Source organism: Ailuropoda melanoleuca, chromosome 4 (assembly GCF_002007445.2).
Source record: "Ailuropoda melanoleuca isolate Jingjing chromosome 4, ASM200744v2, whole genome shotgun sequence".
Taxonomy (NCBI): domain Eukaryota; kingdom Metazoa; phylum Chordata; class Mammalia; order Carnivora; family Ursidae; genus Ailuropoda; species Ailuropoda melanoleuca.
In genome coordinates, this window is record NC_048221.1 from 132,542,858 (window position 1) to 132,609,442 (window position 66,585).

General features: G+C 49.3%; 1 long non-coding RNA gene across 1 annotated transcript; it reads right to left on the reverse strand.

The window, feature by feature from the left end:
• Positions 1-29,487: 29,487 nt before the first annotated feature.
• On the reverse strand, positions 29,488-55,644 carry LOC117802056. The gene is made up of 4 exons (XR_004625086.1): positions 55,328-55,644; positions 32,504-32,611; positions 30,845-31,059; positions 29,488-30,260 (listed from the first exon to the last, which is right to left on the reverse strand). It is a non-coding gene; the product is annotated as an uncharacterized LOC117802056 (long non-coding RNA).
• Between the last annotated feature and the right edge of the window lie 10,941 nt (positions 55,645-66,585).

The window sequence follows — 66,585 nt, forward strand, 5'->3', positions numbered from 1 at the left end:
AAATCACTGCTTGCGGGGGGGCAAGGGGGGTGTAGGGGGGAGAGGGGGATAAGGAGTTTAATGGTTACAGAGTTTCCTTTTGGCGTCATGAAAATGTTTTGGAACAAGACAGCGGTGGTGGGTGCACAACATTATGAAGGTACTAAATTCCACTAAATTGTTTGCTTTAAAATAGTTAAGGGGCACCTGGGTGGTGCAGGAAGTCAAGCATCTGACTCTTGGTTTTGGCTCAGGTCATGATCTCAGGGTCATGAGACCTAGCCTCACTGGGCTTCACGCTCAGCACAGAGTCTGCTTAAGATTCTCTCTCTCCCCCTCCTTCTGTCCCTCACCGCCCCCCCCACCGTGCTCAAATAAATAAATAAATAAAGTCCTTACAAAATAGTTAAAATATTACATGATATCACATCACCTTCATTTTTAAGAAGAGAGAGAGAAAAAGGAACAGTGGTCAGTACTGGGAGTCTGCAAGTCCCCCAGCTTGGAACGTCCTGACTAATCATCCAGGATGGTTGCAGATTTGGAAGCATATTGATGCCCTTAGGTTTGGGGGCAGCCAGGAAGGACCTGAGGTGGCCAGAGCCCCTGGCCATTCCCTCCAGCCTATAGAGCCAAGGCCATTCCCCCAGGTCATGTGATCTGATCACTTTTCTTATGGGTCAAGATGTGGGAGTTGGGAGGCATTGCTTTTCATGTCCCCTCCCCCACTCCACTGGAGTCAGCCCTGGTTGCCAGGCATGGAGGGCATTCTGGGCAGAAGGCTCACCACCAGGCTCTGACATCTGCTGTGGCCAGCAGGGTCCTAGAAGCCTAGGCAATACAGCAGTGGCCTTAGGAGTCACAGAGGGTCCTCTGTTGGCCCTGATGGTCTGTGTGCTGCCGCTGCTGGAGCCAGGCAGCAGGTGCCAGGTGATGGTGGCATGCCACCTGTGCCAGGCGATGGTGGCATGCCCGGGGAGCTTAGCGCAGGCCCGGCCCCCAAAGATCGTGTGGAAGACCACAGCTTGCACAGTCCTAGGGGGAGCTTTTCATGCTTAAAACTTCTATTACTATGTGAAGGGAGACAAAGAACTGGCCACTGGAGTTTCTGTCTTTCTGGAGGAAAGGCATCAAATTTTTAGAGCTTTAGCCACATTGGAAGAGAGGTTGGAGCTCTTAAATCAACTGTTCTAGAAGTCAGACTCAAGAACAAACTCTCAGAAATAGCAAACGGGAAAGCCACGAACGATGAGCTGGAAAGTGACAATCCCCCGTTTGGTCTTAAAATAGATTCTTATAGCAAAGCATGAAGAGAAGAGAAATCCAAATGTTTGCGGCAGGTTGGGCTGAGGGCTGACATCGCAGGTAAGTCTCAGTCCTTAGAAGACTCAACAGAGCAGATCCGACAGCCAGGGCTGCAACCAAATCACCCTTCAAACCCCTCAGAAGTATGCAGAGAAGCATCCAGAGCACTACTACGGGGTTTGCAGGACAATTCCAATCTTCATAGAATCCTAAAGCTGCATTCACAAGAATCTCAAAAATGGAAACGAAGAGTAGGCAAACTTATAAAAGAGAAACAAAATCTCAGAAAGTCCTTAAGGGCCTATGGAGTGAGTTCTGAACCATAAAGAGAATCAGATCAAGCCTCTACACGGACACGTGCTCAAAATGAGCCACTGGGCCGAGGGCAGGGGTGAATCAACAGGGAACACGAGAACTTGGAACTGGGCATAGGGAAGATACCTCATGGGGGGAGAGCCCCTAACAAAATGAGCCAGAGGAGTTGTGAAGAAACTGATTTATGTGGCAGAGTTAAATTTTTATTGAAAAATGCTCTAACAGAAAAGAAATGGAATGAACGTGGCATTAACTGAAGAAGCTAGAATAATCAATGCGCTTAAAGGTCATATGCTTAAATAATCATGCGCTTAAAGGTCTGCAAACCCAAAGCTTCACGGCAGCCAGAAAACAACCTGGTTGGAAAGGGTTTTTTTTGGGGGGGGGCGCTGTGCCAAAACTCCAGCAGAAACATCGAATGCCCCCTGGACTGCATCAACAAAAAGAAATGTTTACCCCATAACCAATTTACAGAGAATTTACCCCATAAATATGGGGAGACTCTTTCCAATGCAGATGAGAACATCAGCAATGAGAATGAAGGGCTGCTCACCTGTAAATTCAGGCCAGAGTTATCTCAGGAAAATTCAGAAGGATCACTGGACGATAGCAAAGCCACCTTATTTCTCAAAGAAGAAGAGTTTACGATATTTGGGTTTTGTTTTTTGGGTTTGGGGGGGTGGGAGAGCTTAGAAGGGGGAGGGGCAGAAAGAGAGGGAGAGAGAGAATCTCAAGCAGACTCCCCCCTGAGAATGGGACCCTGATATCATGACCTGAGCCAAAACCAAGACTCAGACTCTTGAACCGATTCAGCCACCCAGGCACCCTGAGGAGTTCGCAATATTAAGATGAGAACTCTGTCAGCTAAAAAAACAAAACAAAACAAAACAAAAACAAACCCTCAATAACATAAAAAAAATGGACACCTCACACAAAAATTGAATGAGGTAAATGTAAAGTTTCTACAAAGTATCCTTCTATCCTTGATGCTCCAAATGGGAAATTGGACAGAAGCTTGAGAGGTCAACCAGGGATCCTCCAACAGCCAGATCCCAGAGGAAGAAAAAGCATCAGGGACACTCAGAACCCTGTGGGGGGCCCTCCAGTCTGGCCAACGCCATCCTGAGTCAGCAGGTCCTCCATGAGAAGAAGACAACCTCCGTTCTCCTCTGCTCACTCTCTTCCTTTGACTTAATCACCCCAAACGGCAGAGGAACAGCCAGCTCGGGCTCTGGTCCTTCACTTTTCCTCCTGCCAGAGGCCAGCAGGTGGAAAGATGTCCCAGCAGAAAGTTCCTGAGATGAGGACCCTCGTGCTTCCCTCTGTTTAGAAAGCCCAAAGGTCCCCAAAAATCCCCTCCAGCAGGTTTTTGGCTTTGCCCAGCACTGGCGTCCCTCCTCCACGCCACCGCTGGGTTTGCTCTTCTGTCATACCGCCTGGAAACAGAAGTGGGTCGCCTTCCTGGTTGATCCATCTTCCACCGAGCCTACTGGAAGTTCCAGGAGAACAGCAAGATATTTCTCTCTCTCTCTCCAAAAATATTTTTACTCTGTCTCTATGAGTATTATTTTATTAAGGGAGCATACATTATATGGCTCAGTGGAAACGCAGCGGGCTGTGATTGTAGCTTAATGTGTTATAATTGTAGAGTATATAATATGAATCTTATACGTAAACGGCTTCCATTTTATTCCATTTGTAGGTGGCGTACTTAGACGATTTTCGTTGTTGTTAACTAAAATAATCGAGAAACACAGTATATTGATTTTTACTATTTAAAATGTCTCCCCCATAACATCAACGGTAGTAAAAGTTTTACACGAGAAGTTTCGCCAGTGGAAATATTTGAAACTCAAGGTTTATTTCTATGTAACGAGGACTCGGTACCCTCTGGTTACAAGACTAATATTATTTCCCATTATAAATGTTGGTTAATCAAAAAAGCTTTTTGAAAAAAGACACATGAAGCTAAACAGAGCTCTAGTAAAGCCGCTGCCGACGGGCAGCTTGAGGGAGCAGTAAGTCTGGCTGGCACGAGCCCCTGGGAGTGGGGGAGGGACAGCACTGGTCTCTAGCCCATCATGTAGGGAAAGATGACAATTGTTACAGCATGTTAAATAACAAAAATAATAGAAATTTTCATGATGAACAGGCTGAAACAACATTTTAAAATTTTAATGGTAATAATCTCATCCCCTTCCAACCTTCCCACAACCCAGTCCCACTGCATCTAAGTCAGGAAGGGGCACACAGTCTCCCTGTCTTGAGTGATTCCACCTGTGATCCCAGAAAATGGATGTGGGGCAGGGGGAGGTGAGTGGAGGAAGAAGGTCAGCTACTCAGTTTCCCCTCACCCCCATCACAGACCGTCACTTAAATCCTGGTTTCCTGGAGTCGGTCTTCTTCAGGAGATGTGTTTGGAACTGAGAGTAGTCAGACTTTTCCAACAGATCTTCCTCCCGGATATCACCCTTTCTCCCACTTCCTTCCCAGCTCCTTGGCCAAGAACCTTTATAAATAGCCAGCATTCATTCGAGCCTTCATCCCATGCCAGTCCCCGTTTTAAGATCTTTCCTTATGTTACCTCCAAATCCTTATAGCAGTCCACGAAGAAGCACTAGTAGACCCATTTTACAGATGAATTGTCCGAGGCACAGGAGACATTACACCTGCTAAGCGATGGAGCCAGACCATTCCACTGCCCACCATACACTTGACCACTGTTAGCAGCCCTGCCTGCTCCCCACATTCCTCTTGCTTACAGTGAGCCACTCACCAGGCTCTCAGGGAAACTCAGGGACACTGAGCAGTCCACCCTCCCAACAGTCCTGAGGCATTGGTGTGATCCCAGGAAACCAAGCCCCGAACATTTCAATGGCTCCCTCGAGGGTCCCTGGCTGGAGAGTGTGTAGTGGAGGGTCCGTTCCCGTGTGCCTCACACCAAAACTCACCGCCCTGCCCAACAGTCACACAGCTTCCAGTTTAAGGTAGATATTTTAAGTTTGTGTGAGGGCACATTCAGGGCGGAATAAGGCAGCTGTGAGAGAAGGGGCCTCTTCCATTTTGTGTAGGTCAGGCCTTCTCAGCAAGGAGAGCCTCGGAGTGAGTGGCTACCGTCACGCGTGCGCGTTCACAATCCAAAAAGGAGGAGCTCTCAAGTCCTATCAGCACTTTGTTCTCCACCTGAGATGCCAAATCTCATTTCCACTCTGATCTTAAATTCCGGTAGGCATGCCAAGTCTAATCACTAAAACACACACACACACCCCTGTACACACACACACACACACACAGAGGTGAAAACCAACTTTGAAAAAACGAGCCAGGACTACATATAAAAGACGCATGAAACACACATGGTTGATGCTGGCTTGGAACTGCAGGAGGAAGAAGACGTACCACACCCATCATTCAGCTTTCTGCTACATGTCTGCCTTCAGTACCTGCCGCGTGCTTCTCCTTAAGAGAGTACAAGATTCTATTTTTTTAAAAAAGATTTATTTATTTATTTATTTATTTATTTATTTATTTATTTGAGAGAGAGAGAGAGTGAGTGGGAGGGCGGGGCAGAGAGAGAGAGAGAGAAACTTCAGCAGACTAACGTGCTGCTGAGCACAGAGCCCGACGTGGGTCTTGACTGGGGGCTCGATTCCATGACCCTGAGATCACGACTGGCGCCGAAAGCAGGAGTCGGGTGCTCAGACCAACTGTGTCACCGAGGGGCCCTGGGATAGTACAGGATTTTAAAACTATGAGTGACTTTCAGCAACTGGCCTGCCGGGACTTGGACTCCGTAACTGATTATCGCTACTAAACATGTTTGAATGATTGACTTCCACCCAAAAAAGAAAAATAATAAATATGACATCTCAGGTTTGTGAAACGCACTTATAGGTCCAGAACCAATTTTGCAGCTATCACCTCCCTTGGTTTTCCTTGGAGAAGGAGGCAGGATTCACGGAGCGGCCACCGTGTGTCTGAGGCGCAGGAGGACGCATCGGAGTGCACCGCGTGCCTTATGCATGCAGCCGGGAGCTCCAAGCCTCGTAGGCGACATCCGAAGCCCCAAGAAGCGACGTGATTCTTACAAACCCATCAGCTAGGACGACAAACGCGAACGCAGATCTCCTGTCTGGGCCGTCCACAGCTTTTCTGCGCCGCATCTCTCCGAACACAGTTTTTAAAAGAACGGGGAAGGGGCAGGGTGGCCTTTAGAGGTGGGTGAGGCCAGAGTGTGTTTAAAAAGCAAATCATGTTCCCAGGATCTGAGCAAATTAGATCCCTTTCTCCCTCACAGTCCACAGCTTCATCACCTTCTAGAAGCAAGCTCTTTTGAGGTTGCAAACAGCGCCATCAGCATCCCTGATCTTCCTCCCATTGAAAACTAAAAAAGGGGGGGGAGAAAGAAAGAAATTCTCTGAAAAAGATGAAGAAGTTTACGTATGTTCAAACATCCGCAAATCCCAGCTCCTTATTTGTCCCCTGCGTCTGGGCGGTGCGCAGACATTCAGCAACCCCAACGCCCGTCGTTTCTATTCGAGAATGTGGGGTGAGTTTATTGGGTTAAAATCGGCTTTGTTTGGGTTTGCGCCGCCCTTGTTCCCCGGGGGCCCCACATGGGGCGCCAACATGGCCTGGAAGAGGGGCATGTCAAGTGCCCCCCATCACGCATTGTCGCTGCGCAGTGAACTGGAGGCTCAGAGGGGAAGGGAAAAAAAGTAATTCCTCATTTTCATCCTGACCAGGGTTCCCCTTTTCTTTGGCGGCTCGGAGCCGCAGTAATCCGCATTCACGGCGCCCAGCCCCGGGTTCCTGGAGGAGTTCTCTCTGGCTCCCTGGCATTGTCTTCTTCTCTGGGCCCGCTTCTTCCAATAGTACTCCTTGAAAGCTCTTTCTCCGACAAAAAAGGACCAGCTCTATAATAGCCAACTTGCGTCCTTTCTTCTCTCTCTCTCTCACCATTTTTTTGTGAGCTTTCCGACCGAGCCGGGCTATTTAATCTTCCTGAGGCGTTCAAGATGTCACTTACCTCTGATGGTGGAGACAATGGAGAAATCCTTCCAGCCTGAATGCCGGGCCTTGCTGAATGCCTCTGGCCGCTTTGAAGAGGGTTCTTGGAAGTCTCTGTTTCAGCCGCTGTCCCGGTGGCCCCAGTGCGGGGGCTTTTTTTTTTTTTTTTTTTCAGTTGCATGCATGCCTCCAGGCAGCCTCACCAGAGGCCGCTCTGCATAAAGGGAAGGGGATGGCTTTCTCATCAGAAAGACCTTGGTTCAAATCCCAGCTCAGACTGGAGCCAATCGTTCATGTAATCCTCCGGGCCTCAGTTTCCCTATCTGTGAGATTGAAGTGAGAGGAGTTCCCATATGAGCGTGCTGCGAGAACTGATTACAGAAAGTATGTTTCTGTTTCCCGCCCTGGAAGTGTGTGTGTGTGTGTGTGTGTGTGTGTGTGTGTGTGTGGGCAGGCAGTTAATTGATTGATTGATTAGATAAGTTCCTGGCAACTAGTGTGGAATTCTGCCATTCCTCTCTGATGGAGGGGAATAAGAAGAGTTCAATTAATGAATGAATCGGACGAGAAGGAGCCAAAAGCTCAAACCTTTGTCACCTTTGAACCCGCACTCCCTGCATCCAATGCATTGCCAGGCCCAGTTGACCCCGCTTTCTGCTGGCCATTCCTGTCCCATTGCAGGCCTCGCCTCCTCGGAGGACATTTCCCAGAGCTTGAGTCAGGCATTCCTCGCTTGCTACAGAACATTTTGTGGCTCCCTATTCGGAATCTGGATGATCCACCGATTTCTTCAGCTTGTTCTCCCACCTTCACCTTCCAGAAACCCTACCCTCCAGCTGCCGGGCTCTCTGCAGCCCTACTTTCCAGTCTTTGCTGGGACTTTTCTGCAGCTTGGAATGATGTCCTGCCCCTCCAGAGCAGCTCCCCCGATCCCCTCCTCCTCTGCAACCCAGTGCAAGTGCTTCCTTGTCCTCGTGCCATGATCCTGCCTGACAGCACTGGGCTCGCTTCAAGTCCACAAACACCGTGGGGCTCCCCCTCTGGGCCAAGAACTGGGCACTCGAAGGAGAAAGGGCACAGCCCCTGCCATGGCAAAGCTTTAAGCAGTCTGTGAGGTACAAACTTGCTTCTAAAGCCCTAACGCACACCCCGAGGAGGCCAGAGCTCTTACTCCCCACTGAGCAGAGCGGCTGGTACCCAGGGGACGCTCAGGCTCTAGGCTGTTGAAGGAAGGAATATGGATGCTTCATGCTTATTGACAGCTTTCATACTCATCAGGTCACATGCTTTTCTGCAAAGTAGGGCTTATCCCCATTTTACAGCTGACAAAACTGAGGTGCGGACAGATACGCTGACTAGACCCTGGTCCTGCGGCTAACATCTCATGCGTCCTTCACCTACACGGAAATGTCCCGGCCCGTCCCCAAAACAACTTTTAAGAACTTGGTCATGTATTGAGGGTATCAGGGGGGATTTTGCAGGAAATTCAGATGGAAGAAGGGTATCTGACCCATCAGAGACCGGTAGCCCACGGGGATGATCTGCCAGGCAGGGCTGCCCCCCTCCCCATGCTGACCGGGGCGGCCCGCGGGCCACTCACGCCGTGTGTATGAAATATACATCATGCACCTTCCCGGAGGCCCTGCGTGCGGCGAGGGCGAGCCGCGCCTTCCCCGAGCCGTGTACAACTTTTCATTTCCCATATCAATCATGAGAACAAGTTGAAGTTCAGATAATGGCAGCTTGGTTTCCCCTAATTGTTCGGGATTTGGACTGACTGTTTGCAAGGCAGACTGCGGCCACTGGGCTCCCGGTGGGGGGCTGTGGCCTGCTCTTTCTCTAACAAACCCGCGTTCATGCGTCCATTCAGATCCATCACCCTGAGATAAACTGTGAATATTGCCCTTTGTCGCCGCTGCATTCTTCCCGGCATCGTGGGGGCACTATTTACGGATTTAAAGGTTCATTTGCACAATTCTTTTGTCAGGAGCCTGGGCGCAGACCAGCAAAGTGAGGGCTGCCTCTTCTTTCTGGGTTACTGCCCCGGAGCTCTCCCGGAGCAGAATGGACATGCCTGCCCCCGAGCTCAGCACGAAGAATGTCAATGCGAAAATTACATTTTTTAAATGACCTGTCTGCTTCTGTGGCCAGGGAGGTCACCAGTTCACAGAGGCCGGATTATGTGTTGCCACCCAGCCCTCCGGCGGCGCGCAGGAACATGCGGCCTGGGAGAGCAGCCCGGGCAGGGTGAGATGTGGCACCACGCACTGCGCTGAATGCTTCACACCCCGAGTGCTGGGCAGAATGGCCTCTGTGCACCCTCCCAGTCAAGCCTCACACTGGCCAGCAGCGGTGAGGAGTCCCATTTTACAGGGAGAGAAACTGAGGCTTGGGGAGTTCGGGGGAATTTTGGAAGCCACACATCAAGGACATGGCAGTGCTGAATTTCAGAACCAGGGCTCTCAGACTCCCGTGTTCCTTCCCAGGTCTGGTCCTCAACTACCTACACTTTTGATCCGAAGACCTGGGCGGGGCTTCAGAAGACCTGGGCGGGGCTTCTGAGCGAGGCGGTGAGCTTCTGTGAGCTTCTGTGGCCCAGAGACACACGTGACCGGGTGTTAGGGAACGCAAGTGCCTTCCTGTATCCAGGAATCTCAAGCCTCTGAGACCTTCCTCCGATGCCACCTCCTCTAGGCTCTCACCCTGATTTCCTCTACCCTGGGCAGCAGCCCTGTGCCAGCTTCCTCTCCCATTTTTGGGAAGACTCTCAATTATGCGCTTATCTGCTCCCTCCTGCTGGATTGCAAGCTCCCTGCGGGCACGACTAAACTTTCTGATTTGTATCTCAGTGCCCAGCAGGGGCCCTGGTACATCGCAGGCACACTAAACATTCCTGCAAGAATGATAGGGTGAATGAGTTTTGTGCAAGATGGGGGTATTTCTGAGAAAAGAAATGATTCTGCGCACGCCCCATAGTCGTGTAGCTCCACCTAGAAGAGACCAGAGCCAGAGGAGAAAGATGGCAGCACCGTGGGCTCATCTGCTGGGAAAAGGAAAGGAAAAACAAAGGAAAAGAAGAGCTCTCATCCAGTCTCAGATGCTCATTCTGAGCCCCACCAAGTTCCAATCTGTTTTATAAGAAATATCTGCGTTTATCTTTTCTCTCTCTCTCTCTTTTTTTTTTTTAGAAATTAGCCCAAACTCTGTGTCAGTCAGAATGCAGCCACATGCCTGTGCTCCCGAGACTCTGCTTTATCGCAGCAGATGGAAGACAAAGAAGAGGGGAAAAAGGTAAGTTAAAAAGGCGAGGTGAAGGAACACAGGGGTTTGGAGGCGGTGAGGATGCTGAGGGAGATTTTTTCCTTAAAAACAAGAACGGAAACTCTATTTTTAGTATTGTTATAAAGAATGCCCACATCTTCCAATACTCTCAGTGCATCTCAAAATAAATAGTGCCACATTTACATAATCTAGTAAGGAATTTGATCCTTCCCAAATACAAGGATGTTTTTAAAATAGTACTATTACTGCTGGACAGAGGAATATATATCTATTCTTGAAGCCCAGTTTCACTTCCCTTAGCAGATAGGCGTTGGGTCCATGTCGTGACCTAACATATAATTGTGATGCTTATGGTTCTTGCACGAGCAGCGTGGCTAGCATTGGCAAAAAAAGTCTAAAAGCCATCATATCCTTTTTTCCTGTTATCCACTTCCAAGAATATGTCCAAACTGAAATCAAGACAATGGATTTATGCAAAAGGATGTTCATCACAATGCTGCTTACAAGGAAAAAAATAGATGATAGAAACAGGTAGGTCTATTAATAGGGAAATGGTTCTATAAATATGTCACTGTGATGATGTCAATTTAAAAACCCAAAACATGGGGACACCTGGGTGCCACAGTCGGTTAAGCATCCGACTCTTGGCTTCGGCTCAGGTCATGATCTCAGGGTCCTGGGATCGAGCCCCATGTCAGACTCCTCAGGGAGTCTGCTTGAGATTCTCTCTCCCTCTCCCTCTGCCCCTTCCCCTGCATCCTCTTCTCTCTCAAAATAAATAAATAAAATGTAAAAAAAATACAAAACTATATATGCTGTATCCACCTAACCATGCAGATATACGTACACACACACACACACGCACGCACACACACACGCACACACACGCACACACACACACATACACACACACACACAGAGGAAAAAGAACTGGAAGAAAATTTGAAAAAATTTTTGGCAGTGATGATCTTCAGACAAGGATATGATGATTGAAGGATTCACTGTTTCTTCATACCTTTCAATAATGTACAGATTATATTTATTATTTTGATTGGTTTTTTTCAACACATTTTTCATGGTCATCTCTGGTGTGTAATACGTGTGTTGGTAGCTAGAGACGCTGCCAAGACAAAGGCAGACACGACGTGCCCTCTGGAGCTGGCATTCTTTGAAGGTGGTGGAGGAAGGACACAGACATCAGAGTAACTGCAGAATCAATGACTCACAGCTGTGGCCACCGGAGATGTGAGGGGGGCACGGGGAGCTGTGTCAGCGTGTAATAGAGAGATCCAGCGTGCTTGTACAGGGTGTTGAGAAGGGTTCAGAGAAGTTTTCTGTAAGTGATGTCTGTGCTCAGCTCCGAACAATGAGTAGGACTCAGCTAGACAAAAAAGAGGAAGAGGTCACTACAATGGTATTTAATACTGTAGCTTAGACAGTATCCCTTCCACTCTCGTGACTCGTCCCAAGGCTGGAGAACCCAGGTGGTTGGTTTTGTATGTGGTGGTAGGGAGAGAGGAAAGAAATTTCCTTTACTCGTGGGTCTAGGAGTAGATCCTGGTTATTTCGACCCAATCACATTAACCTTGTCCTCCTCAAGACTGGACAGATGGACCTTGAAATTTGGGGAGTCATCAGTGCCTAGATGGTCCATCCATTTAGATCATTTAGGCCCACTCTAATCCATACATAGCATTCCGCCAACCAAGGAATCAGTTCAGGAACCAGCAATGTATTCCAAAAAGACCCAAAGGGAGATTTGTCATGGTCTCTTGAGCAGGGGAGGAGGGGTCAAGATTCAGCACTCTTTTAAGGGAGCTATAACAAACCAGCTATTACTCTCCTTTTGGACAGAGGAGTCAGTGGATATAAAACCTAAAAGACTTCTGCAGCCATTGTGGCATCATGAGGGAAGCCAACATTGGGATGAAGAGCAGAGACATGGAAGGAAACTGGGTGAGTTTCAAGTGCCAGGTTATTCAAGGCCTCGTGGGACCTGGAAGGAATTTAGTCCTTACTCTAAACACAATGAGTCATAATTGAAGCAGGTGTGGCACAGAAGCACTGTGCAGAGATCTGTGCTCTTAAAAGACTGCTTTGGCAGATTATATACAAAATGGATTTGGAAGTGGGAAGGCAGGAGATTGGTGAACGTAAAGTGGGTAAGAGTGATGTCAGGGAAGTCAGAGATAAATGGACGAACTCCAGAGATAAGAAAAAATCAAAATACTAGGACTTGGCAATTGATTGGATGAGAAAGGTAGAGAGAAAGGAGGAGAGAAAGGTATCCAAGATGAGCCTGACATTCAAGGTTTTCAAAATTGGATAACAGTGTCATTGTCTGAGCTAGGAAAGCCCAAGGAAGACTGGGTTAAGGAAAACACTGTGAGTTCTTTTTGGAATATATTGAGTTTAAGGAGCTTTTGTGCTATCCCAGTAGAGATGTCATTGGAGTGACTGGACAGATGAGTCTTGAAATTTGAGGAGTCATCAGTGCCTAGATGGTAGCTAAAGTCTAGATGGTAAGTGGGTAGAGACCAGCTGACCTAGCAAGAAGAGTCTCAAGGAACTCAACATTTAAGAGTAGGTTTTGAGGAGACCACAGAAGAGAGCTCAGAGAGACAGGAGAAGAGAGAGCTCGAGGAGAATGTGTGGCTAAGTGTTGAAAGCTGCTAGGTGTCACAAAGAAAATGACTGAAGGTGTGCTTTGGATTAATGAGTTGGGTGACTTGGAGGCAGGATGGAGGCAGAAACCAAGATCAACTAGACAAGCAAGTGGGAAGAGAGACTAACATCCCACATGTACAAATCTGCACAGAGGTCTGCCATTTGGCCACACTCAAGGAAGATGGAGAAGCTCTTCTGGGTACAAATTCAGTGAGCTGGCACAGTGAGTTCAGCAGCTCTGGAATGCTGGGTTACATTCTTCACAATTCCCCAAATCTAGGGATGTTGCCTAGAAAGGACTCTTGTTGGAGCGCACTGGGTGTAGAGATCCACAGATAAACGGACCTTCCTTCTGGGTCTCCTTTTCTCTGACTTATTCGTGTATTGCATAATGGTTGTCTGGGTTGCCTGGAAGAATCAAACCAGCCAATGGTGATACTTATTCCTAGATTTTTACTGGTTTCCTACAGCTGCCCTAACAAATTACCACAAACCAGGTGGTTTAAAACCACAGAAACATGTTGTCTCATAGTGCTAGAGGTTGGAGAGGCTGGCTGGACATGTTCCCTCTAAAACCTCCAAGGCTGGATCCTTCCCTGCCTCTTTTAGCTTCTGGTAACCCCAGGTGGCCCTTGGCTTATAACTGCATCAGCCTAATCCCTACCTACATCTTCCCGTGGCCACCTTTCCTATGCGTCTCTGTGTCCAAATTCTCCCCTTCTTACAGGGATGCCAATCTTATTGGACAGCAGACCCAGCCTACTCCAGTAGTTCAATGGCATCATTGAACTCAACTGATGACACCTGCCATGATCTTATTTCCAAATAAGGTAGTATTTGAGGTACTGCGGACCAAGGCTTTAAGCTATCTTTTAAGAGGACACAATTCCACCTGTAACACCAGGTCTGAATCCTCACCGGAGGGTCGGCAAGCTGAGGGCATAAGCATGAGCCAGAAAGTCCCATCACCATCTGGAGCTTATCTGCAGCCACCTTTGACACATCACTCACCATTCCACAACAGCAAGACTGACTGGGGCTCGGGCTGGACAGAGAAGACAGTGTGGACTGAAGAGGTTTATTCAAGGTTTTTCCTCATAAGGTCATGTCACCCATGCTGGGGCTCCCTCCCAAATTTAATTCCAACCCATTTTTAAAGGGATGACAGGAGCTGCAAGCTCCTTCTTGATTTCCAAAGATGTTGGAGATGAGATGAGATGAGATGAGATGAGATGAGATGAGATGAGATGAGATGAGATGCTGTTGACTCAGTCCTCACACACACAGACCACGTGCTTCCCCTTTGCCAAGCCCTGGCAATGGGCTGACCATGGGACGCAGCTCTTTACCCTTTGGGTTCCTTGTCTAGTAAGGGAACCCAGATGGGTACCTCAAGTACAGGACGTCTGCTGAGCAGATAGTCCTAGAAAAGCCGTATTGCAGAAGGGGGATGTGCCTTCCTTCCTCCCAGTTCATAATTATGATTATTACCCGCATCCCTGAAAATCCCCAAGACCGAGTGGCACACACAAACCAAGCTGGCCAAGGGAGCTGCTGCACATCATTTAAATTTTTTTTTTAATTTTTACAGTTTATTTGACTTATGAGTCCTCGGTTTCCTTCCACACACGACACAGTAACATTTCCCCTTTGCACATATTCTATGAGCGCTAGCGGATACTGGCAGGGGTGGCGGCACCGGACGCCAGGCTCCCTTTTACGTGATAAACGATGTCCTACAGAGCAGTTGGAAGAAGCACACGCTTTGGAGAGTGACTTACCTCCATGTTCCACCTGATGCGTCTGTGAATAATTCAAATCCTGACGCGTGTTAGTAAGCTCTTCGAGACTCGCTTTGCTCCTCTGTGCCCAGTGAGCTCACGTGACCTCGCATTGCCGGGGGACAAAAGATAAGGAAGGGGAAAGAGACTTCATACATAGTAAATGCTCAACAAACGTGCCCTGTCGCTGCTCCCACATTTGTGCATGTTTCGTTGAGTCACAGTATTTATAGAATATCTGTTTCAGGCACGGGTGATACTGGAGTGAGTAAAACAAATCGTTTGCTTGCTTTCTCAGAGCCTACATCTAGTGAGAGGGAGAAGACAATGAAGAAGGTATTTTTTTCAAGTGAGGGTAAGTGTATGGAAGGGAAGGATGGGATAATCTGATAAGAGGACGAGGAGCTATTTCAGACAGCGCACTCAGGGAAGGCCGCTCTGGAGGCCAAGGAGGCCCTAGCCCCGTGGCGATCGAGGGCCAGATCATGGAAGGCCGATGCAGGCCTGGGGCCGGGCGTGAAGGCTGTGCTCCAGGAGCAGGGCTGAGGCGCAGATCACCAGGGTCCCAGTGGTGGGAGGGGAGGACGGCCAGATGGGCAAAGGCTAGATCCCGTGAGATGCCGTAGGCCCTTCAGGGGTTGGGTTTTCTTCTAAAGGTGACGGGAAGCCACTGTCACGTTCTAAGCAAGAGTTGGCTTAAAAGTCCACTCTGGCTGCTGTGTGGGGAATGGATGTGCTGAGCAAAAGGGGAAGCAGGCAGACCTCTGGGGGTTCTTGCTCAGTTGCCTGGGTAAGAAACGATGGGGCTTACACCCACTAGGTGTGGGGAGAAGCAGGTAGATATGAAGTGACTTCGGAGGTAGATTTGAGAAATGAAAAATTCCAGTCAAATGTCAAATGTCAAGACATTCCCTTTTACAGGAACAGCACTCTTTAGTCCGTAAGGAAGATTAATCCAAGTACACCAAGAACTTGATAGGTGCCAGTAACGATGAGCACAGCAAGAAAACCGCTAAAATGTACACAGCACTTTCCGTGAACCTTTACAAGCCATATTCTGTGCTTTGTTTCAGATGAATAAAAACCTACACAGCAATGGAATTCTAGGTATTTTTCTGTCTTGATAAAATATACCCCATCACCCATTCATAATATAGACTGTGGGTCCTGCTGTTAATCCATAGTCACCCATTTGCATTTTCTACACTTCCACAACACGTCGTCTATGTGCTTGTTTTTCAATAGTGGCAAGAAGTGTCTTCTGTGAATGAAAAAATGCCTTTAAACGTTGAGTGATTGATTTCTTAACTTTTTACTGGTGTTCACCAGGATTCATTAGATCAAGTGGGACCACAGGAGGCCCAAAGGATCCATACATGTCTTATGAATGTAGAATGTGGTTTGCTGATCATGACTGAGAAGTTTTAAGGCAGCATTTTTAAATTGTTTCACAAGGAAGGAGTGCATTTCTGGACTGAAGGAGTTGACATGCCTTTCGGGATGAGCTTTGGACTAGGAATCAGAAAGCTCTTAGATCTGGTTCTGCCCCTGACTGTGTGTCCTTAGGGAAGTCACTCTCCCTCTCTGATCCTCATTTTGCCCATTCCGTAATAATAGCATTTGTCAGTGCATCACACAACCTTGTTGTAAACATCACGTGAGCTTTCAAGTCTGCAAGCACTTTGAACACGGTGGCATGCTAGTTAAAGGGAGGGTTGTTTACTCTCGTGCCTTCTGAGTCACGCTGACAGCACTCGCCTTTGGCCATTACTTCATACTCAGTTAGCACAGGCTTCATGCTCATGAGCAGTGCCACTGACTTCTTGCCAACATCCTCTCTAGAAGCAATGCCTGCTGGACTAGCTGAGCTCACCGGACCCTCCCACATCTCAGAGGCGACCTGCAGAAGCACCAAGCTCCCCTCACCACAGACCATTTTCAAGGTTTTGTGATTGAGAAGTTTGGAGACCAGGCGAGTGCGAAAAGTTAGCACCTTAATTGTTGAAAACTCTCAAAGATTCCAAACTTGTAAATCATGAAAGGCCACTGTTTAGCAGCCTGGAATGCTTTTGAAAAAGACCAGCGATCAGAGATTGGCCTCGTTAATAACCACAGTAAAACTAGCTCTTGAAGCTCAAAGACGCAGCTAATTAGGGCAGAAAAATTCAACCTCAAATTAAGAGTGTGTGTGTGTGTGTGTGTGTGTGTGTCTGAAGTGTAAAAGCTTTTCTCCCAGAGAAGTATGTCTAAGTATATTTTGGATACGTTCCAAGATCCACTGTAAGACAAAGCCAGGACCGCAAAAATGTCAGGGTGGGGTTAATGAACTCCCCAGAGCATCTGTGTGCCCATCTGTCCAGCAAAAAGGAATAACCAACATCTTCATCTAGAAGATTACCTAATCCTAAACTTTGAAAAGAGAAATTCAAAACCTGAGATTCTCTAAGGATGTGTTAAAACACTTTCCTGTTGTTTTTTTTTTTAAAGTAATAACTTATATCCATGGCCCAGCGCCATCAGGACTTGCGAACTTACTGAGTACGTCTCCACGTTCTAGATAACAGGGATTTAGATATGAGTATCAGCTGGTTCCTGCCCAGACAAGCTTGTATCTGCTCCAGACCAGAGCCTGGTACCGCAAAGAAACTCAACATAGGTTTAGACCTCCCGCTTTCTGAGAAGAGATCTTTCCCCAAGGAAAGGTCCACCGCAACAGACTCAAAATTTGCCAGTTTTGAAGATTAGATGAAGTCTCAGAGCCCAGTGTCTGTTTATCAGCTGTCTTATCAGTTGAAAGGTAGAGCAGTCCAACAACCTGAAAACAGGGCCTTGTCAATATTACTGTAAGATTTTCTCGCTTGGTAAAATGTCCCGGCAGAAAAGAAATGGGGAATGAAGACATCAGCTCAGCTGAGCGACCAAATGCCCATTTTCTCACCACAGATACTGCCTACGTGGGGCAAAAGGTCAATGATCAGACAGTAAAGAAAGTCAGAGCTTGGTGAATCCAACCCAGTGTGAGCCGTGCCCAGTGAGGAGCATTTGAGACCACCGGTCACTATAGTGCAAATTGCATAGGACCTGGGCCCTCATTGGGGAGCAACTCCCCCATGGGATGGATGATCTTGAGAGAGGAAGCTCTCCTTCCAGCCACAGACATTAGGGAGTTTTCGTAGGTGCTGGGGATCATCAGCCTGCGTGTTTAAAGAATGGCTGGGATTCTGGCATGTGAGAATGGGGCAGAGGGTGACGTTTACTCCTCAAAATAGAGTCCATGGAATAGCAGCATGGGCACCTGCTGAAAGTGCGTTAGAAATGCAGCATCTCGGGCACCACCCCAGACCTAGGTAGTCAGAATTTGCAATTTGGTGAGATCCCCAGGTAACTAGTTTGTACGTGGAAGTTTGAGAAGCACTCTGCTAGCAGGACCGCATGGAGTTCTATTTTGCAGAACATAACCTCTGGACAGTTACGGAGTGGGAAAGAGACATCTATCTATGTGGGAGGACCAGAAAACCCTCACCCTCCCAGTCACAGCTATGAGACTCTAGGAAAAGTGGTTTTCTCTTTCCGAGTCTTGGTGTCTGCCTCTGCAAAATTGACCCATAAACCCCGTTCTGTCTACTTCACAAGTCGGCTTTGAGAGGCAGTGAGCTAACAAATGGGAAAGCACTTTAGCTGAGTACCCATTTTTGCTGACAACTGGCCAATGCTTTTCTCTTGCAAAGTGCTCTTGTTGAAAATGAGACCGTTAGATGCGACCACAGCCCCCCAGCACTGGCTCTAGGAGGCGATGGCCACTGGAGAGAGCCGGCAAAGCTTCCAGAGAATGCCTCCCTCACAGAAACAAATCGTAGATGGTGATGGGCACAACGGAGCCCAGAAAGGACTATCCGGATGTCTAGGGTGAGCAGAGTCTCAGAAAGCACCAGACCTGCCCTCAAGGAGCCTACAATCTTGCAGGGATTAGAAGATTAGAACCTTACCATAGCAGACCTTCAGAGCATGTTTGAAAGTACAAACCCAGCTAGCAGGACCTCTTTTTGTGGTCATTGAACCAGCCAAGGGTGGTCTATGCAGGCTTGGAAAGAGACGGAGGACTGCTGTGTAAACCCCAGCCCTGCTTCCCAGTCACTGGGATCCTGGGAAAATCGCCTCACCTCTCTGAGACTTGGCGTCCTCCCATGGCAAATGGGGGTGCTGATAACATTGCCCCCAAGGGTTGTTGGGAAGAAAGGTCAAGTTGGAAATAAACACCCTGCACAGATATATCCTCCCCTTCACTATCACATCCCTCGTTTTATTTTCTTCATAGTATTTAGGACTGCTTGTTTTCTGAAGGCAGAAACTGAACGTCTTGTTCGCCAGTGGTATTTTCAGCACCTAGAACAGTGACTAGCACAAAGGAAGTGCTTAATAAGAGCCTATTGAATGAACGAACAAATATTAACACTCCTTTTGCCCAGATATAGATCTTTCTGGAGCTAATTTCAATTTTCATGTTTGCAATCAGAGTTACAAGCCCCAGTGCTGCCTCCTGGCATTCACAGCTCACACTTGGAACCAGGGTCGGTCTTGAGACTCTCGGAATATAGTAGAAGTGATGATACGTCACTTCTGAGATGAGGTGACCATAGGCTGTAGGTTCCTCTTTGGCTGTTCTGTCACTCTCTTGCTCTGGGGTCACTTGCTTTGGGGGAAGCTATGTCACGGGCAGCCCTAAGGAGAGACCCACATGGCGAGGCCTGGCATCTCCTGCCAATAGCTGTGTAAGTGAGCTTGGAAGTGGGTTCTCGGACCCTGCCTTCAGACACTGCTGCCTCGTGTGGGACCCGGAGCCGGAACCCAGCAAAGCCACAACCAGTCCCCGACACTCGGAAACTGTAAGAGATAAGAAATGATTGCTGTTTCTAACTGCTAAGTTTTGGGGGTAATAGTAATAGTAATAGATCATTACCACATTTCCACTGAATGGCCTCTGGATCCTTGGCTAGAGGAAGGAGATGACCCCCCCCCCCAGGAACGGGTAAGATGAAGCGGGCCAAGATGCTGAGTTATATGCAAACATGCCTTTAAGAGGATTTCTCTCTTTCCTTCGAAAAAATGGCATCCACGGGGCTGGCATTGTCCTCAAGCACTTTGTCGAACTCATTTCCTGGTACAACAATGAACTTGGCTATGACAATCAGGTGGTGGATCTTATGGTACACATGGTATCCAAGGAGGAAGAGCCCCCTGGACTGCCAGCCCCAGCGAGAGCACAAGAGCAAGGAAGAGGTCCTCAGCTGCTGGGGAGTCCTTGCCCAGGCGCATCCCCCAACATGCTGAGAATCTGCCCACCTTGACACAGTTTCCATCCCAGACACCCTGGGATATTCCATAAATAAAGTACACCAAACCGAAAGAAAGAAAAAGAAAGAAAAGAAAGAAAGAAAGAGAGAGAGAGAGAGAGAGAGGAAGAGGGAGGGAGGGAGGAAGGGAGGAAGGAAGAAGGAAGGAAGGAAGAAAAAAGAAAATACAGCATCCACAGCCTCCACATTTGACATGGGAAGGTTACACTGGGCCATGGGGTTCCCTCTAGTGCCGAGATTTCACAGGCCCAGTGGATGTGGGTTACCTTGTGCTGACCCTCAATACTTGCGGTCGTCTGGCATTCTGCTTTTAACACACTACCAAACACAGCTGAGACCTGATTAGAACAGTAAAACAACTTTACCAAAGCCTTTGGGAAAGAAACACACACGCACGCACGCACGCACGCAGGCTCACATGAAGTACAGAACACCACCTATTGAGAAAATTTGAAGATAAAGAAAGACTTACTTATCTTGTTTGCAGTGTGAGAAGTGTTTCCTTCTTCTCTTCCCATCTGCCTCTCTGTAGCTACCAGAACCCAGGACTTCAGGGTACCTCTGTAGACATCTCAATTCCTCAAAATTATGATTGAGCACAGACTCTCTGAGTCCTATATCCAGCCTACGTATGCACCTATTTCTCAGTGCCCAGTACTTCCGTCATCCTTGCACACTGGGAACACCCAGCCCACGAGGCAGGACTTGCAGCCACAGGTGGTAGCACACAGACACCTGCCATCCCTGAATACTGTAATATGTCCTACCATGCCCTTGAGGGCTGCCTCCTTATGGGAACGGAGGCTGGGTCGTTTCCCCCCACCATCTCCACATAGAAAGGCCAAAGAGTAATAGATATGCCTGCTCACAAAGCTGACTGATGGCCAAACAGTCCTGGAATTACCTCTGGGAGGTCTCATTTCTAGTCACACAGTGGCTGGCATCTCCCCATAATATCTGTATTGGGTGCTCTGTCCCATGGCTGTTCACCTTAGGACTGGAACCTCAGAGGCTCTCTAGTGTGGCCACCCACTCCATGTTGGAACCCGCACCCCACCACAAAATCTTCTTGGGCTTTCCAAGTGACAAAATGCCTACTATCTCCCAAGGCCACTGTTCCCATAATAGGACACCTCTAACATTAAACAGCTTCGGCTCATACTGAGCTGAAAGTTTCCCCCCACCTAACACCTGCACCCAATATCTTCCAATATTGAGTGTGTCTCTGTACTCTGGCCCCATGTGATGTATCTTGTCTCTCTGCTCCGTGACAGGCCACTAAAGATGTAACCAGAATGATCGTACTGCCCTACATCCTCTCTTTACCAGCCGCACCTCCATGATATTGTCTCAAGTGCTTTCAGCACATTATTCACTTTTATTCTATTCTATTCTGACAATATGCCCTGTCATGTGACAAATCTCGACCTGCCCATCATCCTTTAGGCAAGGTCTGGCCAGTGCAAAATAAAGCTGGACTTACTTCCTTCAGAGTTATCACCGTAATTGTATTGTTAGAACCTAAGTTGACACCAACTTATTTAGAAACGACGTCATCCCGTTGGTTCACAATAATCTTGTGGCAAAAATAAAACCAACCCCTCTGGCTCATTTTCTCATAAACTGTTGTTAATCCAGGCACCACCTGCCTCCTAACCTTAAAAAACTCATTGTAGGCACCTGCTTATGGACCATATGCTCGTCTGTGTTAAATTTCACTTCATTGATTTTAGTCCATATTGTCCGTTTCAAGAATTTTTTTCATGAATTATTTCAGACGTATAAAAAAAACCTAGATGATAATATAATATCTACCCATCTCCTCACAATCCTGCTTAAGAAAGAAAAGAATTTAGATCTGATGGAGCTCCCTGTGTACCCTTCCACTCTCTCTTTCTTCAAAAGAAGCTACCATTTTGAATATGGTGCTTATCATCCTAACCCATTTCTTCACATTTACTTTATCATATTGTTTGTATCTTTTAAACATCATATGAATCATTTCAGATCCTATGTATCCATCCCTCTGAAACTTAGTTTTCTTCACTCAAAATTGTACTTTTGATATTTAATCATGCCGATACATGTAGCTGTAATTTATTCGTTGGACCCAAGTCTCGAGAAGTGATCTACTTGTTTTCAAGTTGATGATCATTAAGGTTTGTTTCTAAATTCCTTTCTTACAAAAATGCTGTCATGAGCATTATTTTGCATGCTTCTCTCTGTATGTGTACGGGGTGGGGGGCACCGGTTATTTGCCCAAGAGAACTGCTGGATCACTGATTATGAGCATCTTCTGATATATAAATATCGCCAGCTTGTTTCCTGAAATGATGGAACAATTTAACACTTCTATTGGCGGCGTGGGAGAGATTCTGTGGCTCCACGTCCTCAGCAAAGGTCAACAGGCATCGGGCTTGATTAACAGCCAATGTAATGGGTGTGAAAAGGTTTCTCATTACTGTTTTACTTCTCATTTATGTGCCATTTGTCTCTAACCTTTATCTTGCTAGCTGTTGACTCTACTCCCTTATTCATAGGGTACATTAATTAGAATGCTCTTGAAAGTGAGTAACCACACAGTCAACAAAAAGCAGTTAAACATGTTAAAAGAAGCCTGGAGATAAAGTGCTTCTAGATTTGGTCAACTTGGTGGCCTTAGGACCAGCTGCTTCAGTCCTCTGCTGTCGCATCTTCAGCTTTGGTCTTCACCAGTCCCATGGCAGGAAGGTAGCTGCCCCACGAGGTCACACAGCTGCATCCAAAGACAGGCAGCTTACTCCTCCTCCTCCGTCTCTTTTATCAGTGAGGAATGCCTTTGCCTGAAGCCCTCTGACCAGATGTCCCTAATTTCCCTTGGTACCATATTGGTTAGGATTGCTTTACGTACCCATGACTAAAGTGATGACAAGAAGGGAATAGAATTCCATGGTCAGTTTAGACTAATCAACATTCACCCTTGGGGATAGAATGATTCTCCTTCCTCTAAGCACATGGGAGGTTAACCTCGCCCCCAAATTTGGAACTCTTCTAACAATAAGGAAGACTTGGGACAGTGGCCATTGGGCAGCAAGCTAGGTGCCCTTTACAGTGGAGAAATAAGGTCCTTTAAGGCTGAAATCTAGAAACACTGAATTCTAGAAACATTCCAATCCTCCAGATCAGCCACAGGGAGATTCTGGGCACCCGGGCTGGTTAGGACTCCCCTACTAAGAAAGCAGCTGGAGGGCCACAGCTTGGCCCCAGACCCCCCTCAAGCCCATGTATACCCCTTCATATGCACTGGATGGAGTCGGGGGTGGGGGTCACAGAGACAGGAGAACCACCACTCTATATTAGGAATCATGATGGCTTCCTTTGGCCCCTCATTCTTTTCCTTATTTCTATTTTTTGAGACTCCCCATAAATGAAAAATAAAGAAATGAAAAATTGACTTAAAAAAAAAAAGGTCTGCCTTCAATCCAGCATTCAGAAGGAAAAGAAAGCTGATGTTGTTATGTCATCGGAGGGGTGCAGGGTAGGGATGGGGATGGGCGGGAGCGGGGGAGGAGGGATGTGTGTCTGAAGGCTGCAGGCTGCACAGGTCAGAGAGCAGAGGTGAGTGGGGGGCCTCTGAGATGAATGGATGGAGCAGGGAACCAGCTTCCCTATAGCCTGGAGCCTCTAGCAGCAGACCTTAGCCTTTTCTTCTCTTTGGACTTTCCCGAAGCCCCGGAGCACAGTAGACACTCTGGAGAGCAGAGTGATGAGACCCAGAGCCCTCTCAGCCACTTGATTTGGAAAAGGGAACTGTGGTGTGCCAATGGGCTAGTCTGCCAGCCGGAAGTGACCGGAAGTGAGAGTTGTGAGTTACACCAGAGTTCAGCAGGCTCCCCTATCGGGCTGGCATCTGCAGGTGTCTCTGGGGACCTGTGAGCTAGCCTAACCTGACCGCCTGCTAGCCAGGCCACCCTACGTGCAATAGAGAGGCGCCAAGCCCATGTTACTCAGACAGTGCGAAGTCCCCAAAAGGCGGGAAGCTGGGAGCAAGGCAGAGAGGGAGGAGAAAATGGGACAAAATATTTTTGGAAGTAGTCGGGCCTTATGGAGCTGGGCGTCTTTGACAGTAGCCCAGGGCTATAGCACACGCTCGTGGTGATTTTATGTCTGCAATCATGAGCTACACCACTGTTGCACGAAGCTAAGCACTGGTCAGTGGTCCTGGACTAATCAAGCTGTATGTTTCCAAAAATCCTAAAATCACTCTGGTGATGAAGCCACTGTGATCACAGCCCATGCACCCTGGCAGTTTCTTTGCCTTCCAACTCACGAAATGTTTACTGCTCTTACTTTTTAAACATGGAACTCAGTGGATGCCTCCAACCTCGGTTTTCTCCCCCTCCTTTCTGCACCTACTATTATACTCAAAGAATTTCTAACATTTTCCTGAAGCTTCCTCTTCACTTCACATTGCAACTCACCCCTGGAAACAGAAGGGGTGCCAGTCTCCCACCCTGAGCCCACTCTTATGCGTCCAATGATCTCCTTTCTTCAGACACAGTGCCCGTCCTTCCTCAGGATGTAAGTTAACAGAAATGTTTATTGCTTTTGCTATCCACCCAATTCTTTCTAAACTCTGGTTATTCCCATTTTGCTTATGGTCTTTGAGGATGAGATGTTCTGATCCAGGATCTCAGATTGGTATGGAGGCCATTTTTTCAAGCCCTTAAAAATATTAAATTTAGCGTAGAAATAAAATTCCCATTAATGCCTTTGTCCTCTGAGACCAAAACCAAAGATCCTTTCAAACTGGCACCAGGGACCAAAAGTTTTCCTGGGTGCTGATTCATTCCTCCTCAGCCATATCAGTGATTAAATATTTACGTGCCAAGGAGTCTGTGATTAAATATTCATTTCCAGCCAGTCTGCTATGAAATATTTAAGGGCTGGTGTGTGTGCAGCTTTCAGCTCAGAGCAAGAAGAGTCCCGTCAAAGGCTGGACGCTAGATGACAAAGCAGATGCATGAAGACAAGTTGATGAGGAAGTGTGCCGGGTGCACTTGGACCCGGACACCCCGGCCACACAGACCTGAGATTGTGCGTACCCACGCTGGGCTGCCCCACGTGTGAGTAGTGATTCACCAACACAGACTTGTTATGTGCGTTTCAGAGATAGTAACACTGAGGCCCAGAGAAGTGGAAGGAATCACCCCAGATTTCAGAGTCAGCGAGGAACGCCATTGATTGTTTTTCACTTTTGAGTAGGAATTTTTTTTCTGTCCCAGAGAGAATGGACAAAGAATTCTTGTGCAGTCTTTGTATCGGTTAGAAATCATTGGCTCTAGTCTTTCAAATGGAGGGAATTTAAAACAGGCAGTCGGTTACAAAAAAAGGTAGGAGGACGGAAAATCAAATAAGAAAACGAGGTGGCGTTGGTAGAACTAAGAAGAACAGAGGGTAACAGACCAGATGCTACTAGCACCTTCCTGGACCAGTGCTCGGAGGCCCGTTTGGGCTGCTGAGTTCCTGGAGATGGTGGCTGGTTGGTCCTGGAACCACCAGAGAGGTGTCTTCTCACTTAGAGCCACAGCTGTTGAAAAAGATGCTGACTCTTGCTGGCCAGGGCCTGGGGCCTCCCTCGGGTGACCGCCTCGGACAACCGCAGCAGCTCTCTTCTGTCACTCAGGCCTTCGCTTCCTGCCTCGTGCTCTGTCTGCGCCTGGCGGGCTTGCCTTCCAATAGGGATCGTCTTGTCTTTGTTCCTCATCATTTCTCACACATTCTTTTTATCTCCCCGGCGAAGAAAAGTCTTAAAGAGAATAATTCATTTCACATATTTTACAGTTTATAAGGTGTTTTTACACCCATTATCTCCATTGATCCCAAAAAGAACCTGGTAGACCAAAAGCCGGGGCCATTATTCCCATGACTGAATGTTCCAGGCACAGCAAGTTTAAGAGACGGCTCAAGGGTGCCCAGCAGAGTACCTGCCGCATCGCAGATGCCGGAAAAAAGCCCGTTGAATAAATTAACAACGGAAAAACTGAATGGGCCATTGTCATCACTCATAAAGACTAGAGATAGAAGTATTAGTTGAAGTTCAACAGAAGAAAGGCTTTGTGAGCAGAGAAACAGACGGGGTTGTTGGGATGGAACCTGGTGGGGGGGGGGGATGTTATTTTCTCCGAGTGGCTCCCAGAATCTACGGACCACGGCACATCAGCCTATTTTAAGATCAGGCAGGAAGAAAATTCTAATTACGGAAACTCCTGAAAATGGGCTATTGCTTCTAGAATCCCTGCTTCTTGCCCATCACCCCTGCACAGTCGTGACCTCTTTAGGTTTGGGGAATATCAGCCTCAGTGGACCCTCCAACTGCTCAGTGGATCCCACCAGGTTTCTGATTGTCCATTGCCCTTGTCACCCCCTGTCACCTTCATTTCCCGCCCTCACCAACCTGTCCTTTCGTCACCCTGCGTCTCCTGGGCATCTGCCCTCCCCAGCTCTGGCCCCCTTCCACACCCACCAGCCCTCACTGTTACAAAAACAGACAGAGCCTAGTGGCCCTATTTCCCCGATCCCTAATCCAGGGTGACATTCCAGGCAAACCACCACATCGTTCCCTTTCTCTTGCTGTTTAGGGCCTGCTTTATGCTGACTCCATTGCATTTGTTCTGAGACAAGGGGGAAGATGTGCAATCTATTACCCTTATAAACCAGCTCCTTTCTTCCTCTCGCTGCCATTTAAAAGGGCCTTTCTATTTGACTGAACAAGAAAAGGAACTCTAAGAGGGGAATTAACATTGTCCCCATTATATTGTCCAATTAACACTTGTCCCGTCAAAGGCTGAGTAGGAAGCCGGGAGCCTTGGTCAATGAGAACTTTTAATCCCTCAGGTAAATGCAAAGTCGCATTGAACACGATCAAAGGGCAGATCTCAATATATTCTCTCCCCGAGCCCCTTCCCTCCCCCCTCATGCATAGGACTGTATGAGGCTGCTAAATTCTGGTTTGAATGAGTCTCAACCTTCCTTTGTGGCCATGTTGGGTGAAAGTGTGGGGGATGGTTGATCAGACATTTAAAAACTCACACCAAGGCTCTTAATTACATTCAAGACAAAGACACCAACACAGACACGCTGAAGTAATGACAACCCAACCACCTTCTTTTTTAAAAACCTATTTCCTCTCGGTAGGTACTAGGCCCGGCACCATTATTAACAAAGTAAATTATGCAAATAATTAATCCTTTAGAAGGATGGAATTTGGGGGTCAGTTTCTTCGTTCCATAGAATGCCGGCGTTCGCTGAGATTTGACCCATGGGAAACCGCCGGGCAGATCGAGTGGGGGCTGAAGCTGGAGAGCAGGGCAAGGCAGGGACTCAGCGACATTTGGTGGCCTCCTCCCCATCTCCCGCCATCCCATCTCGCCACTTTTCACACAGTAGGTGCTTACCACTTATTTATACATGAAGATGTCCGGGAAAGTTATTTATTTAAGGATTCGTTTAAGATCCAGAACACTTCAAAAAGATTCAAACTGGTTTCCTAAGATGAAAGATTTATCTAGGAGAGAAGCTAGGGGAGAGCTCATTCACAGTTCACACTGGTTACTCCCACCCAGTTATTCCTGAAGATCCCCCTGCGCTGATGAGTTCTGCCTGGTTGCCAAGCCTGTATTGTCCAGAGTGTATCTACTTAAATACACTTAAAAAGAAGAATGCAATATGAACAAATGGCATGGCCTCCAGCAAGCTCGTGATATGAGGCCTCTCTTAAGGAGCAGGGCTCGCACCTCACTTCTGGATCCACAGCCTGGTCAATGCCTTTATGATGAATTGATACAGAATGGTATCAAGCAAAGAGGTCATTGCCCTGAGATTTGCCCCGGTCTAGTTCTGTGGAGCAGACCGAGCGACACACAGCTGGTGTGAGGGCCAGGTGCCATCGATGACTGTGGGAGGGGGCGTGGCTCGGGGTTCAGATGGTTTGGGAACCTCGGTAAACCCATAACAAAATGTCAGTGGTCTCACCACACTGGCAAGGCTGGGGCCAGGCTGTCCCATGAAGCTTTGACTCAGAGCCACAGTGACCAAAGCACTAGCTGCTGTGTAATCCAGCCACCCTGCATCCACTGAGGTTATCGAGACGTGAGCTTTGATGTCAGGCCAGGCCACGGGGAGGACAGAGAAGAACGGCCCTCGGGTCCTTGCAATCTGCGTGCGTGCTTACCACCCTCCTGGCACTGACATCAACATGTAGGCATCCTTGCTATTCCATCCTTCTGAGGATTTTTTATACACGTGGCTCCTTTAGCCTGGAATGCTTTCTCCCCACTGGGGTCACTCACTCACTTCCTTCAGGCTTCTGAGCAAATATCATAGCCTTAGTAGAGAATGCTTTGCCCGTCCCGTAAAAAACCAGAACACACATATTCCCATCACGTTCCACCCCCACCCCAAACCAGCTATTATTTTCCATCGTCCGAGTCATCAGGGAACATAATATGGATCTGTGTACTTATTCTGTCTCTGTGTGTGGCCCCTCCTGCTTTGCCGTGGTCTGGAATGCCACATTTCATTGTAGGTGGGCTGGCCGCCCTTGCTGGATGCTCGAGGTGGGGGAAAGACTAGTAACCCACATGGGTGGGATGGAGAGGCACCAAAGCCCTTTGCTTGCAAGGGAAGATCAGCTTGAGTCAGCATGGCAGGAGGGCTTCCTGGAGGGGGGGTAAGTATCAGCTGAGCATTGAGGGTCAGGAAGCACTCTGATCGTAAAAATGATAATTAGGGTGACCATATAATTTATCGCCCAAAATAAGACACTTTGGGAGTGAAAAGAGAGCTATTAATAATTACACCGGGGCAACAGGCATAAAATGGGACTGTCCCAGGCAAATCAGAATTTACGGTCACCCTGGTGATGATTAACTAGTAAAAGAGACACCCTACTTGAAAGTGGACGTGGCTGGGCTGTGTTCCGAGGAGCACCCCAGAGGCCTCTAAGGCCATTCCCCTGTGGATAGGGCGGGTCTGTCCTGAAAGGAGTGGACATCCCCATGTAATGCACCCTAAGAAGAGGCGGACCTCACACGGGACACTCTCAGGCAAAATCCGAGTCTTGCGTGCAAAGCAGAGGGGACTGTTTTCGACTTAGTTCAAAGTTCTCCAGACCTCATCTTCTCAAGGCCTTATTTTGAGTCCAGAAGAGCTCCTGGGGAGGCACTGAGACAGAGCCCAGGAGGCGGGGCCCTGAGAAGCAACCTCGTAGTGCTAGGGAGCGAGTCGTCTCTTAGGTACCGCGCTTGCCCAACACGAAATTTTCTCGGTTTATTTCCCTCTTGTCCCAGAGACAGTCAACTCTCTGACAGTGACTGCCTGGCCTCCACTAGCTCATGTCATGGGGAAACAGTGGTTTGTCCTCAACAGATTAGAGGAATAAAGGGGAAATAGGCGATTTGTAGGCCAAGAAGTGTCCTCAAAAGAATTAATAAAATAGCTCTTAGGAGAGTGATTTTCAAACTATTTTCTTAGCATATGAAAAAGTACATCAAATGTTCTGATTCTAATGGATAAAACTTAATAAAACTAAAGGATCTCGGGTTTGATCAGGAGTGGGAGCCCAAAGTGTTGCCTTCTCTTCCTCTCTCTCGTCCCCTCCCCACTGAGGGGCTCTCATGAAGTCCCCAAACGATGCTCCAAGGAGCGGGGTTTGAAGACCCCAACCCCACAGCAGCATCTGGTCTGCATGGAGCCCCGGCGACCACTGCAGAGGGCCAAACGTGGCCTGGAATTTTTTAAATTTCATGTCACTTTATTTAATTTTGTTTCATTTTCCATTTGTGACCCTTCCGTGGTGTCCTGCAAAGTCTGAAAGGGATGTAGACAGAACATCACCAGGAAGATTTATTGGCTGATCCCAAACCCACAGAGCCCAGAGTCTCACATACACACAGGGCCCTGGCCACAGAGTCACCCGATGGTCTGGGCAGACACAGTCTCTTGTCCCTGGCCGAGCACCCCCTCTCGATCTCTCTGAAGTCAGGGCCACAAAGATCTTCAGTGTCGGCTCCAACCTGAGATGTAACCACAGCTTCTCCTCACCAGCGTGCGTTGGAGCCTGTGGCCAGAAGCTAGGGTGAGACCAGCAAGGCACAAAGGGCACAAATTCAAGGGGGCATCATTCTCAGTAGAGCTAGTACCTAGGTGTGCCTCAGTCGCCTCACTTGCCTTGTCCCAGTCCTGAAAGTAGTCTCCAATCTTCCAGACCCTCCAGAGAGAAACATCTAGAATTCATATTTTTGCTAATATTGAACCCTTTTCATTGAATCATACTGGTGAGTTACCCCGCCAAAGACCCCTCTCCAAGGGTGAGCGGGGGAAGCAATGAGGGGGGAACAGAACACCCATCCTACTGCACTTTTCTGAAGAAAGCCGTGTCTGCAGACCCGTGGAGTTCATAATGACTGCCCCGTGCACGCAACAGGCCAGGCAACATGGGTCTTCAAATGCCATGTGGAAGAGACCGGGTTGAAGGAGACGCTCGATTTTTCGATCCATCTGTTTCCAAAGAGTTACAATTTTCCCAAAGCTGTAAAGAAAGATATCAGTGTGAAAAATGATTTGAGAGAAGACAGAACATAATTTGGGAAGTCGGGTCACTAGCCATGCCTTTAGGGGTCCACACTTTTCTCAAATGAGCCCTATCTCCCCAGCAACCAGCAGCAGAAAAGCAACCAGATTTATGAACCCCATCAGAGCTCGGGGACTCCGTGCCTTTCTCCTTTCACCTACCCCAAGCCCACGTGAGACAGAGCCATGCTTAGCTGGACGCCCAGTCTGAATCCCAGCCCACCTCTCCCTAGCTGTGCATCGAGTTACTTCACCTCTCTGTGACTCAGTTTCCCCATTTGTCAAATGGAAAGGTAATAGCTATGGATTCACTGTGGTGCTGGGAGGGTGGTATGAATGCACATACGTACACGCATGCAGTTTCTGCAGACAGAGTGTGCTGGAATAAGTGCGGGCCACCACCTTGTCAGACGTGACTGTGATGTTTATCATGCCCCTTTTACATCTGAGGCCACGGGGCTGTGCATCACCCAGCCACTGAGTGGTGGAGCCAGGCTGAGACGGAGGTCTGGCTGGCATTACTCTGCCACCACCAGCCCTTACCTGTGAAGCCAGTGCGCCAGATCTCGTACGTTCTCTCCAGACCAATCTGCAGATTGCCCGTGAGGAGGGCAGGGCAGTAATCCAAATTCCCATTTTACAGGCGGGACGACTGATCCCCAGGATCCTCCCACATGCCACCAGGGGCCCTGGGCCCTCTAAGCCCTCTCGGGTAGGCCAGGCCTGTCCAGGTCCTGCTGTAGATTGTGGGGACCCACCTAGGAACAAGACAAGAGGACTTCTGACGTCAGGACATGTTCATTCTGATGCTGAAGGTGTCAATTACGGAGATAGTATCTTTATATAGTTTAAGATAAAATAAGGTGAGAGGGGCTCCTGGAGTTGGGGGGTCAGGGAGGGTCTCTGAGGAGGCAACAACACAGCAGGGACCTGAATGAAGTAGCTCTGTGACGACAGAGGGAGAAGCGTCCCCACGTCGCAACCGCACAAACACCACCGGCACCCCCCACACCAACCGCCTCCTGCGCACAGTTCAGAGCAGAGGCTCGCACAAGACCTGCGGGCCTGACAAGGACAGAATGCTTTTCTGGAGGCTTCGCTTTTCGTGTTTCTGCGTGCAGGGGCTCAGAGTCTCCTCCCAGGTGTCCCCATGACACAGGAAGCCAGGATATGGAGACCAGCTCCTCAAACCCGGCAGAAGTGAGAGGAGCCAATAGACCGACACACTGAGCCTGACAGTCCAAGGCACGGAGACCTGCCTGGAGCCCCGCTCCTTGAAGGGGTCTGCGTCCAGGGAGTGGCTTGCCTAAGTCTCACTCTTGAACTCCAAAGTCCGAGGAGCCCGCTGTGCTGGGCACGAAGCCCCAGCAGCCCAGCCTTGCGTTCAGGCTTCTCTTCAGTGGTTTGTTTCCCCTGCACCCGCCTGGCAGTGTGACCTCCCAAGACAGCCAACAGGTGACTGCCGAGTGTTGGTCTGGAGTGTGTGTGCACGCACACGTGAGCACACATGCATGCACACGCATATGTGTGCAAACCCTTCCCACACCCTTCAACTTTCCTCTTCTTTCCCGCTTTCTCTACCTTTTAGCCATTGTCATCTCTGGCACATAAGACACCAAAGATAGGTCAAGGACCATCTCCGTGATTCACCAGAAAGGGACAAAGAACAGATCACACAGAAGCAGAAACACAACACCCGTAACACACGGCTACCCTTTGGCAAGGGTATTATTTCTAGTCTCCTTATTATGATCCCAGTGACCCTCTGCTGCTGCAGAGGAGCCCTGGATTGAATGGGGGAGCGATTGAATGGGGGAGCAACGTGGGCTAATGGGTATTCTGGGAGGTTCTTGGGGGAGAGGCAGGGCTGGCCCCATAGAGTGTGGAGCCTGGGCCCTGCCCCCGGTAACCCTTGGTTCAAACAGAGAGTGGGTGCACACCTCCCCTATGCTTCACCAGGGATACACCTGAGTGAGCATCTCTGCTGTCCTCTTTTTTCCAGAAAGCAGTCCCTTTCTTTCCATTGTATTTTATAGTCTTGGGCTAATAATAATAATTCAACCCAACTGGCTTTCATTCAGAAGACAATAGTATCGATTGTTTGAGAGTAATTAATTCCTTGTCATTTAGTGGGTGTTTTCGTTTAAGTAAACTTTTCTGAATCTTGAGGAAGATAGTGATGACTTCAACACAGATCCTTACCTCCAAAACTCGCCATTGTGTTGTTCTGTGGAAATTCAAGGGTGGATTCTGATCTGCCAGAGAGATCATAGAGTACTTCCTGGGGGAGGTGGTTTTTTAGGAAGGGCACTGAAGGAAAAAAAATATCTATGAATAGGGGAAAAATATATTCTAGGTAGGAGAAAGCTCAGGAAGGAATGCCACAAGTCTGGAACACATGAAAGACTGTCAGAGAGCAGGGTCTAGACCGATTGGCTAGAAAACAGGAAGTGTGACAAGCTGCCGGGTTAACATATGTGAAATCTTTCCTGAAGTCCATTAATCTTGCAAATGTTAGCTGCTATTTTAGGGCTGGGAAGGCCAGCAGGGGCCAACACGGCATCAAGCAGCAAGGGCGCAGTGCCACCAAGGAGAACATGACAAGCTTCCAACGCCCCACCTGGAAGTGTATTCCTGGTCAAGTAGGGGATGGTGGAGGGTTTCAGCAGGAGGGTGGTCGGGTCATGCTGTGGCTTGGGAGGGGCCTTCTGGAGGCCAGGTGGTGGGTAGGCTGAGGAGACCGGAGACCAGTATGCAAGCGGCAACAGCAAGAGCTGATGAAATCCTGACCCGAGGCAGGGAAGAGGACTCAGAGAGGGAAGGAAGTAGATACGGGCTGGGCCAACACAGCATCAGGCAGCAAGGGCGCGGTGCCACCGACGAGAACATGACAAGCCCAAACGCTCCCTCCCCACTTCCTTCCCTTGCTACTCATGGGACTTTGGGCAAAGGTCTGTGCCTCAGTTTCTCATTTGGTGCACGGCTCTGTGTGTTCTGTGGTCTCACCAGTCAACCTCCTACCTTTGTAGGCTTCCAAGCCTCTGTGACACACCTTTTATTCATACCAAAAGCAGATTCTCATTGGCAACTCAAGAAAAGAATGAATCAAAAGGTAAAAAAGGGGCGCCTGGGTGGCACAGCGTTTAAGCATCTGCCTTTGGCTCAGGGCATGATCCCAGCGTTATGGGATCGAGCCCCACATCAGGCTCTTCTGCTATGAGCCTGCTTCTTCCTCTCCCACTCCCCCTGCTTGTGTTCCCTCTCTCGCTGGCTGTCTCTATCTCTGTCGAATAAATAAATAAAATCTTAAAAAAAAAAAAAAGGTAAAAGAATCCATAGGTCACTTCTTTCCACACTTACTCCTGTTAGGTTAAGCAGCAGAAAGAAAGTGAGAAAAGACGGGTCGGAAACAAATCCCGTCTGTGCAGTTGTTAAACTGGGTTGCAAGGTGGCTGACAGACTGTGTGAGGGACGAGTGACTTGAACGTGTTTCCCTCTCAGTGACTGGCTGACGCCAGGCCCTGGTGTGATGCAGGGAGCAGACGAGATGTTTCCAGATACCATTATCCAGACCTGGAGCAAGCAGCTGTGGTCCCACTGGCTCCTTGTGACCCCAGAGGAAATCGGTGTCTCCTTTGCTGGGCTCCCAGCAAGTCTCTGAGTTTGCTGGAGAAGAGTTCTCCTTTGTCAGCCAAGTTCACAAAGAGAAGTGGCAGCCCCACCACCTGGGAAAAATGTGCACGATGCCAGCTGGAAATCAAAGGACAACCAAGGTTGCTGACCTGGACGGTCCAGGATTGACCTTGAGTGCAAACAATGGGAAGCCGGGTAGATGGGGATCCTGGCTCCACACCCCTCTGGCAGTGTGATCCCAAGCAAGTCACACAAAGTTGTGGAACCTCAGTTGCTTCACCTGCAAAATGGGCATCATAGGGCCTACGCGGTAGGGCTGTTTGCGGGATGAAGGAGATAGTGGATACAAAATGCTTTGAGATTCAAAAATGTTGTTCCTACAGGAGACGTTACTTTGATCACACTTTGCTCCCCAGCACATTAGCTCTTTAGCAAGGACACCTCCCAATCTCTCCCGCCCCAGCCCCAACTAAGCTGCCCTCAGGCCCTCACAGGTCAAGGGAGAGCTGGGTTGGGATTCCATTGCACCATCAGCCCTGCCGCCATGTTGCCTCTCAGCCATCTAGGCATTCTCCGGACACATGACCTTGACTAAGTCAGTTCACTTTTGTGAGCGTCACCCTCCTCACCTACCCAAAGGGGACCACCATGTAAGCCTGTGGCTAAGACCTTTCAAAAGACGTGCACGTGCTCGGCACATACCACCTGCTAAGACAGGACCCCTGCCCCACTCCTGCCTGTGACCTGTGTGAACTCAGGCAGGCTATGTGACCACTCTGAGCCTCAGTTTCATCTTCTCTAAACAAATATTAAATATTAAAAGTACTTAATACTGGGGCCATATGAGAAATGAATAACTTGATAAATAAAGTGCCCAGCACCGCCCTTCAGTCATGGTAGGTGTTTAACAAGGAGAGACCCCCTTTCTCATTCCTGTCCCCTACTCTGCCCCCAGGGCAGTTAAACCTTAAGCTGCTGCCCCAAATCTTTGGTAAATTATAAATCCACCTGAAAAACTTCTTTAGTCTTCTCTATCCATGATTTAACCCTGCCCTGATTGTTAAAGGTTATGTCTAGCACCTCTGTTCTCTTGCTCCTGTAGAAAAGCCAGAATCGGGGCACCTGGGTGGCTCAGTTGGTTAAGCATCTGACTCTTGATTTCAGCTCAGATCATGATATCAGAGTCGTGAGACTGAACCTTGCATTGGACTCCATGTGGGCGTGGAGCCTGCTTAAGATTCTCTCTCCCGCTGCCCCTCCTCCTCCACTCATGCGTATACTCTCTTTGTCTCTAAAAAAAACAAAAAACAAAAAACAAAAATCCAGAATCACCCAACTGGTAAGTGACTTGACGGGGATCTTTTTGCTGTCTCCATCTTGGGGTTAGGATCCTACAAGTCAGTTCTGATCCATAAGCCTCCAAGCTTAGGAGGCCAGAGGAAATATAAGGGCATTCCTAAAAACCTAAATAATTATAGGGTAAATAGAAATCCTGTTTATAACCTACTTACGTCTTGGGAAGTGGAGTCCCATCAGTCCTTCCATGAGTCCTATAGTCTGAAAGGTGACATGACTTACCCATTCAGCATTCGTGGAGTCCCCACTGTGTGCCAAGCATGGTGCTGAACACGGAGATGCCATGGAGGGAAGAGTGGTTCTGTCCTCATGGAGAAGACCAACGACACCAAGACACCGTAAGAGTGAGCATGACAAGTGCCAGAGAAGGCAAGGCCAGAGGGCCCGGACTTGAGTTCACCTTGGGGGCCCGAAAAGGCACTTGAAGGGTGGAGGCAGAGGCGGGGAGAGGCTGGAGAGAGGGAACTGTTCCTGGCAGACGGACAGCCAGCTGAATTCAGAGCCTGGGTTCACCCCAGTCTGAGCGGACACTAGCAGGGAGGCCAGGGACTCCCTGGGGACCAACCAAGATGGTTTGCCAAGTGTCTGAGCATGCGTGCAGCTCGCGGGACCAGCCTTCACAGCTTCCTAAAATCCTCAAAAGAGCCCATTCCACGTACGGGTCAGCCTGCCCTGCCCCCAAGGCCAGGAACAACTGCAGGCAGATGAACACATTTCCTTGGGGGTGACTGTCCTGCACTGTCCTCAGGTGGGTGGACAGCCCCCTCTGGCCTCTCCTTCATGGGGGGAGCAGCCCGGCTGCTCTCAGAACCCCCCCTCCCCCTCCCATCCACACTCAGAGAAAAACCTGCTCATAGAGGCTGAGCGCGGGGGCAGGGAAGGGGTGCAGAGGGGGCATTGGAGGGGTTATGCCAGGGTCACTAATGGGGAGGAGTGTTTCTCATCAGAACCCCTTCCCTAAGAGCTCATCGATTATTCATGGCCATTAAGAGGCCAAACTTCCTTCTAAGAGAGGGACCCACGGCTTGGAGGGCAGCTGGCCAGGCCAGCAAAGGAAGCCTGGGGACAGCCCCAGCAGGCAGTGTGACGTCCCCGTCCTGGGGGTCACCACGGGGGCGATGCAGCCTCCAGAGAGCAGGGAGCGGGCCCAGGTCGGGCCAACTGGCAGCCTGCTCCCGCGGGCACGCACGGAGGCGGCGCCCTCGGCCGGCTGGCAGATGTGCTCATCCACTAAATAATTCACGCCCTCCAGGAAATGGACCGTGGAGATGCCGAAGCCATTAGAGGCTCTGCTGCCGGGGGCAGGGGACACGGAGGAGAAGAAAACACGGAGGCACGACCCACCCTGGCCCCTAATGGCTTCAGCGTTGCCAGGCACGCTCATGCCCGGGTCTCATCTGGATTCGCCACGGCCCTGCTGGGCGTTCACTGTCCCCTGGGTTTCCCAGGTGAGCACGACAAGGCTCAGAGAGGTGGAGGGTGTTACCGCCAGGCTGCACTGCCTGATGCTATTCAAATTAGAACTCAAGCCAAGTCTTCTGATCCTCAGCGCATCCTTCAAGCAGAAGAAATTTCTCTAAGAAATCAAGTACCTGCTTTCTTTCCTTTATCGCTATTCCTGTGTGAGACCAGATGCTCTGCTCCCCCCTCTCTCAGGCCTCTGCACCTGGGCCCAGGTATTCCTGCCCTGCCTAGACACACTGGGCGGACTGTCTCCCGTGGGGACCCAGCCACTAGAAGGCGGAATGGGCCCTGATTGCGACCAGTTGTGTCCCTGGAGAGCCTGAGGTCCAGAGAGGAGTGATTTGTCCAAAGTTCCATGTTGAGGAACAGTATGGGATCCAGGAGCAGGACATCAGATTCCAGCTCCCTTCCTTTTTAGGATGCCGCCTCTGGTCCACTATCAAAGTCATCCCCTTCGGAAGGACAGCTGGCTGTGTTTCTGCCCCAAGAGGCAAGGCTGGGACCTCTGATTTCCAGGAGCCCAAGAAGATCCCCGCAGTGAGCTACCCAAAACCACGCAGCAGGGACAGTTCCAGACTCCCACAGCCTTGGTTGGATGAGAGAAATAAAGCTCCGGCTTAAAAACCCGCTCTCGGGCTAGCCCACACAGGGGAGGGAAAATGCAACGCCAGGGGGGATGCAGACGAGTTGCAGGCTACAGACTTGCCCGGGGTTTATTGATCACTTCTCAGAAACTAGGTCAGTGCTGGGGACGAGTGTCAGTGCGCGTGCTTCCGTGTGCGGCTGTTCACGTGGCCTTTGCTGCCTCAGGAGTGGGGGCCGGACCACACTGCGGGTGTTAGCCTCCGGAGGCTGCCGAACCAAGTCCCACAAACTGTGTACTTGTGGCTTGAAAACAGCAGAAATTGCTGTCTTAGTTCTGAGGGCCAGAAGTCGAACCCAAGGTGTTGGCTAGCCACGTTCTCTCCGAACTCTCTAGTCAAGGACCCTTCCTTGCCCCTCTGGCTTCTGCTAGTCCCAGCTCTCCCTCCAATCTCTACCTCCATCTTCCGTGGCCACCTTCCCTGCGTGTTTCTGTGGCCACACTTCCCTCTTCTCATGAAGATACCAGTCATCTATGGAATAGAGGCCTCGACGTCCCCAATGACATCTGTAGTGACTCCGTTTCCAAACAGGGCCACACTCGGAGGTCCTGGGGCTAAGGGCTTCAACCTATCTTTTGCATCAGCATCCCACCGCACCAGATTTTAAAAAATTCTTGGTTTAAGGGTTGGGCAAGAATCGGTTCATCCCGTCTCCTTCTCCCACCGCCAAACACTGTCACGGCCCCTTTGGCCAAGGAGCACGTGCCCGGGAAAGGGCACCAGGCAGAGGGTCTGCAGCTGTCATAGCCCCAGAACTCTCTTCCATCACTACCAGCTTGTAAGAACTTTGTTAGCAAATAACTTACCCATACACAGTTTTATAAGGTTTTCTTTTGCTCACAGTCCAAGTGATAACATTCCCTTAATTCAGCAAACATTTACTGAGCAGCTACTAAGTGCAGCGCCCTTGCGGAGCAGTGGAGACACAGGAATTAATAAGATGCTGTCCGTTCCCGTGCAGAACTCCACCTCGAGAGGCAGAAGCATTTGAGTAAATGTATAATTACACCACAGAGTGATAAATGCTGTGATAAAAGGGAGTCCCAAATGCCATAGGGTACAGAACAGCAAAAAACCAAGTTTCTGTGTGACCTTCATCACTCACATGACCATGCGCTCTAGCTGTCTGGCCCATAATGCATGTATCGCCTCCAGGAAGTACAGAATAATCTGGGTTTTCTTTTGACAATAACAGGTGGCTTACTGAGGAATTGCATGGTACTCTGGGTGGGTAATGAGGCTCGAAAGCTCTCTCCCAGAGCCTTCAGCATCTCACACCAAGGAGGCCGAGATGAAAGGGGACAGTTCGGGCCAAGCAGCCCTCAGTCACCCTGAAAACCACCCAAGCAGCACAGCCTTATGGCGCCTACTTCCCTCTTGGCCCCAGCAGGTCCTTGTATCCCTGGGACACTGAAAGCTCTCGACGTGCTTCTACCGAGTGGAGCATGCAACCCCCAGGGCAGACGTGCCATCGAGTGCAGGACCCTGGAGGCAACCGCACACAGCGGTGTCTCAGGTTTGAGATCCCGTGTCATCCTGTCGGAAGGACTGTGTATCTCAGATCCCTGGCAGTGCCACCCAGGTGACAGCTGCAGCCATGGCCATGTGTGGCAGCCCATCCTATAGACATTTTTATAGGAGGTGACAGCTTTCCTACTGCACAGCCCATATCTCATGGGAGGCGAGGAGCAGCTGGACAACCACAAAAGGGCTTTGATGTCAATATCAATTCCCTCGACCATGAACAGTCAGTTCTCGGGAAGGGGGAAACAAAGAGCCAATAACTGCCTGAAAAATGTCCGATCACTCTCAAACTCAAGGAAATGTTAATTAAAGCAACAATGGGTTATCAATTTGACTTCATTAAACTAGCAAAAAGGTACATGCAAGATGATACTCCACCCAGGAAAGAGACAATGGAATGAGCAGTTATCTTTCATTTGTAAAGGAGAAAAAGTTAGGACACCCTCTCTGGGAAAAGAAGACATTTGTCAATACAAACCAAGTCGCTTTAAGACACTTGGCCTCTAGCAAGCGATCTTAAGGAAATAATCATCATGTGTTTTATACAGAATGGTGGGTCTCACGGAGCTGCTTAGAATAGCGCCAAATAGTAAACAATATGAATGCCCAGCAAAATGGGGGGAATGAAATAAATAATGGTACTTTCAGAAGATGAAATGTATGAAGTCACTTAAAATCACCTTTTTAAGCCAATGTAATAGATGAGAAAATATTTATTTTAAGAGAAAAAGTGAAAAAAGCCACACAGAATTACACCTACCACTTAATACCAGCTTTGCAAATAATGTGTTTTAAAAGACTGGAGAGACGTTCGCGAAAGCAATGAACGGTGACTATATCTGCTTATCGGAGTACAGCTTGGGTAAGAAATTTTTCTTCTCTATAAATTCCAAATTTTCTTCAATGCTTATACATTAGGGTTCTAGTTAGAAAAATATTTACAGCGAATTACCTTCTTTTACAATATAGACACGTGTGTTAATATGTCTAATTATATAGATATAGGGACAGGATTCCGTTACAGGCCAAACAAAGAATATTTATTTAGTGAAAGAGAAGGTAGTGGTGACTTCAAAATTGTCACTCATTGTGCCGGACATCTTTGTATTCAATTGTGTTCAGTTGGCATGACCATTGTTTTAAATATTTGGCTGCCCTGGGGATGACTGAAACGTTGCTTATTTTTCAATGCCCCGTTCAAGTGTCATCTCTTCCTGGAAGACTCCATGAAAAATCAGTCCACGGAATCGGCCCACCCCTTGAAAATCTTTCAGATGGGCACAGTGCACAACTCACTGATGTTCTACTGTTCGCTTCCGTTCCACGCATGTGCGTCATATCTTTGCTAGATTCCGCACTCTCAGGAGCAGATGTACTGGTTAACTCTTATTGCATAACAAACCATCCAAAACTCAGTGACTCAAAATCACAAGTCTAGAACTGTCTGAGGGGCTGCGACTCGTTGTTTTTAGCTGAGTTCCCTCCCATGCCGATGGTTAGCTGCCCGGTTGACTAAGGGCTAACTGGTCTAGAGAGGCCTCCGTGGACACAACTTATCTCTGCTCATGCAGTCTAACCCCCAACCAACTAACCTGGGCTGCTTCTCACGGTGGAGACGGGATTCAAGGATAGTAACTGAAAGCACACAGAGCCTTTTGAGGCTTGGGCTCAGAGCGGGCACACTATCACTTCTGCTATAGTTCATTGACTGAAGCAAATCACAAAGCAAGCCTCGATTCAAAAGGTGGGGAACTAGACCCCACTTCTTAATGAAAGAAGCTGAGAAGTTACGTTGCATGGATACAGAAAGGAAGGAGTTGGGGCCATTGTTGCCAAGGAGGTTCGATTTGTTTCAGTTCGATATTGTGCCTCGTCCCTTGTCTGGTGATAATATATGCACCAACCATTTTACTGATTGCTAACAGCTTCATTCCCACTTTTTTCCCCTCTGTTCTGAATTGCAGGAGGCTGGAAGCCTGGAAACTATATGCAAGCCCAGATTCCCTTGCCAGATGGCTTCGGATTTGGTTCTGCCAATGAGAGGCGCTGCCAGGAGATTGAAAGGCAGGGAGAAGAGAGAAGCCACTTTGTTTTTCCTACTTTTGCTTCTAGCAATAGCAAGGGAAGAGGCAGACAGACGTGGGCTCCGGGGTTTCTGCTCAGGTAACATGGCTCCATTGGCAATAACCGGGAGGTAAGGGACATGCCAGCAGGACCATGCCCGTGAGCATGACAGCAACATGGCAGCCCTCCTGGTGACGTGGCCCCGAGGGTTCTGACTCTAGAGGAACAGTACAGCAACAGGCATGACGGTGGCCTCTCAAGATCCCGTGTTGTTAATGACCGTGGGCTCCTGACTTTCTAAAAGCAATGCTTTTGCCACAGGACCAGCAGCCACACCAGCAGATCGGTGCCACAAACAGTCATAGACTCCACCAACTCTCCAAACCAGCAACCTGGAATTCGTTATCTGGATATTTGGTAAAACGGCACGGGAGTAGATGACTTTCTAGAAAGTACTAGTAGATGGCAACCAGTAGCTGTGCGAGGACAAGTTACTTAAGTTATTATCTGTGATTGTCTGTGATGACATGGCTATTGAAAGCAACCTTTTCAGAGAGGAAGTCACTGGTGGCATTGGACAGAATGATTATGAGCAATGGCACGATGGAGAGGGGCTTTCTCCGACTCCACTGGAGAGTTTACTGGAAGAGAAGCTTATGGGACTTTAATACTTAGCTTAAGGTACAGTCTGAAAACTGGAAAACCTCTGTGTCAGCCCTAAAAGAATCTCCAATTTCTCATATCCTCCGGGTGGACACAGGTTAGAGTCAGACCCAAAATTTATGTCTACAAGTTGCAGAATCACAGTAGTGATTGAATTCCCGGCCTTGCCGGGATGAGCATATGACATTGAGTGGGAATGAGTGGGATTCTGAAATTTAGAACAAGTCAGTTGAGATGACCTTAGATAACGGTCAGAATCTAGATGCATCAAATCCCCTGGGAAACGTTCTCTGCAGAAGCACTCTGTCCTCTCTGTGAGGAAACCCTGGAATGCAAAATGACCATCATGATATCGTACTAAGTAACTAGGGGCTGATAGATTCAGCCTATTCACAGGCAATGACTCTTAAAAACACTATAGAAAGAGCAGAACCAGACCTTCAAGAAGCCATTCCACCTCACCTCCTTAGTCAGTCGGGTAAACTGAGTCCAAGAGAAGCTCTGATCAGAACCCTCAGCCCTTCCCATCACTTTAAGAAAAATGAAATGGGAGCCAAATACTTGCAGGTTCAAGTTGAAGTCATCTGCATCGGGTCCACTCAAGGACTCATCTCTTGAGGGTCGTTCCTACCAAAATTCCCACAGGAATGTGACATCGGCTTGTCAAACGCCACTACTCACTGCGACATATGAGTAACATATATTCCGGTCTGGCTTTCCACAGACTTATTCAAAGGTTATAAATTCTGATGCGTACTCTTAGAAGGCAGGTAATCACCGTCTGTGGAGAATCTCATCACTAACTTTAGAGTCCACAGGGAAAGGTGGCCTCACCCATGATGACATTTCAATGACTAAATAGCTGTTATCCGATAAAAGCACAACATTCTCTCAGCAATCTCCCCAGCACACCGTCCTTCACATGATACCGAAGCTTCACTTCCTTTCAGATTTGCTCGGACTCGGTATATTTTCCAGGGCAGTAAGGTGGTAAGCAGAGAGCCCTGTGGGACCCGCCCAAGGTCAGAGCCAGGATGGAAAGAGAGCAGCTGGATTTGCAGCATATGCCCTTAAGCCCAGATCACCTCCCCGGTAACGATCTTCCCGAAATTTCTCTTTATGATGTCCCCTCCTCTCCACTTCCTCTGCCACTGCCATGGTCAACGTGTCTCTTCCAAAGGGTTGTTCCAATGGTCTCTTAATGGCTTGTCTACAGTCGCTTTCCCACAAACATTCCCCAGAGTGAGCTTTCTGAAATGTCATTCTGACCAGCTCCTTCCACCAATGGCTCTCAAAGGTCTGCAGAGGGAATTCCAAACTACACAGCCCGCGGACAAGGCTGCCCAGCACCTGCCCTGCTATCACACCTACAAGTGCCCCTACGTCCCAGCTGGGCAGCACGGCCTGAAGTTGCTCAAGCACGCCAGATCTCACACGAAGTTCTTCCCTCATGGTGGTCTCGCTGCCACCACTGACAATCCCTTTTACCTGGCTCTCCCACTGGCACTTTAAGATTCGTTGTCCCGTACCCTTGGGAACCACTCCTGGGCACTTCCAGGCTTCTGTTCCACCACCTGGAAGTTTAGCTCTACTCTAAAGCCTGTCCCAATATAGTGTGCTTGTATAGTGACAAAAACGTTCTCCCACTACGTGTGCAAGCTCTCTGGCGTCCCCTCTGTCTCTTACCACAAAGTCTGACGCTTAGTTCATGCTCAATGGTATTTAACGGATGGATGGATGAACGCAAGGATGGATGGATGGATGGATGGATGGATGGATGTCTAACATGCTATTTTCTTCTGCTAAAAAAAATTACCTCTTACCCACCCCCCACCAGACTGGATTTTTTTTTCCCCAATCCTACAAATTAGAAGATATTATTGCTTCTATCAGTCATAGTTTCAGAAATGTAAAGATTAATACTCACTACAAGCAGCAAATGTTTCATCCTTAAGGTGCCACAGGAATAACATTTGCTAATTTGTATTTGCATTTGAAATTGAAACACAAATTGGCACGAGAACTATTACACATCCCGGCTAATTAATGTTCTAAAAATGAATTATGCAAATCAACCTCAACAGGCCTCAGAAGCTCTTTCCCTGTATAATGAGCGACTCAGAATGTGAACCTTGTTTAAGGGCTGATTCTGATGGGGCTGTGGAGTGGATTGAAGCCGGGCTTTGGAACCAGACGTAGCCAGTCCTGCTACTTCTAGCCAGGTGCCCGTCGGCCTGCACCTCACTTTACTCGCCTGTGAACTGGGAACACGAATGCCTACCAAGTCGGGGTCCTGAAAGAGTGAAAAAGGAAAAAAAGACTAGTTCAGAGTCCCTGACTATTACAAGTAGCTGCCTCTACCCATTTGCTTCCTTTGTCCTTTGGCTTCAAGATGGCCCCCTTCAGACCATCCCCCCTCCTCCCACACTGTCCCTGCCCTCCCTTCCTCCCTAATGCCAGTCCTGCCTCAGACAAGACTCTGCCCTCTAGATCCCGTTTTCATTTCATGTCCTAAGAATCTAACATCTAGCTTGGCCACTGAGCATTCCTTAGGCCTTGAGAATGGAATGTCAGAACAGCTGGGGGGAGGTCATGGTGACTGATTAGGGAGCAAAGCAGAGAGCAGTGAAATTCTGGGCAGCTGTCTGTGTGGTCTGCAGCAATGCCCTGATAACCTATCATCATGACCACTGGCCGTCTCCTGGCTCGGCTGGGCCTACAACGGTTCCTCCAAACCAGCCATGCAATGCAAGAGCGTGGATCAGGCACATTTGGTCAAGAAGGACTGGTGGGCTCTCACTAGATAGGGTCCCACCACAGGCACGTCTGATGGTGAACATGATGATTAGAAGTAATACAGTAATGGGCTTCGAGGAGCCCAACCAGAGCTGAAGGCTGGAGCAGATGGCAGGACTGTGACCACCAGGACAAAGTAAGGACTTACCAGGAAGACCCGTTGGACACGTAGCTCTAAGCTCTTGTGGCCAAGGCCATTGGCATGTTGAGATTTCCTTAGTTTTCAGCTACAGACACACACGGTAAGAGTCACTCACAGGAGGAGCCTGACAGCCAGCTCCCTTCTGAAACCGCGACTGCTGTGTACTGGTGACCGGCCTGACCTGGATGAGCCAAGTCCCTGGGAGAGGGTGGCATCAGCAGCAAAACCGAGACTGATGGTCCCTCCAGTCAGCCTTCCACATCCAGGCTAGAGGACTTTGCTACCCCTCTAGTGAGGAAGAAAGGCAATTTAAGGGAGCGTCACACATCCCTCAGGCCTGCGTGTGGAGCAGACCAGGGACAGCGTCTTCATCTGTCCGGTGGAGATCATTTGGTTCCTTTTCATTTATTCCTTTGAACACTTCCAAATTAGGGGATCTCATGCTAGAGGTACTATTTAAATAGCAGTAACAGAATCAAGATGCCCACCATCTCAGGAGTAGGGACGTTTCCCTCTGATGGAGAGAGCTGACCCCCTACTCCGCACCCATGCTTGTTATGTGTCTCAGACACACAAAGAACAGAAAAGCCTTGGGGTTTTCAGTCCTATAGAGTAGGAACTAGCTCTGAATTGAAGTATTTAAAGTAGGGATTATAAGAGAAAATTAGAAAGTCTCACGAGAGAAGCTGCCTCTGAATTATTTACGGTCCCCGCCATGTTGTTTTACACTTACATTCAAGCACCGTCTGGTGACTGAGAGAAGCAGTAGCTTCAAAGCCAGACTTCCAGCTTCGAATCCCAGTTCCATGGCCGGATGCTTGTGTGACCTTGGGAGAGTCATTTTATCATTCATTCAGTGTCCTTTTCCTCAGCTACAAAATGAGGTTTATACTGACAGCCTGGGACAGACGCATCGATTGGAAAGACAACCAGAATGGCTGCTCCAGGTGAAAGGTCTGGAGCAAGGGTGCCGGAACCCAGATCCTGACTCCAGTGCCCTCCAGCTGCGTGGTTCTGCAGGGCCCCACTGCCTCCACTGCAAGTAGGGTCATCATCCTACTGGCCTCCCAGGATCAGCGAGAGTCTTAAGTGAGTCTGCCATGGGCTGGTTGTCTGTGTCCCCCCAGAACTCAAGTGTTGAAATCCTAACCCCCAAAGGTACTGGTATTAGGACATGGGGCCTTTGGGACGTTCTTGAACCATGAGCGGGAGTCCTCTGGAGTCAGATTAGCACCCTCCTAAAAGGGACTCCAGAGAGCCCCCTAGCACCTTCCACCATGGGGGGAACACTGGATGAGTGTTTGAGCGAATCAATAATCCTAAAAGTTAACATGTAAGAACCTACTATGCGGCCAGACACAGTGTGAATGTATGAAATCTGTTCTAGTCCGTTCAGGCTGCTGTCACCAAAAGCCACAAGACGGGGGGGGCTTACAAACAGCAGAAATTCATTGCTCAGAGTTCTGGAGACTGGTAGTCTGAGATCACGTGGCCCACCTGCTCTGGTGAGGGCACTCTTCGAGGTTGCAGACTGCTGACCTCCGGTTCTGTTCCCCCATGGTAGAAGGTGCTAGGAGGCTCTCTGGAGTGCACACCAGGTCCTGTCCTAGACTCCGTAACGCAGAAATGAATGGCACAGAATCCTCGGGGACTCAAGGACCACCGGACAAGAAGGCACTCACATGAATGATTGCTGCTGAGCACAGACTCCAGAAAAGAGCGGTCCTCAAATCCCAGAAAAGGGGACGTTTGAGACAAACCTTGAAGGATAGCAAAAAAACATTCAAAGGGGTGACAGTGTGTTCCAGAGAGCAGTACCTGAACGTCCAAGGCACAGAAGTGAGGACAGCAGGCCGCCTGCAGGAGCGGTGTGGTCCGGCTTACACAAACTCTATCCCTCGCGACTGCGAGCCAAGAGACCTTGGTTTTAAACTCTCCTGAGTACCAGCTCCGAGAGTTTGGATTAATTTCCCAACTTGTAAAATGAGCCTATTAACAGGCATGATCCTTGAGGGCCCTCCCAGCTCTGAGCAACTCAATTCTCACCAGATTGCAAACTTCCGGGAGGCAGATTTCGGGTCCTGTGCCCCGGCTTCCCCTCACGCACCTCAGCGGGGGCCAGGTTTGGTGCTTAAGAAGTGCCTTTTACGCTTCCTGAATTTTCTAGTCTTTTCTAGCTTGGAAAGCTCTCATTTTAACAGTTTGTTCACAGGCAGGTTTCGGAAAACACGTATTTATAAAACTGAGACTCCCCCCACCCCCGCCCCCTGCTGCCCATCTTGAAGTGTTTTCTCATTAAAACAAATCAAAAATGCATACAAATGAGGTCAAGGCTTTTAAAATTCAAAACCAAGATGTGCCCATCCCCTGACTTGTCTGGTTCAAAGGACGCTGAGGTCGGGGAGCCTCTCGGACAAAAACAACCCAGGACTCTCCAGAGTAGACAACTTGAGAACGTGTGAGAGCCGCTGCCAGCCCTGGCTGCTGCACCCGATAAAATTAGCCTAAAAATGATCTCCATGGCAACAGGAAATTTGTTCTTAAAGAAGGTTAGAAATAATGCCTTTGGAAGAAACTCTGCAGCAGATAGAATATTCTCAGATTACACATAAATGGTGTCTATGCCAACAAAGTGACGGGCCAAGCGGCTCAATTATCTGGATAATTTAGGCCTGAACCAGTGATTTGTAAAAGAATAGGAGGCTTTTAAGACCTGAAGAATGGAATGTGGCAGGTAGGCCCGGGCTCTGGTAGCGGAGTGATCAGAAGCCCTGCCTCTCCTCCAAGTTTTCTCTGACCATCTGGGACCCCCAACAGGACTCGCAGGCACCCTGGGTGTCAGTTACGCCCCAAGAATCAAGGAGAGGCGCACAGGATTGTTCCATGGATGGTCAGGAAGTTGTTGGGGAGCAACAGTAAGTTCTGGAGAGACAATTCCAGAGCAGGTGCCCAGACATTCTCCTTTTTGCACGAATAAAAAGACAGCCAAGATCCCAAGACCCTCCCGCCCACTTTCTCTCCAACAGATCTCCATTTGCTACGAGTTAGCCTTCTTTCTTCTCTAACCCCCATCTTCACCTCTTTCATTCCATCCCTCCTTGGAAGATTGAAAGTCATTCGGGAAACTGAAACCCATTCTGCTTTGATCAGTTTTGAGAGGAGACAGCAAAGTGTGGCTGACTCTGGAGCCAGGCTGCCCCGGTTCAAATGCTCCAAAGTCCGGGCCTTGGTTCCTCATGGGGAATGAGAATAAACCTGACTTCCTCGTGGCACAGAGGTGAGGATTGAATAAGTTCGTACTCGTAAACACTTAGAACAGTGCCTCATGCAGTAGGAGCTCTACCTGCATTTGCTGACCCCTCCCAAATCATTTAAAAGACTCAAGCCACTGCAAAAATCAGCCAGGACTCTCGGACACAGAGGCACCCTGGTAATTCCTGGGTTGAGGTCTCTTTCACTGTGAATCATTAAGGAATCACAAACGATGTCAAATGCCATGTGTCATCCTGTGTCCTTTTCACACAGACGAGACACTACACCCAGAGAGAGAAGGCATTTCTGGGGTATGGAGTCCCAGGTCGCCCCCAGGGACTTTCTAAAGGGGACTTTGTCTTCCAGGCAATGCCACAGGGATCTGGGTGTAGGACTCTGCAGCTCCCAGCTCAGGCCAGGCCCTGGCCAGCACTCTGTAAATGTTTGCCTAACATCTCAGCCCCCATCTTGTTTGTGTGTGTTTGTTTATTTACTTGTTTGTTTGCTCATTAACGCATGAAGGTATTCCTCAGGCAGAGATAAGGATCCCCAGGGCCCCATGAACTTTTCAGGAGCTGGGCCTGTAAACTGTTATCTCCAAAGATGTTACCTTGGATAATTCATTTTGAAATCATCCAGCTGTGGGGATACCATGCACCACCCCTCAGGGGGTTTCAATAGTTCCAGAATCTGGAGGAATCCAGAGTGTGAGCTTTAGAAGCAAAGTGGGAATCTGGGCTATGACACTTCTCAGCTTTGTGAGTTAGCCAAGTTACTGAAGTGCTCCCAGCCAGCTTCTCCATCCTGAAGTATAATAATAGCCAACATTTGTTGAGCATTTACTGTTTGCCAATAACTGTGTTCACAGCTTTACGCATATTATCTCATTTAAATCTCACCATCAGAGAGGAGAAAACAGGGGCAACCAGAAGGTATTTTATCACTGAGTAAATAACGTACCCATAACGTAAATTTACTTATTGGTTAATAAGTAAATGGCACAACTTGGGCAATTACCCTCAGGGTCTCCCTGGTGGCTGTGAGAACTGAGTCTTACAATGTATAGGCTTGCAGGGGAAATCAGCACATATTACTTCCTTCTTTCCTCTTGGTTCCAGCTACTAGATTTGATCCAAAAGAAAATGACCTTATTTCCCTCCTTCCCTTCTTTCCTTCTTCCCTGCTCCCTTTGTTCCCTTTCCCTTCCTCCCTCCTTCCTCCCCTTCCCCTCCTTCTCCCTCCCTTCCTCTCTCCTTCCCTCCTTCTGTTCTTTCCCTCCTCCCTTCCCTCCCTTTCCCCTTCCTTTCCTCCTTCCCTTCCTTTTCCCTTCCTTCCTTCCCTCTACCCTTCCTTCCTCCTCCCTTCCCCCCTGCTCTTTCCCTTCCTCCCCCCTCTTTCCCTTCCTTCCCTCCTTCCTTCCTTCCCCCTTGTATTTATTAATCAAACATTTGGTATTCAATACCAAGTTCCTTATTAGCAACTAAGCAAAGAAAGAAAGAAAGAAAGAAAGAAAGAAAGAAAGAAAGAAAGAAAAAAAGAAGAAAAAAACCGAAGCAGGCCGGACCGGCCCTGTCCTTAGGCAGCTAGTAGTCCTGTCTTTTGTTTTGCAATGTTACCTAACTCCCCGGAAACACACAGACTCCCACACACACACACAAATACACAAAGAACTAGCCAAGATCCCAAATTTCCATTTTGTTTTGTTATCAATCAAAGAAGAAAGAAAATTCATTTCTCAAGAGCCTCCATGGGCAAGGCTTGCTTCTATCACCTCCTTGAATGACCTGGGCCACCCTTTGAAAGGTATTATTATGCTTATTTTTTTTATGTGAGAACTGCTCATGGACTTGTCCCTGGAGGCCAAGATGGGCTTGACCCTCCGGCCTTCCCCTCACCAGACACCTACGGTTTTGCTGTTGTCCTGGGATTCTCAATGTCCACTCCTCTGGGCTGACTTTGCAAATGAGAACTCAAAGATTTCTGGGAATGCTCTTCTCCCCTTTTGTGGAAAGATCTCTTGAGCCATGCACGTTCCCACTGATAAGCCCCTCTCCCGTGCAGGATCACAACCGCAGTCCCCGGGGCGCAGCTGGGACGTGGCACCGCCCCTGCACCCCCTGCCCAGGGAGGGCCTGGCCCTGGCCAGATTTACAGCCACTCACACAGCTGTTTCCAGCCAAGGTGAGGGCTTCCTCTTAATGGTGTCGTTTACAAGTCAATAAAGCCATGGAGCCCTGTTTCCGCAGCCGGTCCCACCTCAGGGGCTCTGTTGTCTCACCCTGCAGTCAGGGTGCCAAGGGGCCGGCTAGGGGCCTCATTCCTGCCCTAATGGCCCTGCTGTCCCATCAGGACCAGAGCCCCCGGCCATAAAGGCCTCCTCCCCTCAGAGGGCAGAGTTCAAAGCTTTGGTTCCCCAGGACCCAGGCCTAAACTGTCGGCCCCGCCCTGCTTTATGGCTCCTGCTCCCCTGTGCTCAGCACAGAGCCAAGCCTGGGTCCTTATCTGCCGGGGGAGATAAAGGTGGGGGCTCTGGGAAGCCTGTGGCCACCCGAAGGCGCCTTGGCCATCGGCTCCAGCTCCCACAGCTCTCTGGGGTGTGTTTAATGAGCTCGGGGAAAGAAGGCCTTTCTCAAACCACAAGGAAGACACTCCCTCTGGCGCTGGCTTTCTGTTTTCTGGGGGGAGGGCCAAGGGGAAACCTCTGAACTCTCTGGGGCTCACTGCATCCCCAGAGGCTTCCCCAGGCCCAGGCGATAATGAGGTGAGAGAAGATGGCGGCTTAATGGGCCTGGGCCTGCAGAGAAGGGGAGCCGGTCAGGCCTAGGCCCTGCTGGCGGAAGGGGGAGCAAGTCAACGTCACGAAGCCCAGGGATGGCACAGCAGGGTCAGAACCGCTCAGGCGTGCACTCAGCCACTTCTAGAAACATAACTAGGACACCTACCATGCGCACAGCACTGTGGTAGATGCCACGGGCTTCAGGGTGGGAGGAAGAACAGCTAACCTCCTGCGGCCCGGTCCGGTCCGGGGATGCTTGCCGGAGGAGAGAGGGTGCCTCCTGATGAGGAACAGGAAGAACGGAAGTGAAGACATTTGCAAAAGGGAATGGTGCACACACAAGGCTTGGTGCGTTCAGGGAGTGCCAACAGCATAGGTGACCGAGAGGGAGGCCGTGGGGGCAGGGCTGAGGCCTGGGCTCTGTCCCTCTCTTTAGTTTCACACTCAGGGGGGAAAGAGGGGCTGGCCGTTCTCTCTCGGTCCCCTGGCCGGTGTCTAAGCCAGAGACACCACACACACAGCTTTTTCTCCCATCTGGTGCTCTCAGGAAGCCCCGTGGTGAGGCCTAGGTCATCTACTCCTCACCCACACAGTCCAGCAGGGACAGCCTGCAGTGACCAAAACCCAACCCCGGAACTGGAATGACTAGTAGGAAACACCATGAGCCCCGCCCCCCCCACTGGGAAATAAGAATTCAAGGGATGTGTCGCCTTACCACCCGCCAGGGTACAAATATACAAGAGTGCATCCAGCAGCCCTTGTCCTTACTCTGCGCATGGCCTGGGAGAGACAGCCCTGCTTCCCCGGGGCCTGCCGCCGATGGAGTAAGATTCCCATTCTCGAGAGGAAAGACTGAGTCCCAGAGAAGTGACGATGACCGCAGCTAATATAAGGCCATCACTGGCCGATTCAGTACCTTGGGGTGAACCAGAAAAGGACGCGGTCCCATGGGCGCAGGCTCCGGTGCACAGAGAGGCTCTGTGTGGGGGAGAAGGTGCCCTTCCTCCAGGCAGACGCAGAATCGAGCCCCGCACAAGGAAACCCCCGGACTGCGGCCTCCTTGGTCGGGCAGCCCGTGCAACTTACGGCGGCCACCATGGGCTAATCAGAGAAAGTGTCCAGGCCACATAAGGCCGAGGGAGAGAAACGGGCCGGGACAGCCATGAGGCAGAAGGGTGTTTCGGTCCCAGCTCCATGACACCCTCTCCTAGAGCTGCAGCCATGGGTGACTCACCGTCCTGTACCTGTGCACGAAGCCTGATAACACCTCCTTCACCAGGGCTGGCAACGGCTTAGAAGTTGATAGCGGTTCCTATTTTTCCAGTGCCTCAAGAGCAGAAGATAAAGGATCCCCAGAGCCCTGGATGTTTTCCTTCCTTCCTCACTTAGAGACAGGTCTTAGCTATTTGTTTCCTGCCTACATATAATTACAGTGCAAGGGCCTCATTCCGCAGGCCTGTTTTCATGAAGGAGGAAGGAAGTCACAGGCCTTTGCACTCCCCGCTCAGCTGGGAATTTGACTCATCTGTGATTGCAGCCAATAACCCCTCCATGTTCCAGATCAAGGTGCGGCCCAGGCCATTTGGGACTACTCTTGTGGCCATCAATCCACCAAGATTCTCAGCCCTGACCTCCAGGACACCTGTCCCCTCCAATGGCCTTATGAGTCTATGGCTGGGGAGAAGGAAAGTCCCTCCGCACATACCGCACAGCACAGCAGGGCAGGCCGCTCCAGCCACCAGCTGCCCCGACCGTGAGCTGGACCAAGAACACACGCACCGTGAGCATCCCTCTTGGGAAGGTCTGAGCAGAGTGCCGCACCAGCCTCGACGGAGCTGGGAAGCCATCAGACAATGATGCTCCTTCAGGGCTCAGCTCGGTGACCCAAGGTGTCCAGAGAGGACCACTGGCTCTGTCCAGCATCATTTCCATGTGTACAAGAGTCATTTCCATTGAGTTAAGGGAAGAGACACAACTCCAAGACTGGCTCTGTTCCATGACCTTGAACAAGTCCCTTCCCGCTCTGCTGCAGACCCTGCTCTCCAATGGGGGAGTAGGAAGACCGAACCCCAAGGGCCCTTCTGGGCGGACAGTTGGGATGCTGCGGTTCCAGGAGTTACAGAGGACTCTTGCCTAATCGGGGGTATGGATCAGAAGAGAGTATTACTTGTGAAAATAGAGCTGTGAAAAAGGAGAAACCCCCTTGCCAGGTTGAGGGCTGGGGGATTCATGAAGCTGTTACAGAAAAAGCCCTAAAGTTGTTTTGCAAACAAAGCTGACTTTAATGAAGCGTCTTGTGGATCGATAAACAGACTCCCAGTCAGTGCCCTAAGAGTTAGGATCCTTGAAAAGAAATGTCCTTTTTTTTTTAAGATTTTATTTATTTATTTGAGAGAGAGAGCATGAGCAAGCGGGGGCGGGGTGGGGAGGTGAGAGGGTGAAGCAGACTGACTTCCCGCTGAGTAGGGAGCCCTAAGTGGGGCTCCAGTCCAGGGCCTTGGGATCAGGACCTGAGCCAAAGGCAGACGTCTGACTGAGCCACCCAGGTGCCCTGAAAAGAAACTGTCTTTATTATCTAAAGTATCAACAGGGCAGGAAGACTCCAGGTAAAGCCCACGTGCATTAGAAAAGGCTATTTAAGCTAAGATGTAAGAGACTTACAGTTTTACTCATCCCGGCCCGACAAAGTACCTGCCTACCCTTGGCCAGGCACTGTGCTGAGGACAGAGAAGCAGCGTACCTCTTGCCTGCAGAGCGGGAGAGTCATAAAGAGGACAGTGGTTGACCTCACCCAGTAGCTCAGCAAGGATCCTCGGGAACATGACAGGCCTGAGAGGTGGGTTCAGCAAGAGTTATCATCTCCCTCTTACAAAATGTTAACTGAGGCTCAGAGAGGTACACCCATTTGTCTAAGGCCACACAGCCAGGAATAGAAGAGAAGTTTGCCAATTCTGAGCTTCTGACTCAGTGGGCCAGAGCACTTTCTATCTGCTTCTGTGTCTCTCTTCAACAGAGGGCCCAAGACCAAGAGGTTATCATCCCTCGGGACCTTCTGCACAGAGTGGGTGCTCCGTGAGCATTTGTTAACCAACTGGGTTCTTGGCTCCACTACTCTAGACAAAGGCTTGATTGCCTCTTTCTAAGCCCTTAATTTACCTGTCTCCAGTTCTTTCATTCTGTTTGTGAAAGGATTGTGGCTTCTGCAAACGGAAAATCCTAAAAGGCATTGCTCCTACAATCCCCTTAAGCTTACTGGTATTCCAAGCACAAACCTCAAAACACGCTGCTCATTTCCTCTAAAAGTTGTAAGCACTTCTCTCCATTCCAGTGGCAGGAAGACAGAACAGAGCCTCGGAATCAGGCAGGACTGGGTTCCTGTCTCTGGGTGTCCGTGGGCAGATATTGGCCTTTCTGAGCCCCAAGGGTCAGTCTGTAAAAGGGAGTTGATGCTCCCTCTAACCCTGGACTAGATGTTGGACCTGCCACATGAAATTCATCAGAGCCTCTGCCACACCACAGGCTTTCGAACGACGCAAGTGGCCTTCCGACCCCCTTCCACAATTGGACTTAAGCAAGTCCACTTCTCTGGCCCATTTACTTCTCTGCAAGAGTTTTCCAACGATCGCCCTCTCTGGCCCCCTGGTATTTCAGATCTGTCTGAACCGATGATCAGAACTGGACCATCTGAAGTCATGATGGAGAATTCAGAGCCTCCTGAATTATTTGGTCATCTCCCTGGACCAGCTTATTCCATTGACTGAGTGGCAGAATTTCCTGCCACCAACAGCGTCTAGAGCAGGGGAGGTGTGTACACTCGACCCAAAGGACGGCTCATAATGAGGGATGATTCCTCTTCGTGACTTCAGCTTTGAAGACATAACCACAAGGACTTTGGGGGGCTCCTTCCGTTGGGAAAGTATTAGCCTCGGCCGTCTTATCTATCAGTCTCCATAGATACAGTATCTGCCTTATGAGCTTTTCAGGGTTCCACAAAAAATTGGAACGTTGAAAAAAATATACTGGTTCTAAAACACAAAGCAAAAACTGCAAACTCAAAGTAGATGTTTAATTAATTGTCAAAAAATGTAATGTTGTGGCATATGCCACTACATTAATTGTTCAATTTTATCACTTGTGAACATTTCCTTACGTTAGAAAACAGTGTGCGGGTTATATTTTCTCACTTGGTATGAATTTCCAAATAGACCGAGAAGGGGAAAAAAAAGAACTTAATGTAAATTAAGTTACCCATAGCTAAATAATTTCAAAAGCAAACTTGCAGAAGTTCTTTTGAACTTTTTGGTAGCAAAAGTAAAGAAAACCCCACAATACATGATATGGAATGATGGAGTTGCTTCACATGTGATAGGTTGTCGAGTGGGATCTCCAAGAATGAGAGAGCCTGGGCTTCTAGAAGTCTTTCAAGAATGCAAATCATCATCTGATCAGTCCTGATGCTTTTCACCCAGAGGGAGGCACCCCCCTAGATGCCCCAACAGCTGTAAGGACTTTCAGAGTTTTGCTTGCCCAAGAACCGGGTGCCATTTTCAAATCTTGGGCCACCCTTTTCCCAGCCCCTTCTGCTGAGCATTCTTTCAGCTAATAAAACACCGGTCATCCAGCACTGGGTGAATATTTACTCAGTACACACCATTCTAGAGTTAAAGGCTGAAGGCCACGCTAAAGTTAAAACATTAAAAAGGAAGTCTTACCTCCTGGGTCAGTGTTACAATCTTCTGGGAGTGGAATGTGACCCCTGGTGGATTTTAATCACAGCAGATGGCATTACCTGGAGTCGAAAAGAGGCCTCTGGGACTGGAGCAGAATATTTAGATCCGCTCCCAACCCCATCCGGTGCTGCCATTGCAGAAACTCCTTTTTACTCCCTTCTACACTTCAGTTTCCACGGCTGTAAAATGGGGATGATGATCCCTACCAGGAAATTGTGAGCGACAAACGAAGTGCCTTCCACTAACTCTTCTGCAACCCGAGAAACACTGTACAGTGTAACACGGTTACGCATCATTTAGCCAAGGATTTGTTTTCTACTTTAGTGTAACAATAAAACACTCCCAACTGAAATAAGTGCAGCTTCATTGAACATTTTCACAGTAAATACTGAGATTTAGTTGTGAAATGTTGTATTTCGCAAAGATGGCCACATCCGTGCATCTCCCTTCCTGCACGCCCTCCCAACCGTGGGATGGTCACATTCCTCCACGAAGACGTGGGGTCCATGCTCCATCTACTCAAACCTGCATGGAAATGGGTAACTCCCTCCAGCCATGCAATCCGGTGGAAATGAGGCCGAGTGACTTCTGAGGCTGGGTCACCTGCCTGTCTCTTGGGACACGGCCCTTTGGGGCCCTGAGCTGCTGTGTAAGCATCCCAGCTACCCCGGAGCCACGGTGCTAGAGGGACCGCGAGGACGCAGAGAAGTGGCCCAAGTAACCCAGGAGCTGATGTTCGAGATCCCTGAGCGGTGCCGTAACCACTTTGTTCATTTATTTTTTTGAATTCTCTTTGCTTATCCGCATTTATAAGATTTTTGTAGCAAACATATTACTTTCCTCAAAATAAGTCATTATTTTCCTCAAAATAAGTCCCCTCCTAGCCCCACCCTCTCAAAGCATCACCAGGCATGGGCTAACCTCTCCATGGGATTCCAACAGTGGATTGCAGAATTCACCAAAGTAACCGCTCGCCCCGGAACCCTGACCAGCTAATAGTGGTGGACAAACTCCAGAAACCACAGAGGTCCTCAGCCCACACGAGTGGATCCGATGCTCGGGTTCACCCATACTTAGACCCACCGGCCCAGCTGCCCCACACGGGTGGAGCAAGTTTTCCCGAGGCCTAAGTGTCCTCTGTTGTTGTTTTTTAACCATGGGAATGTAGAACGTTCCATTCGTTCTTCATCCAATATTCCTTGTCCCTGTTCCTCTGCTCCTCCCCACCCCCACTCTCTTTCTCTCAAATCAATAGATAAGTAAAATCTTTAAAAAAAAAAAAAGAAGAAGAAGAAATCCTCGCCCCCCTCCCAGCGTGACGGTACTAGGAGGCGGGGCCTTTGGGCAGGGTTGAAGTCATGAGGGTGGGCCCCTCACGAATGAGATAGGTGTCCTTACAAAAGAGAACCCAGAGAGGTCCCTTCCCTTCTTTCCCTCCCTGTGAAGACACATGAAGAAGACACAACCTGGGCCATCTATGACCAGACACGGAATCTGCCAGTGCCTTGATCTTGGGTGTCCCCACGACCCCTGTTTAGAACTGTGAAAAACAACCCCCTGTCTATGGTATTTTTATCACAGCCGCCAGGACCGACTAAGACAGAAACCGAATGAGATCATCTTTGTGAGTGCACTTTGCGAAATGGAAACGCAAGGTGTGGTGGGCTGCCCCCCACCCCCGCCGCCTCCAGCAGCTCCCATCAACCAGCCGTGGTTCTGACCGGCCAGGAGGCTTCTGTTTTCCACGGCAGTGAGCACAAAAAACCTCAGACCGTGACACTGACCCCGGTCTTCGGTTGCCAAAGGATCTTGTACTCCCGTATGCTGTTCACTAAACAGGCAGGACACAGAGAGCCTTTCTCGTGCTGAGGCCAGTGGCCAAGGTCCAAGATGCTGCTGGGGACACATCTCCCCTGCCAGCCTGGCCTGACCATGCTGCCGGCCAGGTGGGGCTTGTGAGACAAGTGCCCTTAATTTGTTCTGACGGCCAGCCAGGGAGAGTGCCAATCCTCCAGGGAGCACGGAGAGCTTGTCATGCCCCCGCCCCCCATGATCCACCGGAACCAAGAGCGAAGGCCGGAGCTCTGCCCCTCTCCTGCAGCCACCGCCCGGGGTGGGTTGCTCGGGATGCTGGCCCCAGCCTCCCAGTCCCTGTGTGTCCTTCCGTGTCATCGTCCGTCACCACTAAGAGGCTCTTCCTAACAGGAAAACCCTGCCATCCCCCTGTGGGTCCCTCTATGCCTCCCCTTGGATCTCCGGACAAGGAAACCCAAACTCGTCAGCCAGGCCCGCTGTCTCCTGCTCCTCACCAGCTGCCTCGTCTCCTGCCATTTGTTCCCCCCAAAGCCAATTCTGACCATTTGTTCCTGCCAGGCCCCAAATGGGACCCCATACCTCCTCCTTCATATAACTCCTGCCAATCTCTTAAATCTTTTTAAAGTGTCACTTCCTCCAAGAAGCCTACCGGAAACTGCCAGCCTTCTGCCCCCTCCCCCGAGATCCCACAGATATGTACCATGTATTAATCTTGCTGTATCAATGTGGCAAGACAGAGTTCTCCCACCCTCTGCCCCTATTTCTCCCACTGCACCCCCGGGGGTCCTGGGGAGTCTTTGTTCAAACGGAGACTGCAATATGTTGGCAGAGACCTTATGCAACAGGAAGGGTCCCTATCGGTAAAAAAAGTTCACAAAAGTTTTGTTCATTTTGCAGATGCTTAACTCTGAAGGCCCCATGAGGCCTCAGATCCCTGGGCTCCCCCTGCCAGGTGTGGGCAGGAGCTGGGGTCAGATTCTCCTGCTGAGGGAGCCCAGTTCCCGGGCGAGGGGCAGAAGGGGGAAGAGGTCCGCGGAATCCTATGTACACAGTTGCTCTCCTCAAGAGACAGAACCTGGCTTTCTTTGTGAAAAATGCTTCTTCAGAGTCCAGTTCCCACAGAAGGTCCAGGAAAACCAGTCCAACTGCATGAATTCAGGGATTCCCCCAAATTCTGGTTCTGTGCCAAAAAACTTTGGGAAATAATCATTTGAACCAAATTAACCAGGTTTCTTTTTGGCAGTCCTCAGGAGAATGGATGTATTGCGAATCTCAGAGAGGGAAGTAAGTGTGAATACTAATTATGTTTCTCTGGCCACAGCGTCTGATTCTGAGGAAACACCTCTTAAGGTCTCCCTGAATCAGTGTCTCACAAAACACAATTCAGGAAATGCTGCCCCAAGGATATTTCTGAATTTATGAGTTCTGAAGGACCTATCTCCTCATATCTAGATCTTTTAGAGAATTTTACTGATATTATTTCTTAATACATCATCCAGAGACTGTTGTCACAAAGGCAGCTCTGCTTCTTGGTGATGCCGTGAACCCCTGTATAGAAGTGTTTCTCTCATTACCATGGCCACCAGGGAGCTCAGAATTGAGTCCTGGCCCACATCCAGCTACTGCCCAGGCCTCTGGAGGGGAAATTTTGTCTTCTTACCTTTTCTCTGTTACCATCTTAGCTCTTCTATTTTTGTGTTCTCTTAGTCATGATTCCTTTATGTATTCATTGTAAACCTATTTTACTGGTATGTCAAAAGCCTTTTGAAAAAGAGGCAAGATGGGGGCGCCTGGGCGGCTCAGTCGGTTGAGCATCCAACTCTTGATTTCAGCTCAGGTCGTGATCTCAGGGTTGTGGGATCGAGTCCCGAGTTGGGCTCTGCACTCAGCAGGGAGTCTGCTTGAGATTCTCCTTCTCCCTCTACCTAGAACCCTCTAAAAATAAATTTAAAAATCTTTTCTTTAAAAAAAGAGGCAAGATTTGCCTAAATATTAAAAAACTGTAGCATTGTTAGCAATAATAAGAAAAACACTTTGATTACAAAGAAGAGGTGACTCTCCAAGAAATATTAAGGATTAGCTCTTCTCTGACCAGGAAAAGAGGACCCAAGATGGGTCTCCTCCTGGGCTTAATTCTCATGTTTAAGTGTTTCTAGTCTTCAAAGTCAGAAGAAATGCCTTCTTCCCTCCCCCACTCCCTTGAGAAACTGAAACAAAACCACCCTCAAGATCAAATAGATTAAGTGAATGACACAGAGAAGAGAGGATGGTCTGTGCCCACTCTCTGAGCTCCTCAGACAACAGGCTTTTGTGCTCAAGGAAGAGACGGGGGACAGGGGGCACTTGATAAGTTGCATCCACCGAACAGGGCCTGCCGGGCTGACACGCCAGCCCTCTAAGACTCTGGGTTGGGTGGACGGAGGGCCTTTGATTCTCGGCCACTGTCTCCACCGCCGAGGACCCCTGCTTGCCCAACACCCAAATGGCCACTCCTGGGGCCTTTTGAGAACCCAAAGGAGAGGTTGAGTCTTCAGAAGGCCCTACCCTCTTTGAATTTCTTTCTCTAGACAAACTCAATTTAATCTTCTTCCCTTTTGACAACTTGACTGTGACATGACCCACATATGGTAATAACTCTCCTGCCTGCCTGTCCTCATGTCCCGCCCCATGTCCTCCTCTTGGGACAATAGCCGTGTTCTTCCTCTTGGTGCTTCCTTCATGGACGGTCACCCAGGAGCACACCAGTGGCTGTCTGTATCTCCTTGGAGTTCTCCTTGGAGGCCATGAGCCCATGGGGGCTCAGGGAACAGAACAAACTGTGTCTGTGTGTGCACACTCTCAACCCCCAACACCAAAGGGCACTGCAGGCAAGAGGACCAATGGCTGTGAAGACAGCTGGACGCACGAAGCTGGAGAAGGTGTCACCCGGCCCCTGAGGGACAGTGGAAACTACCCAAACTAGATCTTCCCTCTCTGAGCCCATAAACTCACCCAGTGCCACCTCATTATCAATCTCCTTGGCTATGCATCCAGCAGATATGAGCTCGTTGAAGACTAGAACCTTGCCGAACTCATGAATTCATGTCTGCCAGCACCCACCTCTCAGTACAACCTAACAAATCAGAAGGAAAGGCGAGGAAAAGGGGAAGAGAGAGCGAGGTCTCCAGAGTTTGGGGAAGTCAGACATTTTTGTCATGACCTCCTTCAATCTTCACAAAAACCTGAAGGGTTCAGATGTGATCATTAAGCCCAACTCAGAAAGGAGGAAATCAGGCTCAACTAGGAAGGAGCTAGTCCAATTTGGACCAAGTTCCAGGCACTTCCGTGACCCTGGCTCTCCGGCTCCACCCAGGGCCAGCCCAGGAGTCTCAACTTCATCCCAGAGGCAGTGGACCTTGAAATCTTTTTGAAAACTTGTGAGTTGAGTTTGCAAAGCAGTGTTCAAATTAGAATAGGGATTTTCCACCATGGAATTGTCAGCTTTTGGCCTCAGCCCAAGCTGGACTTCAAAGATAGACTCTTAGAGCAATCATATTTGTTGGACACTTAAATCAGAAAAATCAGATAACTAGAAAACAGGATTTTGCCCATTCTTCTCTACACTCAGACTAGGGTCCTTCTGGAAAGCCCAGACTCCATCCCATAGGCATGTCCTTTTTTTCCCAGGAAGTCTAGGCCTACCGGCCAGGTCAGCTCACTTCAGTGCAATAAACAAGGCCTCATTAGGCAGCCGTGGGCACCAAAGAGACCCCGAGGCCACAGACCCGATTCCCGGCCCACTGGGCACTAGCATCCAGCCAGGAAGCTGGAGTAGAAATGAAGTGTTCACAGGTTCACCACGTGCAATGAGAGGTTTGTGCAAGGCCCATGAAAATTTGGCCAACCCTGGGCTGTAAAAACCGCAAAGGGATTTATTTGTGGCTGTCCCTTCGGTGAGTGTCCGCTCCAGGGGAAAAAGCAAATCTTTGTGAGGGACTATTGGTTCCTGCGTATGGCTTACTTTGCTCAAAAGAAAAAAAAAAGTCATTTAAACTATTTAATTGGCCTAATTTGTGTTCTTAAAAAATGAAAATGAAAAAACTGTGATTTTTATGGGTGGTGTTAGATTTTTAACGGGCAAGTATCCCAGGCCCGTTCTTTTAATTGGAAAATGTCAAACACCTGGTTGCTTTAGGCTCAGAAATAAGAATAATACCTACCATTTGCTCGAGGGCCACCATTTACCACGTACTTCGTGTCAGACCCCGCGCTTGCTGCTCGCATGTGCCGAGATTAAATTGTGAGGTCCGCATCTATCTTCACCATGCTGTGTTCCCAAGGTGTTTTGAGACAGCCCGTAGGCTTGCTCGTACCACGCACAGGCGTTGAGTCCTCCCTGAGCTTGAACTCCATTACAGAAGGGGCCGCCAAGAACTTGGAGCATTGCCAAGGCTGAGACTTTTCCTGAACACAGCACTTGGATCTTCCTACTTGCAGTAACCTTCACAACGCCTGGAAATTCAGCCTGTCCCCATTGCTGGAACATGAAGGACCACGTTATGTCGCCTGAAGCTGGGTGATGTTGGGATAAGTGTGGAGCTGGCGGCAGGGACAGCCTAGTGTCCCCTGTTTTGCAGGCATCCTCCTCCATGCCTGAGACCAAGTCTTTGTCCTCCCTGAGCTCCTGTTTCCTCATGGGCAGAGACTGAATCCGGCCATGTCCAGCTGTCGGCATCCCTCCACGGAGTCTCTGTGATCGTGCGTGAGAACCACACGCGTTACCGGGCTGCTGTCTTGTTATTGTCCTGGACCTCTGTGTCAGGAGGCCTGGCTACCCACTGCAACTGTATCTATTGCTGTGAAACCTTGGGGAGGTCTCTTTTTCTCTCTCAACGTCTAAGCGAACATCTGTCAAACGGAGACAGTGAAGACTGGATGCTCTTGGTCAGTCCGCGTCAAAGAGGAGCCATCAGACTCGCGCAAGAGAAGGAGCTTGTCCTAGAATACAAATCAATGCCCTGCCCCCTTCACTGAGAAGGTCTTGCTGTGAAAAAAAAGCAAAGGAAAGAAAAAAGAAAAAAAAGCCAGCTAAACGAGACAGTAGGCTGAAGGAGCAGGAGCGCTGTGTCAGCCTTTCCACGACAAGACAAGATGACTCCAACGACAGTCTTATCCTACTTACAAGATAAACAGGGACCAGGGACATGGTTTTGATTCAGAGTTATCACTGTCCAGGTGGGGCCACAATCCTAATTAGCCAACAGGGCCTCACAGGGGACCTAACATGGTCACCACAGTGGTCCCTGCCCGGGAGCTTCCAAACTCGGTGGGAAGATGAGACTTGAGCAAGAGTTTACCCAGAACTGGCCAGACCTACCTCTAGCCGAGGGCCTGGCAGCAAGCAGCCCTCGACGGGGCCTGTCGGCAGAGGGGCCATGGAGAGAAAGTTCACTGAGACAGCGCAAGTGGGGAGGGCTTTCTAAAGGACATGGCATTTTTACCAGGGTTGTGAGAGTGAACCTTGCGTTAAGTAACCTTTGGACAGCCCCAGGAACAGGGTGCCTTGAGCACATTATCCTCGCGCTCACTTGTCCGTAATCTAGAAGTGAGTTCTGGGGCTCGTTTGTGGGGTAGTAGTCAACTTTCTCAGGCAGGTGATCCAGACTTCGGACGCATAATTAGACGCCGGTAAACACCCCGTTCCCCCCGTGCACACACCTGCAGAGGCGAGCATCGATGTAGAGATGCAGGTGCGCAGACACCAGCCTCTACGCAGGGGGATCCCCGCTGCTGGTCGTGGGGATGCCCCTGCGTCGGTCAGCCCCGTTCCCAGCTGGGACTCAGACCTGCTCTCTTGAAACGCAAACCTGTTCTCACATGTCGTCAACTCCATCCTCTCCGTGTTCAATTTGCTCTGACAACTGGGAAGTTAGATGCACAGTCGGCCCCTTTGTTCATTTTCCACACTTCACTGTAAAGGACGAGAAATTACTAGGGCAAATATATAGGTATGTCCGCTGGGAAACTCCTTTCTCCCCTGTCGTTCGGCATTTTGCATATAGGGATATTTGTTGTATTTTAAATCACCTTATGATAATTGGCGAGGACCCCATCTGCCTGTATGGTACTCTTTTTTACCGTCTGGTTTCAGGCATGAACTTTCTTTCTCCCTGTCTCTCTGAATTTCTTTCCATCTGTCTGTCTTTGGTGGACTGTCTTTTTTTTTCTGTCTTTAAGGTTTTTCTACACAATCCACCGGCCATGTGATTGTTTAAATTTAACTTCCAACTTTGAAACTGCTGTGTGTGTGTGTGTGTGTGTGTATGTGTGGTTTCCCACCCCCGTCTAGAAAGGAAATATTCCCATGGGAAAAGATAAGTGTGAAACAAGGGTGGCTAGGGTCCTATCTTTGAGGTGTCCAGACTCATACAAAGAACTTTTTAATGAATTGTTTTTCCTCAAAAAAGGAAGACGTGTAGTCTCTCCCCCAGAGGGTTCTGAATTCTTGGCTGAGGAGGATAGAAAGCCAATGCTTCCAACCCCTCCCCCTTCAAATCCTAAATCTTTGAAAGCTACCCTAGGATAAAGCAACGTTTTCTTGTAAATTGTGCAACAAGAATTCCGGACTTTTTGAGTGTAAGGCACATGTGAACCTCCTAAAAGAGTGAATCGCCTTGGGTTTTCGGGGGCCATTCTAGAATCCTTGGGAAGGGCTCCCTTTATTCCTGGACCGCCTTTGATGACACATGACCTTTGACTCTGATCAATGCATCCTCCTCCTGGAGCAGCAGAGAGCAGATCAGCTCTCTCAGCGCCCAGAGGAAGAGCAGGCAGTTAGGCCCTGACCTCCCGCCCTGCCCCTAACCTCACTGATAATTGAGTTTTCCATCCGTGCTCATCAGCAGGGTTGAAACACAAAGAAATAAGCCCCTCCTGACTCTGTCTTTGCTCAGATGAAACCTCAAGCCAAATCTGTTCGGCTCACACCGACATCCGGCACCGGAACACACGCGAGAGGGGGTGTATCTGGGCGCCGGCTCCCCCCTTCCAGCCTGGGCCTCCTGGCACCTCCCACATTCCTGCCACGGGCTGCGTTTGCGCCTCCTAACACAGTGCTCGGAGAGAGAGAGGGCCTCGTCTCCTGGAAAGATTGCACAGCGACCGAGAAAACACCCCACCTGCCCGGCCCTTCTCTAAAAGTGTGTTTCCCAGACTCTCCTGGAAGTCTAAAAATTTAAGAGAATTTAAAAGAAATGTCCTCCACCTCACCTTCAGTCTTGGTAAAATTTCTTGTTTTGCAATGACGTAAGTGATAAATCAGCTTTTTCGGAACACCTGCACCCTGGACGTGCCCTCCCCGTGGAAGCAGCGGGCGGCTAGCATTGCTACCGCGGCAGCTGCTGACAAAGCAGAGGGTGTGGGCTGGGAACGCGGGTCCACGCGGGTCTGTCCGTGGCTCGCGGCTCCCGGGGGGACGGCTTCACAGGGAGCTGGGAGGAGAGGCTCTCCCTGGGTCGCTTGTGAATAATATCCGCCTCATTAGTGGATGCTTCCCCACCTTGCGGTTGCCACAGTCGCCTCGGACCCTCGCACCCGCACCGAGGGAACCGGATGATGTCCCAAGAAACCAAAGGGCAGCACACTTCTCCAAGGTCACCCAGGCTCGGAAGAGGTGGGGCCGAGAGTCGGAGCCAAGGTTGCAGACTCCAGGGCCCGTGACCCCTCCGGAGCATCTCACTGCTTGAGGAGGAACACTCCCAGAATGCAGGAGGGAGGAGGAGGCTTCCAGGCTCTGATAAACACCCCAGGAAACAAAAGCACAGGCGCAGCAGCGATGGCCAGAGGGAGCGATAGAGACCCGACTTCCGAGGATGGAGAAGTTGAAGCTGGAGCTTCCTGGGAGAGGAAGGGCCTCCTCTGAGCCTTGAGGTCGGAGCAGCACAGAAGGATGGGTGGAGGGAACCAGGAAAGGTGCTTCAGCAGAGGAACCTGCCTGGGGGACGCTCCGAGGGAGCCGTCAGCCCAGGGATCATGGCGAGGCTGGTCAGTGGACGCTTACAGCCTGGCAGAAGCGCTCAGGAGCCGACGGAGGGACCAGGTGCGCAGGGCCTTAGCTGTCTGGCCAGGAGTTAGGACTTCCTTCCAGAGCCTGCTGGAGTGGCTACGGCAGGAATGTGATGCGCCTGCAGCGTCGAACAATCAGGATCTTTTCCCATTTGGAAATTGTAAAGTGGAAAACCTCATCCAAAACAGTGCCTGCTGCCTGGCCCTGCCAGGGTGGTCTTGCCAAAGCGGGGGCCCATCAGCATACACATCTCCTTGCCGCCCCCGCTCCTTGCCCTCTTGCCTGGGTGGTCTGAAGCCCCCGACGCCCTTGCTAAACCTCCAACCTCCAAGGTCCCTGTGCTGCCTGGTCAGGGGTAGAAGGTCTGAAAGTGGGGCAAGAAGTTGTATTTCTGCCCAGTGCCCACAGGTGGTTATTGGCTGGGGACAAATTTAAAAAGAGGAAACACAACCATAAAAACCACCCATGGCCCTGGAAAATAATAGGGCTCTTACTGGGAAGACTGAGATCGTAGGTCCTGGGCAGGGACAAGGAATCTGGATTTTTTAACAAAAGCAGAGACAGGATTAGGGTAGGATACGAGGTGGGTCATGCAAGGGCAGGGACAGACCCTTTAATTATAAGCTTGCTCTTTTGCTCATCATAGATATGTTTGCATTTATTTTTTTTTTGTAAACTTATTTAAATTCAATTAGTTAGCATATAGTATATTATTAGTTTCAGAGGTACAGTTCAGTGATTCAATTCATTGCATATAACACCCAGTGCTCATTCCATCACGTGCCCTCCTTAATGCCCATTCCCCAGTGACCCCATCCCCACCCACCTCCCCTCCCGCAACCCTCAGTTTGTTTCCTGGAGTTAAGAGTCTCTTACGGTTTGTCTCCCTCTCCAATTTCGTCTTATTTTCTCCCTCCCTTCCCCTATGATCCTCTGTTTTATTTCTTCAATTCCACATATGAGTGAAACCATATGGTAATTGTCTTTCTCTGATTGACTTATTTCGCTCAGCATAATACCTTCCAGTTCCAACCATGTTGTTCTAAATGGTAAGAATTCATCCGTTGATGGCTGAGTAATATTCCATTATGGGTGTGTGTGTGTGTGTGTGTGTGTGTGTGTGTGGGTGTGTGTGTATCACATCTTCTTTATCCATTCCTCTGTCAATGGACATCTGGGCTCTTTCCATAGTTTGGCTATTGTGGACATTGCTGCTATAAACTTTGGGGTGCAGGTGTCCTTCAGACTACAACGTTTGTGTCCTTTGCACTAATTTCTGATGTCCTATATCTCGGTGACTGAGTTTTTTGGCCCTCCTTAAATTTTGCTCCCAGGGGCGCCTGGGTGGCACAGCGGTTAAGCGCCTGCCTTCGGCTCAGGG